This window comes from Lytechinus variegatus, chromosome 19, assembly GCF_018143015.1.
Source record: "Lytechinus variegatus isolate NC3 chromosome 19, Lvar_3.0, whole genome shotgun sequence".
Taxonomy (NCBI): domain Eukaryota; kingdom Metazoa; phylum Echinodermata; class Echinoidea; order Temnopleuroida; family Toxopneustidae; genus Lytechinus; species Lytechinus variegatus.
In genome coordinates, this window is record NC_054758.1 from 19,070,177 (window position 1) to 19,142,265 (window position 72,089).

The following is a 72,089-nucleotide window of genomic DNA, read 5'->3' on the forward strand; positions in this document are numbered from 1 at the left end:
TTTCCATATTTCATGAGAGTAAAATGGAAAGTGATGACATGCATGGAGCACAAGAGCTACATTGTACAGTACATGTACATGGAGGGAGAGAAAAAGATGTAGATGGAGGGGGGGGCGGGGGGAAGGCATATGATAGATCTATACATGTAGATAAAATAGATCGTTAGATAGATAGATACATGTAGATTAGATAGATCTTTAGATACATGTAGATAGATAGATAGATAGATGGATAGATCTTCAGATAGATAGATAGAGATATATAGATATAAATTAGATAGATCTTTAGATACATGTAGATTAATAGATAGATAGATTGATAGATAAAAACATGTACATGTAGATAGGTACATAAATAGATAGATAGATAAGATATAGATGGATAGATCTTTATATATGGATGAATGGATGGATGGATGGATAGATAGATACATGTAGATGTAGCTACATAGAGAGAGATAGAGGGAGGGGGAGCAGAGATAAAAAGCAATTAGTGTTTTGATGGAAAAGAAATAGAGAGATTTACATTGTACCACTGTGATTTAGATCAGAGCAAAATAAAGCTAGATATACATTTTTTTTAAATTACATGTTGGCCCTATTTGTTTTCCATTGACGATATGCATACCCAATATTTTTTTTTTAATTCCTACAATATAAAGCAACAGAATTACTTCTTACATACAGTGTACTTGTACTTGTATGTTATATTATCTTTTATTCTTTTTGGAGGTATTTACAGATTTTTTTTGTAACTTTTTAACAGACCAACAATATTCTCTTGTAATTGAATTATAAAGTACATGTATCTACATGAATAAGTTAAAGAATATTTGAGCTTAGACAGAGAAAAATTATTAAATCAAGTCAACAAATACATTAATACATTAAAGATAAATACATGTAAAAATGCATTCATGCTTTGAACAGTAGGGAATACATGGTATGAATAAGTTTATTGAATATTAAATGGAAAAATGATAATGATGACAATAAAGATGATAAAAATTATTGGTATAAAGATTAATAAAAAACAATTTATCAATCTAAATACTATGTATATTTTATAATCAAATTAAAAAAAATAAAAGATGCTTCAAAAAGCAATATTGACCTGTTTGGATTTGTGAGTTTATTTTTCATGACAGAACAGATGTTTTCAGAGAAATACAGTGGAATCAATGTAACACTGTGAAAACCTGCCAGCTGCTAGCTTTTTTTTTTATTTTCATCACCTTTATTTTATTTTTAACCTGGGAACAGGCCAATAAAGAGACAGTCGTGCATTTAATACATGTACCCTGCAATGACCTTCCGTTCATCCATGGCCGCTGTCTGTCCTTACGAGGACAATGACCGGGTGGTCGATCACCTCTCTGGTTATTGTTGCGTTGCACGCGATCGCAACACGTCTGTATCGTTGGAGGTGAGTCAGTATCGCCTCTGAATGGGCTTCCTGGAAAATGCCTAGAATTCTTAGAATCAGAAGCGTCCAAACCCCAGAGAGGATATTACAGGCCCATTATTGGGGATGGGAAAAAGATATATATCCCAGGCAACTGAATTGCTCTTTGTATGTGTGTTTGTTTTGTCGATATGGGGATGCGTCTAAAATAAAAAAGATGTGTCATCCAATCTATTTGATTTTAGGGTAATCTATATGTATAGAACAGGGGAGCTTTAGTGATTTTCACCATTTGTTACAAGCTACTGAAATCCTTTGCATCTGATTGGCTCAGGTTACAATTTTTCAGTGAAAATTACCATTTTGCTCTAAAGGACACTACAAATGAAAGTAGTGATTTTTCACTATTTGTTACAGGCTACTGAAATCCTTGCATCTGATTGGTACAGGATACAATTTGTCATTGAAAATCACAGGTTTGCTTTATATGAATTGGGTTTCAGAAAAAGGCAGGTACAGGTCTAGAATTCTTGGAATCAGAAGCATGTGAAAGAATGCTTGCCATTTGGGGGAATGTATAAATTTACTACTCCCAGGCATCTTAATGGCTTTTATGTGTGTTTTGTCGATATGATGGAAGTGGATTTTAATATTTCCTTTTTTAAGAAAGATGCGTCATCACTTTTCTCTCTTAAATTTTCATCCACCCTGCAAACTAGATAGAGATTGAGAATTTGTATTAGTATTCACGCAGATAGAAACATATCCTTGGCTTAAGGATAGATTTACATACAGCACAGTATAGTTATAATTTGTTTTTTTTCTTCAATTTGTCATGTTTTTATTTTTATAGTGCTTCATTGAACAGCAAATACATGAAGGGCCCACATGTTTTTACACAATGCTTACATAATTTTAACTTAAAAATAGACATGTGTGAAATCCTATACATAGCTAATATGATCCATTGTTTATAATCTAGAACTACATGTAAGAGTATTGAAGCATTGTCTCAGTAAATTGAAACCTAATGAGATTACATTTAGAAATTGATCAAAAATAAATTAAGCACTTCACATCAATAACAACCAATTGATAGAATATTCCCAAGATAAGTGCCAATCTCACGTTCTATGCAATTCATTTGTATTAAAATGGGCACCCTGTGCAAGTGATTATCAAAACCTCACTCTCATACATGAACATTTTCTGGTGTCATTGACCAGCAAATAGAAAAGGGCTGTAATATTCTATTGTTCGGATAATTGATTGGCTCTCCTTTGTGACAGATGATATGATATGATATTCATCATAAAAAGTTGAATGCCCTGTGCAGTATAGAAGGTGAAGCTGTTCACATTTTGTATGAATTTTACCTTCCTACATATTTATTTTTCTCTGGTGCCTTTTAATGGGACATGAGAAGTGTGGTGTCGGTGCATGCTTTGGTTTTTAAGCAGATATGATTTACGTCTGTCACCGACCTTTAACATCACTATCTGAAAGACATAGATGAGCGACATGAATGCCTTTGAGACATACACAGTAAATCCAGTAGCTGGGATTTGAACCCTATACTTTCATGTATGTGTAGTCGGGTCACTCTGCCACAGCTGATGTTTGTCAATATTTATAGTCTTTTTTTTGTAAACTCTTTCTTGTCAGATCTGATCTGTTACTTTCTTCAGCTTTTGTACAGTAAATTGTATATAAAGTTGCAATTCTTGAAATTGAATTTTATAAAAGGTAAAATATTGAAACTAAGCATTTACAGCATACCCAATCCAAATAGAAATTGCTCTCCCTTGGGGTCCTGCATGAATTATTTAAAAACAATCAAAATATTATCTAATAATACATAGCAAATTTACACGAGAAAATATACATACATAGAACATAATAGTTGATGTCAGAAATAATTTTTTTCCTATCTATAATTTGATTAATTTCATCAGTTGGTATCAAACCCAAATAGCATTCTTCAAAAAATATCCTTATTAAACAATTTAGCTGATAAATTGCTGCAATACAGAAGGACTTTGAACCATTATATATGTGGAATGTAATTCTCTACCACCATAAAAAATAGTACTGTATTATAAGATATGCTTGCAATATGTAAATTTAAAAAAATGACTCATTTTCTACCATCTGGCCATGCTTTGAAATTGTTTATTTGCTTTTGTTAATTTTGGCACAGGTGATGTCCCTTTATATGCATATAGTCATGGTATTTCCTTATTTACTATTTGAGTTCACTGAACTCTCTTGCCTTTATCTGGAGAGTTCACACCCAGTATTAGGAGTGATTTGAATCACGTTTTCCTATAGAATATGCACTATTCCCCCATTAATTATCTATATTATTTGCTGCATAACTGTATGTTAGACAATTATAGGTGGGTGTTTCATAAAGCTGTTCGTAAGTTACATGTACATGTAAGAGCGACTTTAAGAATGACTTGTGTTCCTTTCTTGTGGTAAATGGTATATTCATTGGCAATGGTTTAGCACGTATTAATAATAATAATAGGCATTTATATATAGCGATCACCAGTCACCAGTTGTTCTTAAAGTCGCTCTTAGCTTATGAACAGCTTTATGAAATGGCCCCTTGGTATGTATATATTGGCCTGGACTTTGTGTGGGTACATACATATTTAGAAATATAGCATCCCAGTTCCCAGCAAAAAAAGGTATGACCCCCTCCTGGCCCCCAAACCCCAATAAAACCATCAAAATCCATGCATTTTATTGGCCGACAACATACAATAGTAACATACAGGTGTAATGCAACATTATTTATAAAAATGTAGCACAATATAAAAAGGAAGGAAAAAAACCAAAATGTTTTTTTAAATAATCACAAAGTAACAATGAAAAATAAAACAACTGTAATTGAAGAATGAAAAAATGGGGGAAAAATGTAACAATTAATACTAGGAAAAAGTGAAATCAAATCCAGTTTAATGAGAAATAAGATAAGAAACAAATACATGTTATTAACACTCCTACTCCCAGCCTGAAACACAGAAAGAGAGTAAAACCTATTGCAAGGTTTTAAAACTCCCTCCCACAATCAAACCAGTGTGTGATATGGATCATAAACAACACGCCATATTTCTTTTTGTTTGTACCTTCTCAGGATAATGGCCTCATATCGTCCAAATGTTATTCCAGAACAGTCTCCCAATATCGCCATGTCCTTTAGATGACCTGCAAAGATGACCGATGTATTGTTTTCCTGGAGGCCCATCAGATATTGAGCCCCTTCCCCCTTTTCCCACTTTATGATTTATTTTGAGAGAAAATCTACAAAAAAATGCTTCAGTACTTTACATGTACAAATTGATTATAGGTCTAATGACCTTGTCTACAATTGTTCATCGGGAGGAAGAGGGCAGATGCTTTCAAATTTATAGCAAAACACTGCCCCCCTTCTCGAGATAAAACCCTCTGTCTACGCCCAGACTACCCCATTCCTGAGGTAAAATCCTCTGGCTACGCCCTTGCCTACCCCCTTCCCGAGGTAAAACCCTCTGGCTACACCCTTGCCTACGACCTTCCCGAGGTAAAACCCTCTGGCTACACCCTTGCCTACCTCCTTGAGGTAAAACCCTCTGGCTACACCCTTGCTTACGACCTTCCTGAGGTAAAATCCTCTGGCTACGCCCCTGCCTACCCGCTTCTTGAGGTAAAACCCTTTGGTTTCGCCCCTGCCTACCCCCTTCTCGAGGTAAAACCCTTTGGCTACTCCCCTATATACCCCATTCCCGAGGTAAAATCCTCTGGCTACCCCACTGCCTACCCCCTTCCCGAGGTAAAACCCTCTGGCCATGCCCCTGCCTAACCCCTTCCCAGGGTAAAACCCACTGGCTACGCCCCTGCCTACCCCCTTCCCAAGGTAAAACCCTCTGGCTACGGCCCTGTCTACCCCCTTCCCGAAGTAAAACCCTCTGGCTACGGCCCTGCCAACCCCTTCCCGAGGTAAAACCCTCTGGCTATGCCCCTCCCTACCCCCTTCCCGAGGCAAAAACCCTCTGGTCATGCCCCTCCCTACCCCCTTCCCGAGGTAAAACCCTCTGGTCATGCCCTTGCCTAACCCCTTCCCGGGGTAAAACCCACTGGCTACGCCCCTGCCTACCCCCTTCCCAAGGTAAAACCCTCTGGCCATGCCCCAGTCTCCAGCTCTGAAAAGGTTAATAGAATCTGTCTGGAGAGGGGCTCCGTGTAGTGCATTATTGGAGATTGAGATAGCTAAATTGATTGATGAGCATTCTTTAAACCTTCCCATGATCATGATGGTGGTCAATCCTGGGACGAGTGTATTTTTGGACATCGCGAATCAAATTCCAATCAGACGGACGCCTATTGTCTCTGCTTCCGAAGTTTAACGACTCACATAATAGCCTCGAGGTAGAGTCGATGAATATCAATAATGATGGGGCATTGTCATAGAAGTATTAAAGTTTTAGTTGCTCTGTTTTCTTGTGTAAACAAACTATGGAGTTGCTCTGTCCTGCCCAGCATACAGGGGCGGAAATCTCTCCCAAAAGGTAGGGGGGACAAGGGTCTGGAAAATTTGACAAGCAAAAAAAAAAAAAAGGTCAGCTCGTCCGAAAACGCTCGTTTTATTCACATTTTGAGTGATATATTTCTTAGCATCACCAAAGACCCAAAATAGTAGGGGGGACATTTGATATTGTGTCCCCCCTACTATTTTGAGTAGGGGGGACACGTCCCCCCTCTCCCCCTGGGAATTCCGCCCATGCCAGCATACAGTGCTTTCTGTTTACCACAAGTGAGTGGGGGCACTTTTTCAAAAGAAAAAAAATATCTGAAAATGAGCTTCATGTACTTTAATTTCTTTAACTGTTCAACATTATTTCTTTTATTTGGAACAGTTTTATTTTAGATTTTTTCCATACAGTATTAAAAGAAATCTTTTGAGAGCAAATTTTTCCTTGCGCCATTTGTCAATTCTTACCCAAGATCCATTATTTAATGGGGATTTTTGTGATCGAGACGGTTTGAAAAGACCTAGATACATGAAAGAGTAAATCTTTCCCCAACTCCCCACAGTAATCATGACTTTTTAGTGGTAAACTACAGACCAACTTTACACCTCAATAGGGCCGTCTGCACCATCCCGAGTTTTCAAATTAGCGCGCTATTTCTGATCCGGCAAATTATCCCGATCTGAAAAATCTCGAGATTGTTTGTAATGCAGACGCAATTATCGCGCTAGTTCGTAGGATTAATCTCGAGATTGCAATCCCAAGTCAACTCGGGTTTATTTGCAAAATAGCGCTCTATTTACGAATTATCCCGCTAATTCGTAGGTGCAGACGCACTCGGGTTTGGACTCGGGTTAATTTATTCATGACCTTCAGTCCATAATGCAATTTGCGTTTCATTTTCGCCTTGGTCAAAACATACACACATCGCGATTGTACCGAACGCATGCGAAAGTCAACTTTATCGCGAATAGCGTTCATCAATTCCCCAATCAGCAACGATGGTGTCCCCCCCCCCAGTGAATGGATTTTGGGAGAGACCAGACCGATGGGGGAGGCGCTCATTATCGACGATGGTCATAGTCAATAACAATACTGACAGCATATTATTCCTTCGCAAAAATGTGAGCAAATAGCATTTCTTTCCTTCTCTCTCTCTCTCTCTCTCCCCCTCAGCCGTTGCCTCCTCCGCCATCATATTAAACGAAGAATACTTCACTCGCTTATAATTATAGCGCGGCTGAGCTGAGAGGATTGTTGCATAACAACGGTCGAATTCGGCGAAAGTGCTAGTGAAAAGAGTACATGTACTTGATTGCATATCGCGGGAAGTTATTCAAAAGCGCGGGCCGTTGAAACTCCAAGATCGAAAGTGCGCATGCTCGGAATATCGGGCTTGTTGCCTCGCTCGAGCAAGAATCGCTCTTCTTGCGATGGTGGAGACGGGGTTTCTTGAATCTCGAGGGCTGATCGGGCTAAAATATCGAGATTGAGCAAACTCAGGATGGTGCAGCACCGCCTAAAAAGAGATTGGGCAGACTTACATGTATTCTGTTATCAACAGAAAGTAGAAATACAATCATGTACAATGTGATTGTGTAAAATAAACTTTTTTTTCATTGGAGAATGTGACTGTGATTCCCCCGATTTTGATTTTAGGTTTGTTTTGTACCCAATTGTGAAATCAGCTTATGTTTGAACAAATCTTTATAACCCATTGAGTCTGATATTTAATTGTACTACTGCATTAGTGTTAATACACAGGTTTCTACATGTAGTTCTATTTGAATTTTGAAATCAAATCACATTCAAGGAGTCAAATGTATTCCTAGTTATTTTATGAGCTTGACTTCCTGATTTGATATATTTCAATATATTTCATCATAGCATCATGTCAAAATACATATACCCATGCAATTACATCATGAGCACATTGTAAAACAACTCCATGTGTATTGTTGTTTATCTGGAGTTGTTTGTCTCAATTGGTATGTATAAAGTCCTTTTCCAGATACCTTGACATTCTCAAAAAATGAAAATCGTGCTTTGACGTCTCTTTTTGAGGTGTAAAATTGGTCTGTAGTTTACCACTGGAAAGTCATGATTACTGCGGGGAGTTAGGAAAAGATTTAGGTCTACTCTTTACTATAGATCTATGTTTTTTCATACCGCCTCGATCACAAGAATCCCCACTAAATTGCCAGAACTTTTTCTGGCTGAAAATACATGTTATTGTTAATCTTTCTTGCATTCACACCGCCCTGAAACATAGTATTTGGGATAGGTTCCTGAAGTTATGAGCATGCACAGTATGGCTTGAGGCAAGCAATGTGCTGGATTCAAAATCACTAGCTCAGCAGCCACCTACGGTGCCTGCGCCCAACTATACTCTGAGCTTAGAGTTCCTGTAATTTGCTTTGACACTGCCAAAATAATGCAACCTTGCAAAAATCCCTGCGAAAGATTGTAATATTGACAAGTACGTGTACTATATGGGTATATTCTTTCAGGGAGATTGCTTTCACACCGCCAAATTTACCTTGTATTTTTCTGATCGGGGTCAATTTCCCCGATCCAAAAATACCTTGAACTGACATGCTTTGCGGTGGTCTGAAACCACCTTATTTGAAAGTTTCAAGCAGTGTCAGTGTCAGATTGCTTTAACATGGCCAAAATTACCTGGTATTTTCTGATCGTGGTCAATTTCCGCAATCAGAAAATACCTTGAACTGACAAACTTTATTAAGGACATCTGAAACCCCCTTTAAAGTTTCGAGTAGAGTCAGAACATGTATTGACAAGTCATCAGGGACTGTCACTTATTAAAATTTCATAAAAAGGGTAATTACCAGCAGGATATTTTGGTGGTTCATGTGGGTAAACATGGATTACTGCTAGGCTCTATTATGTTCTAAATCAACATGCTCATCGCGCAGTCTGTATTGAATTAGTCACATCTAACTTTTGTCTCATTATTTACCTTAAAAAAACTAGATGTTGTGCAAGCTGTCTGTCAATTGTTGCATAATATTATTCATTTCCTTCATGTATATTTTATTCTATTATATTTTGTTCTGATGGAGGTGCAATGAAGGGGAATACCCTGATACAGGTGTACATGTACTGTATGGACCTACATTCAAGTAAAATGAATTTAAAGCTAAATGCCAGTTGTGGTATTAATTTCAAAATGAATTTGAGCAGAATCCAATAAGATGACCATCCAAAAAATATGTGGCAAATGGCAACTTGCACAACATATGAAAAACTTTACTATGAACACTGCACATGCATGTACAGTGTATGTAGACCTACACAATGCAGATAGATCTAAATATATCTACAATCAAATCCATATCAAAGTTTGCCCTTTTTATGTATCACTCTTTCCTGTCAAATTTCTTAATTTTCTAACAAACAATAAGAAATCTATTAATAACAATTATTACAACAGAATCTTTCAATTTTATGGGTTTTTACATGTAATCATATTAATTGGAGATTGAATAAACACAGTGAATGCATCATGTAATTGCATAATGTTATCCATATTTTCCCCCCAAATACCAGGCGATTATATTCTATAGGACTTGTCATAAAGCTTGTGCGATAACAACCCGGGTCAATAACAAGCTAAAGCATGATGATAATACAGCTACCAGGGATGACACATTTTTGTGCGATGAAGTGTGTCCAAGCAGCCACGCACTCACGAAAATAGACTCGCCATAGTCTCTCGCCTTCAGACCCATTTTCATGTTTGTGAATGCAAAATGGTATTTGCATACATGTACATGTTAATGGACAGGGACTAGGCTTTTAGTACCCAAATTGTTTTTAAAAATTTTAGTTTTTCTTTTTTGCATACTGTATTGCAATTGTATTAAAAATATCAAATGACATACTGTATTATATTTTGTACATGGAAGGGTAACTGAAGATACATTTAGTCCCTATAATACATAAAAATTTCTTTGATTGGATGCTTTATGCTTCTATTTATCACTTGAAATCATTTTCTTAACACCACTTTTTGTTTTGTTCTCATTTTATGACTCTACACCCCAAAACGAAAGGATTACGTCATCAAACATACGAAAATAAAAGCATTCACTTAAAAAGTACTGTGAATGTTAAAATAATGAAGAAACTTGTCGGACGTTTCAGCTGACTTACAGTTTATGCAGTCTGTCCGACGAGGATGCTTTGTTATTAGCCAAGGTCCAAGGGTAATTGTTGGATCAAATATCTTGCTGATGAAATGCTCCATTGAACATCTTGGTGTGGTCGAAGCCCTCACGAAAGGTCTGAAATTTGAGACTAGCTGTCACTCTATTGGGTTAATAAATAAACTCCAATGACATGTCTCTCTTTCTGTACACAGACACACACACACAGATTGCTCCATTCATGACTACTAATAACGCAATCGCCAAGTGGCCCATACCATCAATACAGGGCGCACGCCTGGAGTCATTATTATTCCCCTGTTGATTAATGGCAAGGGGTTTCCCAAACGTAAACTTGGAAGCTGATATAAACAGGTGAAGACTCGGAGGGACCATCAGATACCACCGCGATACCACTACTGGCTATATGTACTGACTGTTGTGACTGTCGGTGAACTAGGATTTGTGTACACATCACATACTTAATAGGTCTATAAAACTGTATTTTGATTAATTTACAAACTATCGTAGAATTTATCAAAACTACACAGGAATCTGGATGCCTGCTTTTTGTGAAAATTTGTGAGGAGGATTTCAAGACCTGGACAGCTTACTGTGAATTTCTACCTTTGAACTGACGATTGTTTTGAACTGTATGATAATATTGAGACTCCAATTTTATCAGGATTGTATTACTGGATTAAAAGATTTTTTTAAAGATTTTGAGGTTGAATGATGGTGAGTGGATTGTAAAACTACATATACCTATCCTTTTTTTTCAATGGAAGATTAAAACAATAGGCCTATGTATGATTTAGGAATGAAGAGTGTATCATTTAGGTCTACTTCTGTGGATGTACATGTAGGCCTACTAGAATATAGCCTTCAATTTACAGTGTACATGTTTTTTCATGCTCATATATACAATGCACATGAAGGCATGTTGTATGCTCTCCATACCCCTTCTCTGCCTTTGTTTCCATTTTTTCACAAGTTTTTAACATGTTTTTGTGTGTTATTGTCTCTTCTGTGTGTTTTTGTCTCTTTTGTTTGTTCATTTTATTTATTCATTGTTTTATTCATTTATGTATTTAGTCATTCATTCATCCATCCATCCATCCATCCATTTCAATGTTCAACAATTGTTCATTCATTTATTTTATTTTTTGTTTTATTTTATTTTTATTTTCATTTTATTTTATTTCATTTTATTTAATTTTATTTTATTTTATTTTATTTTATTTATTTATTTATTTATTTAGTTATTTATTATTATTATCATTATTTATTTTGAGGGGGGTGATATTTCATTTAATTTGATTTTAACATAGTAAATTGTACTTCTCATTCAATCATGGTGAAGTGTTCACTATGCATGTACATGTGGGCAAACAATTGTTTCTCTCTTGTAAACAATACTGTACATGTATGACATTGAAGGTTGATGAAATTATATGCGTATCTTCATCTTTACTTTGTCTGTGATTTCTTGGTTATTTATTTCCAGAATATTAAATACCATGATTTACTTCTTAATAATGCACGTATACATTGTATACTGGTTTTTTTTTAATGTTGTTATAAAATGTTGATGCATTTTACATGTAACATGGAATGTTGTATTTTCCAATTTCGATCAAATTTTTTATTAGTATGATATAATTATAACCTCTACACTATTTTTTTCTTTGTTCCAATTTCAGAGTCAAGATGTCTTTCCTATCAAAGCACCACTCGGTGTGGATTGACCGTTATAGCTGAGGGCAAGATAAAAAGAAAAATAAATGTAAGTACAATATTACAAAAACTATTCATTTTATATCATAATATGGGAGGACAGGTACAGTACTTATGTTAATAGTCTGTGCTTGTTTAGAACTTAATAAGAAGTACTTGCAGAATGCAGATACAGTCTGTCGGTTTATTCCATGTGGCAAAAAACTCAAATAGATAGAAAATCCCCCCCCCATCAAGAATATACATGTATGCTTGGGATGCCGAAGAGCCGGGGGGGGGGGGGATCCTGCAGTTTCTTCCACCTGTATGTAGGCCTATGTTCATAGTAGGCCTACATGTAGATCATGTGAGTTTTAATGTTTAATCATTACCAAAAAAATGTCTGTTTTTCCTATTAAACACAAGTTGCTTTTCATTTTTGTATGTATTTCTGATGCAACAAATGTATTTGTTCATTTCCTCCATTCAGACAATGCATTATTTACCTTGAACTTGTGTACAAGCAGCTACATGTTTGTGTTTCATCTATTATTAGATTTTTTTCAATCATATATAACTTCCCTGTGTTCATGGATTTAAAGTATAGTATGTACAGTATGGCAAGTAAATTGTAATGATCTACTTGATCTTGTTCACGATACCATGATATTCTGAATAGATCAGGTGTAAATTTATTCCAAGATTGCTGATGTAAAAATTTGAGGGTTTTTTTAATATGAATTTCCTCAATGCATGTAGGCCTACAATGTACATTTTGTTTTTGTAGGCCCTACTGTACTACATGTATGCAGAGCTGCCAAGTAGTACTGATTTTTCGTATAGTACTGAAAATAGAGAAGAATACTGATGGTTTCATGCAAAATACTGATTTCTTAAGTTTCAGTTTATGTGTTGTCCTATGGTATTCCTGTGAAAATACTAATTTCCTCACCAAAATACTGATTTTCAGCCTTGAAAATACTGAAATGTTCTTGTTCAGGTTGGCAGCTCTGTATTTGATCACAGCAACCTTTGATAGCCAAGTTCTTTGTTTCCCTTTTTTTCTGAACATACATTGTAGTGGAAAATGATTTTATATGCATTGGATTGGCACCATGATGACACTCATACTTGTGGTTTATGCTGGAAGGGGGGGGGGCACTACATGTACATGTAGGCCGAAAGACATTGTAGATGGAGATTTGAGGGGATGAGAATATGTACTAGTTATGACTACGTGACAGGCTGTCAGTGTAAAGAAAAGGTATATGGTGATAATCAAAATCATATTAAGAGATTGGCTTGTAGTGTGTGGAGTGGGTTGTCAGATGGGGTAATGTTATACCCCTTTCACAGTGCGCTTTTCACCGGCGAACTTCACCGGCGAAGTTCGCCAGCGAAGGGGAAAGTGTACAGTATGAAAGGTACACAGGAGAACTTCACCGGTGAAGTTCGCCGGCGAACTTCTCCACCTCTAGAGGTGGAGAACTTCGCCGGTGAAACTTTTCACCGGCGAACTTCGCCGGTGAAACAGCCAGTATGAAAGCAAACCGGAGAACTTCTCCTCTTTAATGACGTCAGAGGTCAAATTTTTTCTCTCCCGAAGTCCCCTGCACCGAGATTCCGCGCGCAACTACTTGCAAGCTCAGCTGAATGCTGTGGCCAAGTAGATACCCTCGAATCGCCCATTGAACTTTCGCCGGTGAAAAAATGTCAGTGCGAAAGGGTACATTTTTTTTTCGCCGGTGAAGTGAAGAATGCGAGGCGGAGAAGTTCGCCGGTGAAAAATGAAGAGGGCAGCGTGAAAGGGGTATTAAAGAGTGATACATAGAGCAAAGAAGAGGGAGAGAGAGAGAGTCAGAGAAAGATGTTGAGGACAGAGAGTCAATAAGAGACCGATGAATAAGAGACAGATGGAGAGGATTGAAAAAAAAAGTTGAGATCACTGGGAATAAAAAGAGAACAATAACAACAGACTATAAAACTCGCATTAAACCTGAAGCCGGACAGACACAGTCAGACATACAGACAGACAGACAGCCTGAGATCTAGAGACAGACATCTTAGGTTCTTGACCCTGATAAGGAAACACCATTCCCAACAAACAGTCTAAAAATAACAACAATGGAATGAAAAATAACTCTACCAAATCTCCCATCAACTAATAGACATTCCACCTCCCTGATATCATTCTTTGTTCTGGTGGTGGTATAATCATCCTATTAATTAGGGGATTGTTAATATCATTAATCGCCGATCGGTCGTTGTATCGAGATGATACTCGACAGGACTGGTCAGATTTGACCGCGAGTTGCATTTGGTGGGAGACGGGTGATTGATGACTCCTCTTGCAAATATTACACATTTGTTGACCATGTGTTTTGATGAGGGTTTTAATTAATGTTGTCTGATTGTTTGGTAGATTGTAGTCTACTGCAACCAGACCAAGAGAAAGAGAGTCGTGGTTGGTCTGCAGGCACAGGGTCAAATCTGATACATAAACAAAGTCAACCATGTCAGGAGTGAAGACTAGCCTCTGAACTCTCTATCTAATACCATTCCGTCTATCAATATTTCGTCTAACAACCATTTGGTCCAATCATCACTTCGTCTAAATAATCATTTCGTCTAGATCATCGTTTCGTCTCATAACCAGTTGGTCTAATATCCATTTCAATTTCATTCTTTTTTGCACAATTAACACTTTATTAGTCCAATTAGACCAAATGGTATATGTACTAAATGTGTATTGGACCAACTGGTTATTAGACAAAATGGTGAGTGGACAAATTGGCAAAATTTTAGACATTAGGTGGTTTCAGACCGCCTCGAAGTTCGCCAGTTCCAGGTATTCTCTGATCGGGAAATTTACCCCGATCAGAAAATACCAGGTATTTTGGTAATGTGAAAGCAAACTACGCTTAATTTCCCGAAAGAAAATACCCGCTAAATGGTAGGTACTTGGCGAAATTACGAGAACTTTCGTGGGGATTTTTCCAAGGTCGCAGGTATTTTGGCGATGTGAAAGCAAATTACGGAAACTTTTAGCCCAGCGTGTCGTTGGGCGCGGCGGCGTGGGTGGCTGCTGGGCTAGTTATTTTGAATCTCACGCCTTGCCTGCTTATCAGACCATACTGCGCATGCGCGTAACTTCAGGAACTTATCCCGAAGGATGTGTTTCGGGGCGGTGTGAATGCAGGAATAATTTACGGGTATTTTTTAGCCTTAAAAAATTCTTGTAATTTAACGGGGATTTTTGTGATCGAGGCGGTTTCAAACCACCTCGTGTGGATAGTGGACGAACTGATAGTAGACCAAATGACAGACAAGTTGGCGGATTGGAAATAAACGGGCCTACATACTGTGTAATAGCACCGAATCTAGTCTTAGCCTATTATTTCAGACTTTGCATTGTGCTCTTCATGAAAACCAAAGGTCTGCACCTGCAAACTAGTTGGATGGGGTATTTAGATGAAGGCGGTGGGGGTAGATGAATAAATAAAGGAGTTAAAGGGAATGAGGAGCCAGAGGAGGTATGAAGAGCTGGAAGAAGACAAGAAATTGGAGAAGAGAGACCTGTAAGGATGGGAGAATACGAGCAAGGGAGAGAGACACAAATAGAGAGGAATAGAGGGGATGAAGATAATGCGTTCTGCTTTGTAAACTGGTATTAAAGATAAATTTCAGTTCTGGTAACGATATCAAAATGATTTTTTACAGAATCTAATATAATGACCATCCAAGTGTCTGTTTGTATATTAAAATGAAAAGGATTCTGGAAGAAATTGTGTAATTGCTGAGAAATAAGCAAAATAAGCGCGGATTCGGTCACTTCCGTCTGGTCTTTATTCCAGCAAAAATAGTACACTGTCCCATGTGTGCCTATCTGTGTTGGGGATCTTCAGTGTGAACATTTTTCAGCATTGATTTTAAGATTTCACAAAGTTCAGTTTATGTTATCTACATAGATCCTCGATGATATACTGACAATTAAGCCTGGTTTTACAGACTTTCTCATGAAATCAGTGTTTACTGCAACTGCTGGCATTTCTCTTTAAACATAAGCTCAGTCATGAGTTAGGATAATGATGATAATAACAGAACTGTTCATGCATGTACAGATGTGCTAAAAAATTAGTGAACCCCCACTAAAAACACATTTTAGAGTCTCCAATTTCGTCTTGTTTTAAGACATCTGTGATTTTAGGTGATAAAATATTACATTTATGAAATCAAGTTTGTTTATCTGGGCTCACAGAACATAATGTTGTTGTGTACGTGTACATTTAATCATAGAGCTATCTGTAATAGCTCTATGATTTAACACTCAACATGATGGAGTGCATTTTGTGAAGGGGTTCACTAACTTTTGAGCATAAATAAGAGGTCTGTATTCACATGAAAACCTGAAGGAGAAAGATGAAGAAAAGCTTCTGGAAATGCTTTATCAAATCCAGACTGGATTCATCTTTAGCTAGACTGAAATTGTACACAGGACATTGTACCCCTTCCTTTCCAAACAAAAGGGCTTTCCCTCTTTTATTTTCTTTTATACCAGCTTCCACCTCGCCCAAGCGATAGTTTCTGGGAAAGGAGCCTAAAGATTCCATGAAAGCGACCTTGACCAAAGTTTCCTCTCACGCAGCAATTTCTTAGAAATAGGCAGATGGGTGTGATGCTAAGGGGGGGGGGGGGAGAAAAGACAACAAGTTTGTGAATAGAGAATGAGAAAGAAATGTGGACAGGGGTGATGGGTGGGAGGGGTATTGATTTTTTGTTTTGCATTAATTTCAAGTACTATCTTTCATTTTGTGTCAAGCACACATTTCATTGTATTTTGTTGATTATTCCAGAAAGATTGTAGGCTTTGTTAATAAAACAAAACTATTTCTATTTGAACAGGTCTTTGTACACTCTATTAAATTCCAAGGATTTAAGATAATTCCAAATCAGTTGTGGATAGTGACCAGTCGAGTGTTGGATTTGTTTTAAATTTGTAGGATTAACTTTCAAATCTAAAAATATTTAAACAAATCTACAAAGTTTAAAAGAAATCTAATATTTGGCTGGTCACTACATTCACAGCCTATCTGGATTTATTTTAAATCCTCTATCAATTTAGAGGTTAGGTGATAAAAAGAACATTTATTCATTTAAAAAAGGATTTTCATTGGTCATTGATGATGAATTTAACCTGAGCTTCAAATTTAGGAATGGTATGAGGGAATTCATCACCTCACACTTCTCACTTCCCTGAAGTTGCAGAAAATAACCCCAAAGCCAAGGGACTCATGATTGATACAATTACACGATGTAAATAGTACTTCTTGGATGGCACAACGTTTCCTTCCGTTTCCTTCTGGGCTTTTAAAGCCAAATGGGTACCAAGAAAGCCTGTGCGGCTGGACAAACAACAGGGGGGCGTTAGAAAGGTCAAGTAAGGTCATTGAATGACTGGTCACTTGTTATTGGCAATGAAGTAATTAACAAACCTGGCTTGACCATGGGATGATGTCATGGATGTGGAATGCAGATTGTCTAGGCTGGGTTGTATTTGTTTGTTGAAGAGGGATTTCCTTTTAACGAGGCATTACTGACTTTGGCAGCATCAGGCAGCAAGCTCTTTGCTGTATACTCGTGGTCTTTGCTCATGTATAGAGTATTCCTTTATGATATATTTTTTTAATTCCTTTCTTCTTTGTTTGATTATTAAATCAAAACACAAACTAATAATTGTTTCAGATCAGTGCTTACATGTATGAAAAATAATCATTGTTTGTGCTTCGTTTAAATTTCTCCTTCCATTCCAAGGGCCTTGAAATAATTAAATAAAGTTGATTGTATTTGTAATATTCATTAGATCTAGCTTTCTGCTATTAAATTCTATATACAACTTGCCTGACCTGTGTTTTGCATTGAATTTATTAAAATTTAAATTACAAATTTATGTAATGGAACATTCTCTTTAATAAAAACATTACATGCACATGTATGTCTTCTTTTTGTCTCTGCTTTTCTTTGTCTGTCTACCCTCTCTCTTTCCCTCTCCCCCCTCTTCCCCATCCTCTTCTCCCCCCCTCTTTCTCCCACAATTAGCCTTCTCCCCTCCGCTCTCTTCCACCTCTCCTCTCCATTAGGTGGTTTCAAACCGCCTCGATCACAAGAATCCCCGTTAAAGTACAAGAACTTTTTAAGGCTAAAAAATACCCGTTAATTACTCCTGCATTCACATCGCCCCGAAACACATCCTTCGGGATAAGTTCCCGAAGTTACGAGCATGCGCAGTATGGTCTGATAAGCAGGCAAGGCGCGAGATTCAAAATCACAAGCAGCCCAGCAGCCACCCACGCCACCGCGCCCAACGACACGCTGGGCTAAAAGTTCCCGTAATTTGCTTTCACATCGCCAAAATACTTGCGACCTTGGAAAAATCCCCGCAAAAGTTCTCGTAATTTCACCAAGTACCTACTATTTAGCGGGTATTTTCTTTCGGGGAAATTACGCGTAGTTTGCTTTCACAGTACCAAAATACCTGGTATTTTCTGATCGGGGTAAATTTCCCGATCAGAGAATACCTGGAACTGGCGAACTTCGAGGCGGTCTGAAACCACCTACTTTCTCCCTGCTTCACTACCACTTTTTTTCTCTCTCTTTCCCCTGTCATTTCTCTCAGATGTCTGATTTTCGCCTTGATTTTCAGACCACACTTGGTGCCACAAATCATCTAACATTAATGAGCTTGTTGATGTCATTTTTTGTTGCTAATTACTAATGAGTCATAATAATGCCTTGGTGATATGTATGGGGAAGCACTTAAGTGGTATTTTAGCCATTTTCAGCCATCTGCTCATATAAGGCTGTTCTTAGGAGGAATGATCAAATATATAATTCAGTTATGGCAATATCGGGGGAAAATCCCAGCAATGGCGTAGTTCCCTTCAAGAAATTTATCCACATTGTGCTGCACTCAACCCAGGTAAGGTGAATCAGATTAATTCCTTGAATGCATGAGCGCTGAAAGGCAGCCCGAGCTATAGCCAGGGTAATAATAATAAAATCGTGCCTCGGAATACCAGTAGATGGTGCTACATGTTCATGTATATAATTGCCTAAATTATTATTATTAGAATACAGTATTACCAAGTTCCCAGTGCCATTTCTCTAGATTAAATGTGTTTCATAAACTAAATAAGGCCTTCATGTAAATGATCTACGTACACGTTGGCGGCAGTGGTGGTGGTGAATTTTCATCTGAGAATTAACTATTAAAGAAAGCTTGAAGATACAAGCAAGCAACCAGAGGATACTGTACAGTGTATCATGCCTGTCATTAATTAACAAAATTAGGTATCAAGTGTTGGAAAAAAATAATATTCATTTCAGAGTGATTATTATTTTCTTCATAATTACGATGTACTCCCTAATAATTTGTTGCAATTCATTCTATCTAAAATGTGACATTATAATACAAGATAATGAAATTCTAGTGTATGAGTGACCCGGTACAATGTCCATATAAAGCTGCTCACATTTTTCTCCACTAAAAGAGGCATGAAGTTATTTACATGTAGGCGCTACTATATTTATCACAATATCAACAATAAGTCAAAAAGATACTAACATTCCATTAATCAGGTACTTAGCAAGAAGGAGAGAGACAGAGCATGAGAGAGATAGAAAGAGAGGGAGAGAGCAGGAGAGAGAGATAAATCAGACTGATTGCTGATACACTTTCGAAAATGTCGATCACATTAACCCCTTCAATCCTAATTAGCTCTTTGTGACATTCACTAACACGCACAAAATATCATCCAGAGTTGAATGGGCTTTCAATGCAGATGCATTCAAGATAATAAACCTCACTTCCTCGTAAACAATGGGGGCGTATGTCCCCAAGACAAGTGTCACGTGATCTTCCATTGTCACGTACGACCTCGAGTCATGCTCTCTGACTTCTGCAGCTATTGTCCTCCTCCACTCTCCTAGGACCAGTTGATGGGGATTATCATAGGTGTCTGGGCTTATGCAATACCTCCCCTTTCTTCATCTGGAGTTAGTCTTCTGCCCCAGACATTTTCTGATAAATGCTCCGGAGCTGGTGGAGGGGTAGGGCTAATTCTAAGATTGATTACATGTATGGGCAATTCCATAAATCATGTACATACACGTCCAACCTTGTGTATGTGAGACCTTCATGAAATTTCCTGTCTCTGATTTCTGGTTCTTTTGACAGTCTGTAATGTTCTCAACTTGGTCAGTTTATAAAGTAAGACTTGAGAAAAATGGGGGTTGGATGTACCAAGAGGTTGATTATAATATGGAATTGCACATACAAAATACAATGATCTGTACAACCCATTGCAGAATATCAGCCTAGCGAACAGTCACTGCACTTTATGTTACAGGCCTAATATACATGAGCATCATAATACTCTACCTGCATTGCTTGGTAAAAAAAAAGTCTTTTTACTGCACCTTTTCCATCGCAAAATATGACTCGAAAAGAAAAGAAACAGCAAAATAATGAATACATATACATGTACATGTATACAGTCACCATGGTCACAATGAATATCCTCAGTGGCTGTCTACAGGCAAAACAAAAATCTTTAATACTTCCAGAAGTATGTGACATGTTCCTTGTGTCATTGCATAGTCGTTACTTCAACCGCGGGATTGACCTCAGTGGCTGTAATCGAAGATGCGATCAGTTGGGGGGCTCACAAGTGTTGAACCTTGTTCGCCTATTTCTTCTTTGGTTATAGACTCTCATTTAAATTGGGGGTCAAGTAGTTAATTAACTTTAAGGTTAATTGTCTGTAAGGTACATGTAGTCTGTACATGAACATGAAATAAGAGAGTTGATCTGCTTTAAGGATGCAACTTTCTCCAAGAGATGACAGGGAGGGGGTTCAGCTTAATTTCAGCTTATTTTTGGCTTTCCTCTGCAAAAAGTATGGGAGCTCTTTCTATTTCAGACTTTTTCAACACACTTCAGCCTTTTTCAGATCTTTTTATTTGTGACCACTCACACCCCTGAACAAATCAGTTGTATTCTTTCATATTTGCTAATCATAACTAAGCTTTGTCTTATGGAGCCCTTGTACATGTATGTAGGGCCTTTGTTATTTCATAGACAGTTGTCTGGGAATGAGACTATTCAATTTCAATTTGTCTGTTATGTAATCACCCAAGGTCCCCACCACCATCATCATCATTACACTTCTGAAGATGAAGTTAGCTCTCCCTCTCTCCCCACCGGTATTGATCTGTTGCCACGAGTGGAGACAAGAGAGACATTAATGTTCGCAAGTAACGCCCTTGAATCGCCAACGTGCTACTTAATCTTCACACCGAGTACGTGATACAGTTTCCCCTTGGTCTAAATATATAGGGCATCTGCTGGTTATTGTCATTTGATTGCGAGCAAGTTGTTCCAACTGTTATAAATCCATGTGCAGTGGCCATTATGCGCAGACGTGACTGATGATCTGGAGCCAGGAAATTATAGCTTTGACCAAAGTTATTCGTTTGGTTTTGGTTACAAGATCAAGTTCACACCAGTAGATTATGGTATAGAAGATAACGCAGGAAGAGTTCTTCAGAGAGATATTTGCCTCGGAAACCACTGGTTCTGCACAAAATTCTTGTTGTTAGATCTCCTTCGAACTGCAGGTTTGATCACAGTTTCCTGTAGAGCATGGTTTGGTGTATACCATAACTGTTCTCCAATACCATCAGAGTTGGAGTATTCATTACCTCAAAATCTTCACATCGTATAGGGATCTTATCTTCTGCAATGTTTTTCAATATAACTTGATGAGACAACCGGTCTACAGAAAGGCATGTGGTGTCTTTCAAGAGTTTGAAGGATTTCTGACAGTTTCATTCCGAAAGTAGAACTTGAACTTATATGTTAATATTAGGAAATTTCCTCCCATGGTTTGGTACATTCTCTTGATACAGATCTTGTTTATGCTTACGTCACTAGATACAGTTTCAGCAAATCCTAGATGTGAACTATCATGTAAATACCTTCTCCGTTTCATCATTGTTCTTTGAAGGATGAAATGGTTATCAGGAATTCCTAAAAAACAGTTAAACAGAAAGGAAAGGGAAGGAAAAGGAACTGTCTTTAGGTTGTATGGATCTCCCACGGTCAGTCTCACATTAGACATACTTTTTTTGGTTATTGTCTACATGGCTTCATTGTTTGATGTCCTTTAAACAGCTTATTGATCAATACCGCAATGCCAAATCGTCTTTGTGGCCATACTGAATTGGATTTTCTGCAGAGACATGAAGCATACTCTTGCATTCTTACGTTGGAAGGACTAGCGAGTGGATGTCTCACCCATTTGGACCTTTGCGAAATACGAGGAAATTATATCTTGTGATTTGTACCATGTGGAATAAAGAAGTAATGTGAACAGATGTGTTTTACATGCTAATGGAAATTCATGATAAATATGCTTAGGATTGATTCAAAAGTTTTGTAACTTTTCATATTTGAGTATCGGCCTGCATCTACATACATGTAGGTCTACTTATGGTCTGTACTCGAACTGGTCCAATGGATATCTGCAGCTTCTTCCATTTTTATGCATTGCAAGTGACCCGACTGTGGAAAATTATCTTATCTGGAAATAGTCATACTTCTATTTAGTAAACATACTTAGAATCAAAAGGAGGATTGGCTTTCAAAGTCGATTATCTTCTTGTGTGTTTGGTCTAAATTTACTACCTACAAAGACAAGGGCCTTGTGTGAGGTGATCCCATGTAGTATTCGTCAGTTGAGCTTGAAAGTCTGGATCATCATGTATATCATACGTTTACAATACCACACTTCCTTGGTGGTGCTTTGTCTAAATTCATGACCTACCAAGACTAAGAGACTGAGGACCTTGCCTAAGGGATACCATATTCTTCAGTCAAGCTCGACACTCTTGGTCATCATGTTATCGAATATGTCCTACGTTTACAACACCACACTGCCCTCGTGGTGCGGGTCGTTGAGGCCGAAGGAGCTGTTGAAGGTGACCGAAACCCCGGGAACATTCATCGGTCTCAGTCTGACCGACAAACTCCATTTCCAGTACATTGTTTCGTCGGCTGAACCTCTAGGTAGGACCAGTGCATATTTGTGTCTCTTTTTAAGTAGATGGTTTTTGATTTGTCATACATTTACATGTATTATCAAAAGAGTCAAAATGTTGGGACAGGGATTCAATGACAATTGCTGATCAGGCAGAAACAAAAGATATCATTTTTTACACATAATACATACTTTATCATAGGTCCATGATTTCTTCAAGGAATTTTTTTTCTTTGTTTCATTGAAAATCATACAGTATCCTAATAATGAATATAATTCTCAGGTTAAAAAAAAGTTTCTGAATATATACATGTACAGTAGAGGTATTTTCAAGCACAAGTATTATTAAAACTGAATCAAATCATGCTAACAGACACTGAATCAAAATAAACAAGAAAGATACTGATCACTGAATAAATAAAAAAAAAAATTGCCTTTATAAATGGTACATTTGTGAAGAAAACTTCTATGTACAATCTCTGCCCATATTTGTGGCTTTTTTGTAGTAGTATTTGCATTGTCTATATTAAACACAAGGTCTATTATTTTTGGAGTATTACATGTATAAATAAACAACAAACAGACAGAACAAAAAAATTACTACCAACTAAAAATACAATATAGAAAAACAAATCACTAACAGCTGATTTGATTGTCTAAGAATAATCCACCAGTTTTCCCTTGTCAACAATAATTGTCAGTCCAATGCTCTCATTTCTCACAGCTCAATAGCAAAATGTCAATCAATTAAGAGGATTTTTAATATCCATTGTCTACTTGTTTATTACAATGTAGTCACCTGAATGGAATTTACAAAACAGCAGGGGGCTATGAGTGTTAATTGCACTGTTGTCATCACATTACATCAACTGCCAAAAGGTAGTAAGTTATACTTATTAGCGAACAACGAACGAATATGAATTGTTTGTATTTTCAAAATAGGACCACTTACATTTTTAACGCAAGTCACTGGAAAGCTCATCTTGTTTAGACATCCATACACTGTAACGTTTCAACACACCAGCACTGTATATATTGTTCATGCTGCTTCCTTTACAGGAAATTTAATTTTTGTCAGTTGCTACCTTCTGTAATTGTAGGGCACAATTTTTTTTTTCTTGAATTAGTGGCGTTTGTTGACAACTCTGCTGGATTTTGCAGTGTCCATGTTTTTGAGTTTTCGGCTGTTTGAAAAACAAGGGAGTCATAGTATTTTTCTTTCGCCTTGTTTGGAAAAACAATTGTATGAGTATGTTTTTTTGTTTAAATCAGCTTTGATCATGGTTTAAGCATTATTTTAAATTTTGCACTGTGTCAATACAGATACATGTAGCCTATATTTTAATAGTGACTTATTATTTTCTGATATTGATAATGTTTAAGGGATACGAAGCTTTTTTTTAAGTCAGAGAAGAGATTGGCTGATATGTGTTTTGGTCAATTTCCTGCAAGTCATACATGTAAGTCATCAGGCCATATCAGACACCTGATGTTTTTTACCGCGATATTGAAGTTTTGAAAATTTCCCATTTTGATTTTGCATAATCCCCACTCCAAGATAAACATGGGAATCCTATTTGCATAGTACACTGTCTAGCTGTGATGTGGTGTTTGTCTGGTTTTGTTTGCTTTTATCAAACTCAGTCAGTGTAAAGCCCAAAATCAATACAGATTGGGAAATACATCTGATGATGCATATTAAATACTACTACATGTATGAACATGGTGCCCGAGAAGGAGGTACATTTACTATGTACTATTGATTACGATTAAAGCAACTAAAGGAAAAAAATAGAATATATTTTACATTCAGCCATATGTACTATCAGTCATGGTTCATCCATAGAGCTATAATAGCTCTATAGGTGGTTTCAAACCGCCTCGATCATAAGAATCCCTGTTAAATTACGAGAACTTTTTTAGGCGAAAAAACACCCATTAATTATTCCTGCATTCACACCGCCCCGTAACGTATCCTTCGGGATAAGTTCCTGAAGTTACGAGCATGCGCAGTATGGTCTGATAAGCAGGCAAGGTGCAAGATTCAAAATCACTAGCCCAGCAGCCACCCACGGCGCCCGCGCCCAACAACACGCTGGGCTAAGAGTTTGAGTAAATTGCTTTCACATTGCCAAAATACCTGCGACCTTGGAAAAATCCCTGCAAAATTTCTTGTAATTTCGCCAAGTATCTACTATTTAGCTGGTATCTTCTTTTGGGAAATTGCGCGTTGTTTGCTTTCACATTACCAAAATACCTGGTATTTTCTGATCGGGACAAATTTCCCGATCAGAGAATACCTGGAACTGACGACCTTCGAGCTGGTCTGATACCACCTAGGTAATGGTTCATCCATTGTGATCAGTTGTGTGTTTGGTCATTGGTCAGTGCCGCAGTGGTCACTAATGTGAATGGAATTTCTACCAGTGGTCAATATAAACAGGTTCTGTTGAGCAGCTAGATCAATTAGTCTATGCTAATTTGTTTTTGTAACTTCAAGAAAAAAAAATCATACTCTATCTGTTTCTAGTACTTAACATACATGTAGTACTGTATTACAATCAGAAAACATTCAGTACACTCTAAACTGGGTACATGTATGTGAGATATGGATGACATATTAATGTGATATTTGAAAAATAACTTCAAATGATTAAACATGGTACACCGTGTGAAATGTCCTTAAAATTCAGTTTCAAGAATTCCAGACCAAAGTGCCCCACCCCCCTTGCTTGAGAAGTTGGGATAACTTCATATGCTTGAGTGCATGACTGTATCATATGGGATTCCCCCTGTCTTGCAGATATTATCACATCCTTGTTTACATGTACTTACTTCATGATTGAAGAGGGATTATGCTCGCTGCTTTCAGAAGATAGTTTCATTTCCGATTTTAAACAATCATTTTGATTTGCCTCATTTAGTAGTCATAAATATATTGTTGTTGCCGAGCATAACTTGGAACCAATCACTTCCGAACGGTTGAATTGGATGTTTACTGCCTGCAGGCGGGTTCAGAGAATGGATTCAAAGGAAGGAAACAAATCTGCCCTCAATAAAAGCCGCATTTTGCCTAATTATCTGTAAATTATTTGAAATTATGTGAAATTTACATTATTTTTCTCTTCCACCCCAGTAATCATGAAAAAGCTCTCCATTGAACGGTATAGAATGTAGTTTTCTTTAATTTCAACTGTTTTTCTCTATTGCATCAGCTGTCATCTCTGTTAAAATCTCTGCATTTCATGGAAAAGTTTTGACTTCATGTTCAATTCAAGCTTTAATAACAAGTACAAAAGCCATGTAATTGAACTGAAATTGTTTTTTTTTGTAACACATGGGAACAGATTGCCATGGTAGCACTCATTACACATGTATCCCAGAATTTTCTGCATGTGATTTAAGAATGTTATTTTTGTTTCGTTTAAAATTTGATTGAATTATGAAGTATCATTAATAAGTACGCCTTTGAGCAAATTGAATGAAAGTCCAATAGACAATTTCTTGCAAATGAAACTTCCTCTTTTAAATATTTTCCTTTGAAAACTTCATCAACCATATTTGTCTTCAGAACCTCTATAGCTCTACTTCAGGTGTCTGGAAATCAAAAGCCTGTCAATTTTCTACACCCACTGCAAAGAGAGAGAGAGGAATAATATGTGTTGCCAATTTGCAATAGTTCAGTGGCCTTTGATAACGTCAGCATCCTCGTACACACATTATCTTTAGATTACATGCACCAGTAAACATTAGATGACATCAAGGTTTCAAAGAAATTTAATTACCGTTCACGAGATTGCAGTATTTAAAAGGAGAGGATATTTGATAATGTCTCATTTTCTGAAATCATGCATCTGACTATTGGAACATTTTATAAATTTGGTGAAATTTTGGGACTCTGTTTGGCAATTTTGATGATGTTCGGTAAGTATATATATAATTTGATTACATTTATATTCATATGGAAACTGCCCTTTTTAAGAAATCTTTTTGGGAAGGAGAAAAATATTTTGTCTGTCTACATGTACATGTGTATCTTCTGTTTTGGGGCTTTGCTTGTACATCCACTATTTATAAGAGAGAGAGAGAAAAAAAGTAATGGTTTGCATGTACATGTATGGAAAATGAATTATAAATGAAAAAATATTTGCTATCTAGTAAGCATGAAAGAAAATTTTGAATACTGTATATAGCAGCCTATTTCCCAAGATTATTTTGTCCCCCACAAAATCGATGTGCAGGTGGGGAGGGGGGGATATCCTACATCGGGGGGTGAAATGACGATAATGATACTTCATTCTTAGATAGCGCCTCTCATGTAGATCTATAGTTTTTATGCTGATTCAATAGATATTATTATTGCATTGCTTTGCTATCATGCTACTCAATGACATACTTTTAGTTTTAAATTTGATACAATCACATTGACTAATTTTCTGTCTTTTAGCCATTTAGTGGCCTACTCATCTCCCTTTTTGGAGCCTTTTTATAGCCTTTTTGAAAAACGGCTAGAAAATACTGAATTTTGTTCACTTTGTTGAGCTTACTGTGAGTGAGGCTTAGGGTGTGATTTTGTTTCATATCCCGTCCGAACACACACCTCATCATACACTGATGGGCAATTCTCCGAGTGTCACATTATGTATTACATTACGTATTGACTTGATTAAAAGTTAATCTGACTTGTAGTTCATTTCGTTCCATGCAACTTGGCATATTCCTGGATTTCTCCATGCATCGGTAGCGCTTCGCTCAAAACACGGAAACATTAAGCATACACTGTGGCTTACCGCGAAACCAAGGAATATTTCATGCAGAAGTGGTCGTTCTCAAGATCAGCAAGGCATGTCTTCCGATTAGTTGCTGGCAGATCCAGGATTTTATGGAAGAGGGGGGTCTAAATGTCTCTGAAATTTAGTTAGATTGACCTTCTTTCAACCCAAATATTGTCAATCAAATTTTTTAATTGTTCATTTCTTCAGAATTTGCAAAAAATATGGATACTGCTCCAAATTAGAACTGTTGCACCCTCCCTCAAAAAAAATCTGATGGAAGATAAATCTAGAGAGCAATTCATCATATCTTTAAAGATAAATTCCAGTTCTGGTAACGATCTCAAAATGACTTTTTACAGAATTTAATATAATGACCACACAAGTGACTGTTTTTATGAATTAAAAAAATATGTGCCAAAGGATTCTGGAAGAAATTGTGTAATTGCTGAGAAATAAGCAAAATAAGCGCGGATTCGGTCACTTCTGTCGGGTCTTTATTCCAGCAATAATAATACACTGTCCCACGTGTGCCTATCTGTGTTGGCGATATTCAGTGTGATCGTATTTCAGCTTAGATTTTATGATTTCACAAAGTTCAGTTTATGTAACTGTACCAGATCTACATGTAGATCCACAATGATATAGTCATACTTAACCTTGGTTTTATAGACCTCACAAAATTAGTGTTTTTACTTCAACTACTATCATTTAGCTTTAAGCCGAACTGCACCCATTTGAGCTGGGATGAGGGGGTGGGGTTGGCATCTGCAAAAGTGGAGGGAAATGTGTGTTCTATTAATGTACCTCCCTAGCCAATGTACATGTAAAACATTTTCAAATGTTCGGAAAAAATGTTTTATTAACATTTATTAAGTTTTTTATTAAGAATTTTTAAGGGTTTAGAAAGTTGTTGTACATTTTCATTTTTGAAAAATATTTTGTGTTTGGGTTTATGTGTTGAGAATTCTTTTCATACCCCTTTCATAAATCGTGTGTGATGATCTGTTCATGAACGATTTAGGATCAGAATATTTGAATGCTATTAGGAGGACTCGATCTGCTCTCAATCTTATCTTTTACTTTGTGATCGGGATTTCCAGATAATAGTACAGATTGTTTTTGAACTCATGTACTCAGTTTTTATTGCCAGATCTGCAATATTCTTATTCGCACTGAATCCGGACGGGTTATTGGTGTGAAAAGGGGTTGGTGTAAAACTGTACATGTATGCCTCACGGCAAAGCAGAAATCACTCACACTTACCTGCGCTTAATAATTCCATTTGCTAAGGACCCCTGAGTAAGGTAGGGCCTTACGAAGGGTCGAGAATGGCTAGAAGCCCTTTCTATATAATATTACCTGTGAGGGGCCGGAGTTGAAATTCTAATTTTCTCTTGCCTCGTCCATGTTTAATCAAGCAAGGGGCAAGATTCGAGCCAGTGTGAAATCATGAATGTTCCCTAAAACATTGTCACCAAGTGTCGACGTTAAAGGGGCACATTATGGGGTGTGAGAATTTTTTTGGGGGGTCTTTAGTGCTACAATCGGCTGCCATGACATGTCTTTATAATATAGGGTATTTTGTTTAGAGCTATTACAGTCTATAAGACCGTCTCTTATACCCCTTTCATAAACCCAATCAAAATGAATTAGGCGGCTAATAGCAGCATAATTTGGTCGTAAAATTGGAGGAGGACAAGAGTTATCCGCATTACTCTGATGCTGCTATTATCCGCATAATAGCAGCATCGGGATAAGATTTTGAGTTTATGAACGCATTTCCAAATAATGCGGATAATTGCCATGGTGCGGTCACAAGGTCACCCTTTTCCAACACAACCGCATTGGAGGGGGCGTGTCCAGTTGTCATAGCGATTATCCGCCTTTTTCAGGACGAGCGCTCGTAAAAATAATGCGGCTTATTTTCGGAGTTTATGAACGCAATTTTTATTGAATTATCCGCATTACTCTTAGGCGGCCAATTGGAGGATAGGTTTATGAAAAGGGTATAAGGTATGGTTGGTTTGATTTGTTCAGTATGTCCATTTGTTGGCCTATGCATCTGTGTTAATTCATTCATTGCAAGTGGGTTTCCATTGTCCATTCATTGGGAAATGATATTTGTTTGCAATTTATTTCTAGCCCTTTTTCATTTTTATTTCATGCTCCTTCTTCAGTTTTTCCCCTCCAAAATAACAATCAGAGAGAAACTTTCTACAAAAAACAGAGACAGATGATTAAATAAAATATTAAAGAGTGGTGTGTTGCTAATGATGTTAAAATCTCAAATCTTATTCCTTTCTGTATTCTGTGATTAATTATTACATTGACTTTGGTCTACGACTCAAAAGTATTGAATATATATGAATATTAAGTCATCCAAAGGCTTGCCCTTTCTGTTAGTAGTAAAACAAGCTCGTTTTCATGGGGGCTGAATATGATATAAAACTATTATGTAGTTCAATCACGTTCATTGTTACACAAATCATGAAACTGCACAAAGAGCATTTGTTGATAAGCACTTCAGATATGGCTCTAAAGTGTCTTGATTAGGTTAAACACTTAACCCTGCTTAAATCATAAATCAATAAAAATCTTCAAAAGGTAGAAGTGCATACAAAAGATCCCTGGTGCTAAATTGGGTTGGGGATCACCTTAATTAATCCGGAGCGGGGATTCATCTCCTTCTGCGGGCGTCCGAAGAAACGAGAGAGGCTGTTACCGGGAAAAAATGAACTTTGCCGCATTCGTCAGTCACCGTCGCACGTCGGCGATGACTCACCGCTTAGTCATTCCTAAGACAACCTGCTCTTGAAATTGCTCTTTGCGTGAGGATGGAATTACCATAGCAACTGCCGGTTGAAGATGTTTGTTTCAGAGTGCAATGCATTTATTCTAAAGTTTAGCTCATACCGCAGTCGAAACCTTAACCTGTCCGTCTTGATTGTAAAAGGGTATAGAATGGCAAGACTAATTCTGCTGTATGTATATGGGAAAGGCAAATTTGGCAAAGTTATAGCATTAGTTGCCCCAAAGTTATATAATTAAAAAATGAACAAAATGGATCCTACAGTATTTCCTTGAAGATTTTGACTTTCAGGGCAAAGCAGCCAATGCTACAAATGTTTAAAAGGTTTTGTTTCAATGTTACACTGCAAAAAGTTTGGTGTTGATTTAACACCAGCCCGGAATCTACATGTACATGCCCACAACAGAGAAGTATTTAAACAATGCCAGTTTGGAATCAAACCGATGCTGTTTTAATACTAATTGGTGGTGTATAAACACGTATCTGGGGTTAGACCAAAACCAAACTGGTGTTGTTTAACACTCCTCTGGTGTGAAAATATAGAGATTCCTGGCTGGTGTTACATCAACACCCCCAAAGTTATTGCAGTGTCATTGTTTTATCCAGGATGTCTTAATATAAAGACCATTTTATCAAACTTATCCCCAGCAAATTAAACGAAAAATCAAACAAACTAACAATTAAGCATGTTCATTATACAACAAACCATCACTTTGTAAACCTGGTAGGCAATATACATGTGTATGACCAACCACTCAATCTTTCATCAAGAACATCACTTTCAAATTGCACCTAATGGTATTCCCATTCATTTTAAACCCTTTCTCCTTCCAAAATCTCTCATTAATTTTTCATCACCTTATCGTTGCTACACAGCAAATGGGAGTGATTTGAAAACAAAGAGAGCGTCTGATTATGGTCCGGTGACACTCTCGAGTCTTGTTGAAATTGACGATATTTTCACCTCCGTGGGTGCGTTTCTACTTAATTTTTAAGACGGAAATTCATTTTAAAATGCTGATCCTTAAAATTTTTGATTGAGAATGCAGTGTTCGAAGAAGCACATTCAATGTATTATCCGTTGCAAATGTTTGTTTGAATTGCTCACTAAACTCAGAAATAGAATATAATTTTTATATGAACGAATACTCCAACGGTTTACTAATTATAATCCCCCATGCTTGAGAAAGGATGCCTTTAAATCCCAGGGCATGTTGGGACATGCTCGTCATAAGCTCGTCCAAATAAATGATCAATTATATATCAAGCATAACTGTCATGAAGGTGATGACAGAAATAGGCCTATATGTCACTGTGCCAACAGTATGTTGCATATTGACATATTGACTCAAGTTATGAATGATAATGTATTGATATTACAATATGTTTTTATAATGCATAACACATGTATACATGTACACGGTAAAATTACTCAAGGAGCTGCAATAGTTTGCTTGATCAGCCCCAGTTGACTTTATGTTTACAAGTCAAATTTATTTTCCATTATATATACATATATAGATTAAAATTAATTTAATTTCTAATATTCATTTGTCTACTCCTTCAATTATCACACAAGGGAAAAAAGGGATAAAATATTCGGTTTTATTTCCAAATGCCAATTCATCCAATGGCCAACTTGTCTACTATCATTTGGTCTACCATCAGTTCGTACACGACCTACATGGTCTAATTGCCATTTCGTCTACCCACCAATTTGTCTATTAATAGCCAGTTGGTCCAATGGCCATTTAGATACCATTTGGTCTAATATTGGACTAAGTGTTAATTGTGCAAAATGAGTGAAAATGAATTAGACCAACTGGTTTTGAGAAAAAAATGGTCATAAAGGAAATGGTGATTAGACGTAGTGATGATTGGACTGAATGGTTGTTAGACAAAATGTTGATGGACGGACTGGCATTAGACTGAATGAAAGTAGACCATGTGGTGAGTGGACGAGTTGGCAGTAGACGAATTGGAAATTTCATGTACAATGTATGTTGTGTCTGAGAGCTGAGAAGGAATTGTATTGCCATCACATGAGTATAAAATAGTGTGGTTGAACTTGCAAACATCTAGATTTATTGATTTTATTGCATCCAGTATAGAGCATGTTGAGTGATAATGAATTTTCCCTCGTGCGTTTTGAGCCTGAAAATATGCTGAGTGCATTTTGGCATTTTGAAAATTGAATTTGGAGATTTGGAGTAGTTGCCTGATTGACTTCATCCTAGCTGCAATATTGTGCCCTTTGCGTAACACATTTCCAGCTCTGTATTTTTCCTTTTTCATATTTGTTGGTACATACATGTATCTCCGACAGTACTATTTTCTGATTCTTTTCTGAGTTTCTTGCAACAATTTAATAGATACATGTATATGAATTGAATCTTTGATAGTTTGTTTTAAAAGGTTTTGAAATGTATCCTATTGCCCCCCCCCATTCTCCCACCCTCCCTCTTCCCTTTATTACCCCCCTGACCTCCTCCCCATCATACATGTACTTTTCCCCTATAACTTTTCACTCCCCTCCACCCATCCCATTCTATATCCTTCTCCCCTTTCTCCTCTTCCCCTGTCTTCCACTCCTCCCATCCTCTTCCCCTCATCCGCCTCTTCTCTTCCCTTATTCCACTCCTCCCTTACTTCCCCCATCCTCCCCCTACTCCCCTCACCTTTCCCCTCCCCTTTCCCCTCCCCTTCCCCTCCCTTCCCCTTCCCTTACCCCACCCCTTTCCCTCCCCTTCCCCCTTTCCTCTCCCCTTCCCCTCCCCTTACCCTCCCCCTTCCCCCATTTCCTCTCCCCTTTCCCCTCCCCTTTCCCTCCCTTTCCCCTCCCCTTGCCCCATTTCCTCTCCCCTTTCCCCTCCCCTTCCCTTCCCCTTCCTTTCCCTTACCTTACCTTCCCTTCCCCTCCCCTTACCCCTCCCCTTTCCCCATTTCCTCTCCCCTTTCCCCTTCCCTTCCCCTCCCCTTTCCCTCCCCTTCCCCCATTTCCTCTCCCCTTTCCCCCCTACTCCCCTCCCCTTTCTCTTCCCCACCACTCCCCTCCTTTACCACCCCCTCTCTCTTTCTTTCTCCCACTTTTCCTACACGTACGCACATGTGTAAGACCCATCGCTTTACAAACATCGATGACTCATCCATGTATATGTCACACACATGGATCCACTACATGCATGTAAATCAGCAGTATTTTATTTGCTAATACTCTTTTTCAATCTATTTCACCATCTTCCAATCAGAAAGCAATTCTGGATATAATGAATCAGACCAAGTTCTGACGTTGAAACAATTTTCCATCAATTTGATTTGCTCCATATGCATGTAAATTTAGATTCAAAACCACAACTTAATGTCTGGAAAGACTACAGAGAGTTTTATTTATTTGATGAGATTCATTTTCAATTTTCTGCATCTGAGTGATGTGAGTGCACCGCATTAATCCACGGGGAAACTATTTTAGCATATCCTCCCTGAGAATATGCTAAAATTGATTTTAGCATATATTTATTTTTCAAATGTTGGTTACAGAGTTAATATATTAACAATTCATAACAATTTATTTTTATATTTGATTTGTGTAATGATTGCCTAGCATAATAAAACCACTTACTATTAACATTGTGAATACAGCCTGCAAGTTTTGTGGAAGATAGCTTTGAAAATAATTTGGCAAGGGGCAAGGCATCCTGTTTTATCTCTCATACACCGGAATAAGATGATGTGATCATGTATTCTGTGTGTCTGTTAAATTGTTTTCATTAAAAATAACCAAAAAATATATTATTCTTTCTCTCATTCCAGCAATCGCGAAGATCCAGAAGGTTCGTCGAAGTCTGAAGAGGTCATCTCGTAGGGTCAAGAGCAACCCGATGATGCGAGAGGACTCGATGGAGACAGAACCAGCCATGGACACCCAAGACATGAACCACACTGCGCCTCTTGCAACCCTAGCAACCGCTTCCATCGATGAGGACATCATTTTTGAGAGCAAGGGGCAGAAGAAACGAGGTGGTACATTCCCCAGAATGGCGCACTTCGATGTCCCGGAGGAAACGCCTCCGGGGTCACAGAACGGCACCTTGAAAGCTAATGGGACGCACCGGCCTCAGCGTCAGAATGGAAGCCTTAAAGGACCATGGAATCGGAAGACCAGGGGTAAAGGGATTCCGGTTAAGAAAGAAGACACTGCTAAAGTTTTGGAAATGTACCTGAAAAGGAGAAGCAAGAGTCTTAACGATGCTGTTCTCACTAGGGAATATTTTGCTCAGGAAAAGAAGAAGCGGGTAAGGTCCGCAAGGAACAATACAGTGTCTATCTGTTCTACGCTCAGTACTGACTCCACCACGAGTGAGGTTCATATTCAAGCAACGATGGTTGCAGAAGCGACTTCGGATGCGCCAGCGGATAAGACTGTGTTTTCAAGAGCTAGTGTGACACAGCAGAGTTTCCATGAAGCGATGAAGTGCTCAATTATGGAGGAGAGTTCCGCTATGGAACAAAGTGCCGATGATGAACTGTCATCGTCAGATGAACAGTCTCCAAGATCTCGCTCGGCGCCGTCTACCTTACGAATGCAAGTGCATAGAGAGCCTAAAGAAGGAATGGACACACTGAAGCTGAAAGACAAGGAAAATGGATCTGCCACTCTTACAAGAGATGGCTACAAGCGTGATAGTAAGAAGGAACCAAGACGGAAGCGTAGTTTTCTAGATAAAGCAAAAAATATTATGAGATCCCCGAGTACTTCTCGAAAAATCATTAGGACACCAAGTGCTGTGCAAAGACATGAGGACAAAGAGAAAGAAAGACTCAAGGAAGAAAAAGAGAAGGAGAAGGAAAGACAAAGGGAAGAAAAAGAAAGGGAAAAGGAAAGACTGAGGAAGGAGAAAGAAGAAAAAGAACTACTGGATAAGAAATTAAAGGAGTATAAAGAAAGGGAAAAGGAAAAATTGAAAGAAATGGAACGGAAGAGGAAGGAAGAAAAAGAAAGGGAAAAGGAATGGGAGAAGGAAAGGGAAAGGTTACGGAAAGAGAGGGAGAAGAGGGAAAAGGAAGAACTGGAGAAGTCCCACACTAGGCATCATGCCAGAACTGAAGTTCATAGAGAAATGAAAAAGACTGGCTTCACTGCCAGACTCAAGCAATCATTTCGACGGTCATCACGTGACCGCCATCATCACCATCACCACCGCACCAAAGACCACATACCCTCCAAACCCCCAGAACTCCCTCCAAGGCCTCCAGAACTCCAACAGCCAAAGGATGTTAAACCCAGGCGATGGCCTAGCTTTCAGTTCAAACGGAAGTCGCGGAAAAGCGCATCCACACCTACCGACGAAAGTGGAGCAGGTGCAACGACTCCTTCCGATACTGCCTCAATGGACTTTGAGTATTTCGCGTCACGCGCAGACCACACCCGCTCACTCAACGACGCTGAGCGAAGAAGACTGATAATTGAAATGCGTCAGGCGAGACGAGAAAACTCAGGAAACGCTAGTGATTCTCAGGTACTGGATCGCGTCCAGGGAGCGCATCCACCGCTCTCACAAGCCACATCGCATGATTCTTTTGGTTCGTTTGCGTCATCAGAAGGGTCGGAGAGACCCGAGAGGCCACGTACTTTGGCGTTCAGAAGAACAAGAGCAGAAAGAGCACAGAGAGGATTGAATAGTAAGTAAAGACAAGTCAAGCACTTCTTAGGGAGTGTGCCAGATTGAGGTCCACTCAAATCAATAGGGTCTTTTTGATTTGTATTTTTACTAGTGCATCCGGGCATACAAAGTAGGTCAAGTGTAGCAACACAGAGGCACTTACCATGCTAAATATAATGTTGCCTGACATATCACCTGTCCGTGTCAGTGATGTGAATTTCCCCAAAATAACATTCTTCACCAGCATAGTTGACATACAGTGTGTGCTTGTGCATGCTTTATGTATTATGAGGTGCTTTAATCCAGCAACTTTGTATGCTATGAACACTAAGCCTATTATTGTGATATCCCTAAGCAGCAGTATACAAATAGCGAATAGGCATGAGTGCGATGGTGCGAGATTTCGCATGAGGTGAAAGAAAGTTGCTCTATTCAACGAGGCGTTAGCCGAGTTGAATAGAGCGTTTCTTTCTTTCACCGAATGCGAAATCTCGCACCATTGCACGAATAAGAATATTCGCTATTTGTGTTGTACAACGCCTCGGAATCTACCGAAAATATGAAAAAAGAAGAGTTTTTCCCTCCAGTTATCTATGAAAAAGGAGCAAAAATATTGAAAGCGAAAAGCAAAATCCCACAAGCTGGGCCCACAAGCGCACATGATCTTGGACAGCATTGCGCATTTAGCCAGCGGGTTTTACGCGCATTGTCATCTTATTCAATGAAATCGCATTGTGACGTCACCTCCTAAAGCCGTACGTGCAATGGTACATTTTGGATGGTACGTCTTGTGTGCAACGGTACGAATGTGTGACATTCAGCCTCCCATTTGATCGCGTACAACAAGCTAAGTAGGCGTTGTACAATATGCTATTAAAGATGCAAATCGAAAAGTTCTTTGTGATTTTATATCCTGAGACAGAAGGATATATACATATTTGTTCAGTTTGTCCTGAAAGAATATCTTGGCCATCAGTAGTTGTAATTCATATGTACACTGTACATTGGGGCACTACTAATTAGCAGGAAATCGGATGTTGATTTGGCACCCAGGAAATTGGTGCCATCATTTTTATAGTCATTTGTCCGTACAAACATGAAACAGTCTCTAAGTGAATTTCATCACTAACAACTATTTTTTTTTCTTTTCATAATACCATTTTGGAGTATCACCAGTGTGAATGCTGCTCCAAGGTGCTGAAGATAAATGCACTGATTGTGTGGTATTCTCATTATTATTTTACACTAAGATGATTTTTAATTTGCCATGTGTATTTACATATGTACATGCATATGTTTTCATTGATTTTTTACTCTTGTGAAAATAGATGTTGAATTGACATTGTCAATCCTTGTTATTCCAAATCAAATTTTTGTTTCAGATGTGATCCGACTAGACAGCACGACACCGGGTCATGTGAGGAGAGATGTGGACACATCATTCCCCGTCCTTCCAGCAGCATTGCTTGCTGATGATCTGGTACGAGACGGAGGCAGTAGCTCGCACCCTGAGAGAGGGGCTAACGGGGGCGGAGAAGGACCAGACAAGAACGTGACAGACTCCTGGACTGAGAGCGGAGGTTTGTAGGCAAATAATGAAACAATTTTGGAGGTTGGGTAATCTGACTTTACTTTGCAATACCATCACCACAGTTTACATGTATATACATGTACTTCGATGGTAGAGTGTTATAGTATGTGGTAAAAATACATGTGTTTGAACATCTTTGCAAAATCCTGTTACAATCTCTCTTTTCATAGCTGATATCAGGGGGGGGGGGGTCAAATTGAATTCCCTGCCACAATCATTAAAACCTTGCTTTGAGAAATCCTGGTATTGACATTTTGATGTTGGTGTTAGGTCAATTTTCATACGATTATAACACCAAACTTAAAATGAAGATGGTCCCGAAAAGCCATGCACAAGTTGTTGAGATGTCAATAGTGTTATCTGGATCAGTTTTACAAACTCTGAATAAGTTTTGGAGCTGGGGGAATCAATTCAAATATTAACACCAAGGCCAACACCGGACTTAAAATCACCCAAGTGAACTATATTTGGTTGGGTTATCTGACTTTACTTTGCAATACCATCAGTGCAGTTCTATATACTACAATGTTAGTGTTATAGTATGTGGTATGAAATATGTGTGTTTGCAAAATCTTGTTACAATTTCTCTTTTCATAGCTGATATCTGGAGGGGGGGGGTCAAATTGAATTCCCTGCCACAATCATTATCTTCTTGGTTTGAGAAATCCCAGTTCAAAAAGGATATAACAGTGATGTTAAAGTAGCTGCCTTCGATTCAAACTTAGCGTCAGTGCTAGCAGGTGCAGCTGAACCAAGGTTCAGTAGCTATCTACAAAAACGTGAAATTGCGATCAAACTGTGAGTTTAAGAAATAGTTACGCATCACCTGACTAGCTACATGTAACAGATCCCCAAATGTTTTGTTGTACATGTAGTAATCGAAGAACATCTTTTTTTTTCACTGATTGTAGATGGCAGTGACATTCCATTTGAGCAGCGCAACCAAGAGGAGCGGGAGGAGTACTTCAAGCGCATCGCCGACAGGTTGGCCATGATCGGGGATCAGGCTCTGGCGGACTACGAGTTCAACGACAGCACCGGTGGGGCAGTAGGGGGACAGCAGAGACCGATCCAGAGCACCTGCACAACCGAAACGTATGCTTCCTGCTCAGCTTCTGTGAGTGGTGCAACAGCAGCAGCAGGTGTAGGTCGGGGTAAGTACAGTTCCCTGTGGGACTACAGTAATATATTCAGCCATGTTCCTCGAACAAAATAGCTTATCTTGATATTATAAGAACATGATTTATGAAATTGTATATTCGAAGTACAGTGTGTGTTTTTATGTGATTACCCTCACCGGCTACTGAGGACATGCACATGCATTTCACATTAAAAGAGGACACACAGCACACCTTTTTCGAGAACCATTTCAAACGGTGCCAAATCATATTCATTTAATACCTATAGTACACTTAAAAAGCCCTTTATTCACAATGATATTACATGCCCTTGGTTTTTTTCAAAAGAATTTTATTTGAGTCTTTAGTTGATCAGAGTCCTACTGACAGAAAAGTCCTGGGGGTGTTTCACAAAGATTTAAGCATGACTTAGATTCGCACTTAAATGTCTAGTTGCACGCAGTATAAAAGGCATGACATTGGTCAGATCATGCCAAGAGGAAGCGCACTACTGCGTATTGATCAATAAGATTACGCGTTGCATATCATGTACGCGTCGACATTTAAGTGCGACCTAAGTCAAACTTAAATCTTTGTGAAACACCCCCCTGGTGTGTTTCATAAAGCTATTCGTAAGTAAAGAGCGACTTTAAGAACAACTGGTGAATCATTCTTGTGGTAAATGGTATATTCATTGGCGATGGTTTAGCGTGTAAGAAAGGTTCACCAGTCATTCTTAAAGTTGCTCTTATCTTACGAACAGCTTTATGAAACGGCCCCTTGGGTGTTTTCTGATTCAGGGAAATCAATCTTGCTGACATAGCTTGGCTTTGTTATGGATAGACAATTCCGCATCACGGGCCCAGCTTGTGAAATCTTGAGTGTGTTATTGATGATGAATGAAAACCAGTGTGATTCAGGAATATCAACTGAAATTCTTCTTATGACACTCGATTGTTCTCTTGTCATTTTCTTCTAGACATTGCAGCTGAATATGTTGAGATAGGCCAACGGATACAAACAGATGTGGATGGCATACAGCTGGTAAGGAAACAGTATGCAAATAGCGAATAGGAATGAGTGCGATGGTGCGAGATTTCGCCTGAAGTGAAAAAAAAGATGCCTGTAAATGCCTCGTTGAATAGAGTGTTTCTTTCTTTCACTGAATGCAAAATCTCGCACCATTGCACGAATAAGAAAATTCGCCATTTGTGTTGTAGACAGCCTCAGAGTTAAGCGAAAATATGCTAAAAAACAAGACCTTTTTTTTGAAAAGGGAGCAAAAATATTGAAAGCGAAAGGCAAAATCCTACAAGCACATATGGCATCGGGCAGCAAGCCAGCAAGCTATACGCATATTTCACTTTCATTTTTTACTGAGCGCAATGAATTAAATCGTATTGTGTGGTCACCTCCTAAAGCCATGCAACGGTACATTTTGGATGGTATCTCTTGTGTGCAATAGTACAAATGTTTGACATTCAGCATCCCATTTGCTCGCGTACAACAAGCTAAGTACGTGTAGGTGTTGGACAGTATTACCTAATTGTGAAGAAAGGTGAAAATATCAGAGATATAGCTGAATTTGTCCTTGGGAGGGCCCATCATTGTATACAAACAACAGTGTATCCTCCATCCTCAACTGAACCCTCCTGCCCCCACCCCTCCTCATCCTTGCCTCTTCCGTGCTTTCTTTGGCAGTTTTGAGCAATTTGGGGTCTGCATGCACTTAATGTTGTGTAATTTTGGAACCGGGTACCCAGTGGTCACAATTTTGGTCTCAAAAGTTGCGCCAGACTTGAAAGTAAAAAGTCAGGGAGCGATGCGGTTAAAAAAATTTGCATGGTGGATTTATCACGAAAAATGTCTTATTAGGGTTAAATACGCCCAGGCAGTGATTTAAGATTCCTCTGGCTTACTGTGCGAGACTCTCAAACATCACTTTTCTCTCTCGTTGCAGAGAAGCAGGAGCCAGTGGCATTGACCTGCTTCTTCTATGTGTTCTTTAGCTGTCCAGACATGGCAAATGTTCCCATTTAAAAGTATTTCTTCCTCTTCTTTTTTGCTATGAATACGCCAATACTTTTTTGTATGATTTGCTACTTTTTAAAGAATGTGTGATCATGGAACAGCGCTTGACTCTAGCGTCGGTCCGACTGTCCCAGACTGGTAAAAATCACTGTCAAGCCAGTAAGTTGTTGCATGAAAATCACAAGTAAATCTTGCCTACGAGCTCTTGTTTAAAATGGTGAATTATCAAGTTTTCAAGTAGTGTCATTTCACATATTTTCACTGATCTCACTACAACAGGCTGACGATTGTTGTGTTGAAACAAATTTTTGAAAATACTCTTTTGTCTAAAAATACATTTTTCCTTCTAAGAATACTTTTCTTGGTCGCCGAAGGTTGCAGGTTTGGCTGTCCCCTCTTCCTAGAACCACCATCCTACAAATATGCCCAGGCAATATATCAAGAAAGATTCCTCCAATTCACTCTCTCCACCGTCATCCCTTTCCACTCTCCCCGCAGAGACGCAGGAGCCAGGCTTTCTTCCCGACCGGCATGTTGATGGGCGTCATCATGAACGACACCTACCAGTCTTTCAGCAACACCATGCAGTCCATCGTCGGCCAGGAGGTCGGCATGGAGCAGCTGGCGATAGTCTTCAAGTTCACCAAGGTGGCCGTCAGGTTGGCCCACTCCATGGGGAAGCACGCCAGTAGCATCAAGGACAACAGTGTCCGCTTCATCAGCGATCGCTATGCCGTCTGGCTCGACAGCCAAGGAGGATGGGTAGGTCAAGTGCCATTGCCTATTTGTAATCATCCCTAAAATGCCACAATTCATTCATCGTACATTTTAATATCGTTATGCCAAATGTAAATAATACAAAAAATTGAATTTGTACATGTATAGCGCACTTCCCATCTTTCCATGTAGGTGCTTCAGAGTTATGAGCAAATTAGAGAAATAAAAAAGAAAAAATACATTTCAGGTTTGAACTTTTCCAATGAATACCTTAATGGTTGTTGGCTTTTTGTCAAACAGCACCGTTATGCAGGTATGTATTTCTTCTGGTAAAAAAAGAGATGATTCTTTTATTGTGTGATAAATCAAAGGTTCTCAACTACTGTGGTTTTTGCCTTGGAAGAAAGCTCATTGTCGGTGAATAAATAACTCAATATACATAGAAAATGAAAAGAAATATTATTTTTAAAAAAATATGGCAAGAGGCGATGCCCACATTGGCATATTAAATCAATGGCTTGTTCTGACGATTTTCAGCAATTGTATAATATGGGATGTCAACAAAATGTTGCATCTCCAAGCGATTTGATTTTGTCACACAAAAGAAATCTGCGGACCCTTCTAATTCTGAAAAAAAAGTAAGGGCAAATGAGTTGCGTTTGCCAAATCATGGCATAAAAGTTACTATCAAAGTAACTTTGCCATCCAGTGGTATCTATATTGGAAGATTTATTAGCTGCCTATCACTGTTGCCATGGTAGTTACCATGTGGTTGCAAAGTTACCACAATAGTAACATTTATGCATCAGGGCCAAGGATCCATACTACCTTCCATTAAATGTTGTGCTCTTTGTAATCTTGTGTTTTGTACAGCCAATGATTGAGGAAGATAGTGAGACTATATCATCAGATGTTTGAAAGCATTTACTCGGTAAAAAAAACGCTAATCAGAATCTTTTTCTAGCTCTTATATGGATTTCTTTCATCTCGCTTCTGGTTTTTCTTGGTGCTTTGCGTAATAAGCCAGTTCGTAGTTCCTTTCTGCGCATGATCAAAAGATTCTACGCATGATCAGAAGGTCATTTGTACTAAAGTGACATGGTGCTTTAAAGTCTAATGAGATAAGCACCAACTTTGATGTCTTGATTATTCATATATTCTTTTTCATTTACATCCACAAAAAAAACCAATGCTTCCATGAACGACTGGTATTTCACAGTTTGTCAAGTACATTGTGCAACATGCTAAGATATGCATTCAAAGTAGGAATGCAACAAATAACTAAATTAAGTGTTCATTGGTGTGCTATTCTAGTCACCTGGTCTATTCAATTTCTTCATCCTGCTATGTAAGGCAAGCTTACGTAATATCTTGCTTTGAAATCTGCCTATCATGATGAAAGAAATGAAAGGTCATTTGACCAAAATTGCCCATGAAGTAACTGCGAACTGGTCTATACTAATATCTATGGGTAGGATAATTAATGGTAACTTCTATGGAAACTTTGATCCTGATGGGCTTCTGAGTATTGGTATTACTACATTAATGGAGGTGCCATGGCCAAGTGGTTTTAGGTGCCTGGACATGGAAAGTCCGGGCCTTAATCCCGGCCGCGGCACCTATGCCCGTGAGCAAGGCTTTTAATCGGCAATGCTCTTTTATCCTGCATTCAAATGAGTGAAAATGCTATGCGCATTCTTGGTAATGAGGTGTGCACTTATTAAAAAAAAAATAAATAAACAACATTGATAGCAGAAGTACAAGTAATAATAAATTTTGGATCAACGATTGATTTCCATAGAAGCTTCAAGCCTTTGCTGCATAACTGATAAACAGAAAGTATATAGGAATTATTTATGATAACCATACTTGCTTACATGGTGCTTTACACTCACCTAGTCAGAAGTCTCTATAAAGCTGTTAACAATAGTGCAGCATAGAGTTTTTATATTAAGTTCTTGAATTCTATTATATGAATTCATAGCATACCCAAGTTTCATGTTTAACTAGTAATTTTATTGTAATATTATAGATAGGTTCATCTCTTTGATTCCTTAACAAATTTAAATTTGTTTATTTATCTAAATTCTTATGTAAGCATTTTGTACATGGCATATGGTTCATTAGAATATTAGATAATGTAGGCTCCAGAACTCATATTATTAGCTGCGAGTTTATATTCCTACTTTTTTTAAATAATACTTTCTCATGATTCATATACTAATATATCATCCAAACATAGAGATATTAATTCAAAGAAATTAACTTCTAAGTGTCCCTAGTATGTTAGTTTGCCAACTTTCTATCTGCCTTTGATAGCAGGTACATGTATTATCTGGGTGATTCTTACACACGGGTTTTTATTTGCACTTTACCATTTAATCCATTAGTCATTGTCTATCATTTGACCAAATGTTTTTGAGTCTATACACACATGAAAATAGTATACCGGTAGGTTGTTTGTTAAGCGCTTTACCTCCTTGTTAGGCGCTTCTTGAACACCCCTGCTAAATACGTGTAGGCTTTACCGATTCAGGTGGGTCACAGGTTTTTGAGAAATTACTTCCTGTCAGTACCCACTTACCTCACCTGGGTTGAGTGCAGCACAGTGTGGATCAATTTCTTGCTGAAGGATATTACACCATGGCTGAGAATTGAAATATTAACCCTCTTTTTGAGAGTTTGGTGACTAATTTTCTTGGCCACAACACTCCACATTATACATTAAGGCCCAAATTTACAAAGGTGGTTTTGAAAACCCACAGTTAGATTCATGGTTTATGCAGATTTCCTGTATAAATTACGCTTACTTAGTGCGTATCAGGCGCGTGTATAAATAATTCCAATGCTGATGCACGCTTTTGTCACAGTGCACCAAATTGATGCCTGTTATCATGGTTAGATAATCGATTTTATTCATGACTCTACTGTTTGAAGAGTGGACTCATGAATAACATAGCGTGGATAACCACAGCAACAGGCATCAATTTGGCTTACTGTGATAAAAGTGCACATGAGCATTGCACATTTTTCAATATACACAGCAAATGAAGAGTAATTCATACAGGAAATCTGCATAAACCATGGGTTTTCAAAATGTGAATTTGGGCCCATATGTCTCACTATTATGACAGCGGCTTGTTGGAATCATATATATTATGTTGGGCAGTTGGTTGCAGTGTCTGTTTAATATAAGAATCAACCACCATTACTCTTGTGATTCTTATTATTGGTAACACATTACTTGGGTTGAAGGTGTACTTATGTTGAAGACAAAATTGGCGGGTTTCTGTTTCTGATTATGGTAGCTCCCGTAGGAACTCGGCAGGACAGCACTTTTGCTGGTAAACGCCAAGCTGGTATATAACCAATTACCTAGGAAACATTTTACGTCTAGGTTAATCAGTCTTAGTGGCTGACATTATATACCACAGATATCACTCTCGGGCCTTTTTATCAGTGGCGACAATGGCAGAGTTGGGATTTGAACTCCAAACCTTGCGATTATAAGTCCAATGCTGTAACTACTGGACCACACAACCGTATTTTTGCAAGAATTTGCAAGAATCAGACTTGCCATAGCAATTGCATTATCTGACAAATCTTCAAAAGTATTATTTAGATTAATAACAGCCTTCTAATTTTCAAGAATGTTCAAGAAATGTTGGCACTCACTGTGACCATGGGTTGATGTGCATTTTTCCTCATAGTGCACCGTTTGTATGAAATTCCTTTGTGTAAAATAGTATACAAATGGCGAATAGGCTTAAGGGCGATGGTGCAGGATTTAGCATAAGGTGAAAGGTCTATTCAACGAACCGTTAGCTGAGTAGGTACCATTAGATGCAAGTTTTGAGCAACGGCTCTGATTTGCAAAAAAAAACAAGAATTTATGATATGGAACCCCTTTTATGTAAGGTATTGTTAATGGAATAATATATTAGTTTTGTTATTCAATCTTCATATTTTTCTTTCTCTAGGGTTCGGTTGTGACGAGCGATGACTCAGACTCTCTGCACGAAGAATCAGAGATAGACTGAAGGTCTGACAGGGAGAAGAAAGAAGGTAGAGAAGGAAAAGGAAAGAAGGAAAGAGGGAAGACAGTTCATGTTTACAGTGATTAATGCTGCACGAGCCTCTTCAGTAACATACAGTGTACATTCCTAAGGAAGGATGAACAAGAGATGGCGCACTTTCTGCCACGTTGTCATGGTATCGTGCGCTCTTTTCGCCGTCCCTGCATTGATACCAAGTGAGGGCAGCAGACCTCGATTTAGACTTTACACATTGATCTTAAGCGAGTGTGGCCTGACTACAGTTGGATCTGACCCAATCTGGCAAATACTGCTATGTTAGGCAAGCACTTGGTAAAAATAGAAAGCCTAGAGCCTCACGACCTTTTGGGGGCAATAGTTTTTACTATTGCTAGAATTACCAGTTATTTTCTTAGCAGAGCACTAGTAAGAATTATAGCCATGATCAACAATGCCAATTATTTTATTTGTAATCGATAACAATTTCATTAATGTATTTTTGCTTTCATATTTAAAAACTCCTGTAGCCTAGTTATGATGTACCACTTCCCCATCCCTTCTTGTCCTTTGCTGGTCTTACATTCTTCAATTAATTTTTTAGATGTAATTTACAGGTTGATATAATTGTTTGAGATTTAAACTGAAGCATCCCAAATCTCTGTGTACAGAACAATGGTTATATTCTAAGAAGTGCTCTGCGCCATTCGGTGCCATTCTGTTTGTTTTTTTAATTATTGGTATTTTGATTTTTTATACTCATTTACACTCATTGTTTATCTTTGAAGAAGGCCTTTCATTGCCTATAAGGCAAACAGCTATGCTGCATGTTATGGATTGAAAGGGTTCTTCTTTGCCCTCTATGGCCTTGGTATATATCATTTGATTATAATTGATGAGAAAGCCTATGTAGTATGCCTTGCAGTTGGGTTTTAGAAGCTCTTGTTCAAAATGCTCCCAGGGATTGGAGAAAGTGCATGCATTGCATGCAGGGTCAGAAAAAGGTATCACTCAAACCTGTAAAGACGGTGAACGTTATGTTCATACTAATTAAGTAATCAATGCATAGGCATCGTTGAACTGATTTCTATCAATTATTTTTTATTGAAATGGCAGAAATATTGATATCTTGCCATGAATTCCAAAATGTTGGATCGTGCCAGGCATGACTTGTTTCAATGGAAGCGAGTCATGGTTAGAAGTTGTAAGTGGTATTAATTTTTTGCAGATGATGATTGTTACTTCTGTCTTTCGTTCATGTGTAATACTTAAGAAAAAGAATTTTCTCCTTTTTTGTTTACATTGAAAAGTGGTCTCTGAATTTATTCTACTGCCTTACCAGCAAAACAATCTCCAAAATGACAATAGCTATTATGTCATTTCTTACGACATACCATTGATCAGTTTGGATTCGGTTTCGTGGGTATGTCTGTAGCGATACTGTTGTTTGAAAAGGTTAATAAAGTGGGCAGTTCCATGAAATATGTATGTCCGACCCCTCTAGGTGGGACCTTCATGAAATTTTCTGTCTCTGATTTCTTGTTCTTTTGACAGTCTGTAATGCTCTCAAAGGACCATGACTTGGTCAGTTTATGAAGTGAAGTAAGACTTGATGAAAATGGGGGTCAGACGTACAAAAAGGTTGATCATTTTATGGAATTGCTCAAGTGTGTCTTAAGTACCTTGTTGATTTACTTATGTCTTTTTAAGGTCATTCCATTTTCATCACAAGAGGAGTACTGTTGAAAAAGTGTATCAAAGGTGATTTGAAATACAAGAGCCATTTTATTATTGTTATTCTCATAACATACAAACAGAAATATAGGTTTTGATAATATATGGTTATTCACAACATTAATAAACTACATAATTTGCAACCAATTGACAGCCCTTCCACATGATTTTCAAAGATTTTTTTTCATATAAAGGTGGGTTTTTTGTAAAGCTGTTCGTAAGTCAAGAGCAAATTTAAGAATGACTGGTGATCCTTTTGTGTGGTAAATGGTGTACACTTGAATGTTCATTGGTGATGGCTTAGCCCATAAGAAAGGATCACCAGTCATTCTTAAAATCACTCTTAACTTGCGAATAGCTTTATGAAATGGCCCCCAGGTGGGTGTTTCATAAAGCTTTTTGTAAAGTTACACACAACTTTAGGCATGACTGGAACATGATCTTAGGTCTGAATGCAATTACATAGGGATATATCACGTGGTATGAGATAGGGTTACCAGTCGTGCGTAAAGTCATTTGTATCTAACAAAGAGCTTCATGAAACAACCACCAGTAGTCAAATCATGCTATTTATTCAGAAGGTGCTGGTTGGTGTATCATAAAGCTGTTTGTAAGTTAAGAGCGACTTTAAAGAGAAATTCCAGTAGTTGCAGTAAACACTGATTTCATGAGAAAGTCTGTAGAACAAGGCTTAGTTGTCAGTATATCATCGAGGACCTAGATCTGGTACAGTTACATTAACTGAACTTTGTGAATCTTGAAATCTACGCTGAAAAATGTTCACACCGAAGATTCCCAACACAGATAAGGGCACGTGGGACAATGTATGATTATTGCCTAGAGCGTCGGGCCCGACGCTTTACCCGAATCCTGTGCTTATTTGCTGAATTCTCAGCAATTACACAATTTTTTCCAGAATCCTTTGGCACATGCGTTTTATTTATACAAACAGACACTTTGGTGGTCATTTCATTGGATTCTTTACGAACTCATTTTGATATCGTTACAAAAACTAGCATTTACCTTTAAGAACCACTGGTGATCCTTTCTTACGCGCTAAACCATCGCCAATGAACATTTTGGTGTACACCATTAAACACAAAAGGGTCACCAGGATATAAATGGCTTGGTGGGTGTTCCGTAAAGCTGTTTGTAAGTTAAGAGCGACTTTAAGAACGACTGGTGAACATTTCTTATGTGCTAAATAATCACCAATGAAGATTTAATGGTCAATATCATTTACCACAAGAAAAGATCACCAGCGACGTCGTTCTCAAAGTAACTCCTAACTTGCAAACAGCTTCATGAAACGGCCCCCAAGCATTTAATGTTGGATTGAACACAATTGCTTGGATCATGATGGATCCATATTTAAAGCCTGTCTTAAACTTTGATATAGGACAATGATATGATGCAATCATATTTGATAAGATATTGCCCACATGAATTCATTTTTCCAAAGTATGGTAGTCTTGAATGTTTAAGTCACAAGAAAAAGGAAGAATTCCAATAAAAAAAATGTTAGTTGGACAGACTGCAATCAGTGAACTATGAAGTGTGTGAATATAGTGTAATATCAAAATGATTTCTTTGGTATCTTATATGTTCTGTGTGATTCTTTGTTCATCTTTGTTTTGAATTTCTTAAATTGATTCTCTAAGGTTGCGTACAACTGTGCTTTATCGTTGATATGTTAGCTGTCACTCTGTTGAGCATTGCATGTTGAAATCAATGCAAGTGAATCTTGAATTCCAAAATTGCAGATGAAAATCTGTACTTCATTACTTAAACATTTTGAAAAGATCTTGAATTTAATAATTTAGATATTTATACATTTTATTCATTTTTTATACCATGTATCATTCCTGTCATTTTTATTATGATTTTAAATTATTTTAAAGATGATTTTTTTTTACAAGTTATCAGATGAAACTGTTTCTAAAGAGGCATTTGGTTCAGTAGAACCAATATTAATTTTCAGTGTAAAGTTTTACTACATAAGCACTTGGTGGAAATGAAAATCTGAAGAAGTGACAATTCTCAAATTTAACATTATCATTCGTACTACATTATTAACTCTCTTTAATATGGTTTACATACATTTGTTTACATAGTCATGTTTGCTGGTGTTGAAATTGATTTTTGATTTGTTTGAAGACCATTGTAGCTGAAACCAAGTTAATATCAACACTTTCATCGCTCTTCTTATTTGTTTTAGGGTATTATTTTTTTCAGATAAATCTAAATTATCAAAATTGACTTGTTAAATGGTACTAAAAGTAGTATTCACTTTGATATGTTTGGTATTCATGAAAAAGGTCACCAAAGCATTAGTACTAGGTGTAATTAGGATTTCTATATATATTGAAAAATGAGATAATTGATTCTTTTATAAAGGTCACATTTGGGGGGAAATTGCATACTGTATTCACTGAGGCATTTATCTTAACTAGGCTTTCCCATCTGCAATGCTGTTTATTTAAAGTGATTGGTTAACATTGGTTTGACTTTAAAAAAATCTAAGCTAGAAGGTCACACTTGTCACCTGTGTCTGTGACTTGTAACAAAAATGAAGCCCAGAAAAAATTGCGTTCAAACATAATTATCTAGTGCTTCAAAAATTGAAATATAAAGTGACCGGAAACACCATCTTAATTTCATCCCATACACTTATGTGTACTATTTAGGCGTCTATAAGATGCCTATTTACAAAATCAGGGTTTGCCTTGTAGTTTTAGCTTTTCATTCTCAATAATGGTTGTTTCCAGGGTTTATTAGTTCTAATACATGCACTTGTACACATGTTTCATCTTGGTTTGAGAATCTTTTAAATCGGCTGCTCACAAAGTTAGATAATACCTTTAATTCAAATGTGATGTGCATGATTGGGTGAAATTTATCTTGTGTATAGTTCAAAACAAAAGGTCAATTTCTGCGTTTCCTATGGATAATGAGGGAATTATTATAGTTCAAAACAAAATGTCACTTTCTGTGTGTCCTATGGAAAATGAGGGAATTTATACGTGAGATAATTTTTTAAATGCATCAATTTAGTGATGCTTCAAACTGAGGTATTTTATGGCAAAATTAACGTGTTGGATGTATTTTGGCAAGTTGCAATAGTGTAGCAAATTGCAATAAACACAAGAACTTGTTGATATCGCTAAGTAGTTTCTTTGTTTCACCTACAAAACTTGGATTCACTGCACAAACTTCTGAATTTAGCTATCCTATTTTTACCTGAAATGCACTCCAAATTTATTTTTTTATTTCAAATGCTTGGTCCTCCTCATCTTTGGGGTCCATTCACATTGGTAGCTTGCGCTACGTGTTAATAACCCCATTGGCCCATATTCTGAAGCCAGGTTTAATTTAAACATTGGCTTAAAGTTGTGGTTTAAGTATGGAAAGCCAATTGTGACATAAATCACTAACAGTAGAGATGATATTTCAGCTCATTTGACTCCCAGATCGTCTAGGAATTATGAATAAATAATAATTGTCTTCACAATCAAAGAACCAGGAAAGAGTATAGTAAACAAAAAAAAAACATACAATGTAATAAAAATTTTGACACGTTTTGCTTGCCATAATTTTAGCACAGAGTTAGACCATGGTATAAGTTAAGCCTGACTTCAGAATATGGGCCAGTATGTTTTACTTGTGCAATGCATCAACACTATCAACATTTGTCAAATTTTTATTTTTATGTCCATTCGTTCCTTAAAAGAAAATCAATTATGTTTTCCATTTTAATTTTATTCATGTTTTATATATAAAAATCAAGCAGTGCAACGTTGATGTATGTAAATATTGTACAAGTGTATTAATTTATATCAGCAAGTGTTTTTCCATGTAAGAGTCGCCACTGAAGTTTTTGTGTCGTCTCCAACTGCATACGAATTGTAATAGAAATGAGACTTGTAAAAAAGAATTATGATTGATGATGATCCGTGTTTTCTTGAAATAATGTTAGAGTACTTATGATAATAAAGTCACTAGTATTTATTCCTATACTTGAAAAAGAAAGAGAAAATTAAATAGGTAATTTTGTAGTAGATAATTATCAAAGTAAAGTTATTTGAAATTTGATATCGATGAGTTGCATGTGTTTTTATTTTTCTGGAGTTGATGGAGTGACGTGAATTGGTGGTTCATTTCATGAAGTATGGAATGGCAATTTCTCACTGTTTTCAATATACACAATAGTGTATTAAAGGGGTACTTCAGGCTGGAGAAATTTTTATTTGAACAGATTAAATAAAAATCAGACGAACAAAACACTGAGAATTTGATCAAAAGTGGACAAGGAATGATAAGGTTACAGCATTTTAAATATTTGCGTTATTCTGGTGAAACAGTTCTAGGCATGTCTTCATGAATATTCAATGATTAAGCTTATGTCATATCTTTTGTGTTTTCTTATATGAAATTAGGTTTATTCAATTTTTTTCTTAAAGAACCAAAAATATTGGAAAAACATTCCAATACATTCGATATTCATTACTGCAACTTATTTCATTACAAGGGAGACATTATCATTCAAACATGTATGAAAAAATGAAGAAAAAAAATGTGATTTCATATAATAACATAAGAAAAAAGGAAAGTGGGGATGTGACATCATCAGCCCATCTAATGAATATTCATGACGACATGCATGTAAGTGTTATCCCATTATAATGCTAAAATTCAAAATTGAAAGCTTCGCTATTTGATGAAATTTGAGGTTCACCATTTTTCTCTGTGAAGCAAACTGATGATGTCATATCCCCACTTTTTTATTATATGAAAATAGGTTTATTGATTGTTTTCCTTCAAGAACCCAAAATATTGGAATAACAACTGAAAAGTGCATTTGATATTCATTTCTGCAACTTATTTCCTTACAATGGAGACAATCATTCGCACATGTATGAAGAATAAAACAATTATGATTTCTTGTAAATTGTAATAACATAAGAAAAAGGAAAGTGGGGTTATGACATCATCTGCCCATTTCATCTTATCCCAAGTTTGGCTATGACCATTTTGTCTCGTAACCAGTTGGTCCATAAATACATCCATTTCATTCTGATACATTAACTCCTAGAATAAGTGTGTATTTTGAGTTTTTGACAGACGTGTATCAATCGGGTATGATTATTTACGTCTGGACCGACCTTTAACGTCACCATCCGAAAGATGTGATCAGGGCTCGAACCTTGAACCTCTGCATCAATTTGTAACTTCCCCACAGCTTGGATTACAGGCGCACGCCACAACGCCAAATTAGACCAAACGGTGTATAGACTAAATGGCTGTTGGACAAACTAGTTATTAGATGAAGTAGTGAGTGCATGGACGAAATTGAAATTAGACCAATGACAGTAGACAAGTTGGTAATTGGATGAAATGGCATCAGACCAATTGCAAATAAACCTATACTAAGACGGGCCACTTCCATTGACGAGTGGATACCATGCGCGACCAAGGGGTCTCGAAAAGCACCCTAAACACGTAATTCCCATATTCTGAAAATGCACCCCTTAACAAGTATTGGCGTGTGAAACCCTACCCTTAACAAGTATTGGAAACAGAACGATACTCTTGGCAAATATTCCCTGAAATGAACCCCTAAACAATTACAGGAATGTTTTATTGTTACGGGTCCTTCGGTCGTCGGCTTTACCTTAATTTTGGTTTAGTACGACCCCACCTTCTACACCTCGCGCAAATCGGACTCTGAACACGTAGTGTTGGGGCAAAAAGGACATCCTTTATAAAACATTTTAATTTCGTTTTATCGTCCCCTCAAATTCGACCCTAAACACGTAATTTTCTAAGCGAAATAGATACCCTTTTTTCATTATTTTTGTGTTTTTGACACCCTTATCACGTTACGTACGTAACGTGCCCTATCGTGAAAAAGACATCCTTTTTACGTGTTTTTTTGGTCGCGCATGGTATCCACTCGTCAATGTAAGTGCCCCCCCCCCCGGGGTTTGACTGCTAATTGATATGGCCTTCAGGCTGCAGCCCCAATACTACTAGTGGATAAGTCTTCTGACTTTGAAACAGAGGGTCGTGGGTTCGCATCCCAGCCATGGCGTAATTTCCTTCAGCAAGAAATTCGTCCACATTGTGCTGCATTCGACCCAGGTGAGGTGAATGGGTACCCGGCAGGATTAATTCCTTGAATGCATGAGCGCTGAAAGGCAGCTCGAGCTAAAGCCGGGGGGATAATAAGAATAACAACGCGCCTCGGAATTTTTCTAGATAGATGGCGCTATATAAATGCCTATTATTATTATTTTTAATATAATTTGGTCCAAGTGGAACACCTCTAGCTGGCAATCATACCTATATTACGCGTTTCAATATAGCAGCAGTACTGATTTTATATGGCGCATCAGGAGGCGGTATGGGACGACTAATAATAATAATAATGGGTATTTAGAGGCGCTAAAAACAAAAAGTACCACAGCGCCAGGCGCGCCGGAACACTTTCAGTTTTGGGGGGGCAAAATCCCGAAGGGGGCACAATATTTTTGACAACATGAGATACCGAAGCGATCGAGCGGGAGAGTCTGTGGGACCCCCCCCCCACGATAAGACTTTGTGTAAAAATGGAGAATAGAAGAGCATTCAAAAATAAATTTCTTGAGAATTAAACAGTGTTGAAGTTCTTTTTGCTCCTTCTGTTTCCTCCCTTCTGACCCAGACTGGTGTTTCTTCGTGATCAGGGTCGCAGTTCCAGCAAATTACGAGCCTTATTGCAAACGAAATTGTTTCAAACCAATGTAATATAGGCCTTTTAAAGACTTTAAGATGACAAACATGACCGTACGCACCTGGGGGCCGCCGATCGAGTGGGCAAAATTCACCAAAAGTGTGCACGAAATCCTTCAATTTTATTCTAGAAAATGCAAAATTTCCCCCATCACAAACCCCCTCGCTATTAAGTTTCTTCGAAAATTTAGGTCTTGCAGCCCCACCCACTCCCAGATTGTTTTTTTATTTTTGCAAACGTCCATGAATCACAAAAGCTGGATGAACCAGAGAACATAGCTGCCATCTCGATCTGATTAGTAACAGGTAATGGGAAGAAGTTTTGGAATCTAAAATACATAAGTGCTATATCATATGAGCTGAAATAGTATCAGACAAAACGCCTTCCAATCATGCCAATGAAAAGGAATAGAGGAAAATACGGGGCTGTGAAAATATCTTAAGATTTTTTTATAGTAGAGCAGTACTGTAACGCTTATTTTTTTATATTCTTTATTTACACTTTTATTCATATCTCGGATAATATGAGTCCGGTCAAGAAGACACTTTCACAGATGATTTTATTTTTTTCAGGTCTAAACATTATCTCTAATTTGCTTTCGAGTGGGATTCACCATTTTCACAAAATATTATAATCCTCTATACATGATTATTCTGTGTGTAATTTTCTGATAACATGTCTATATTGAGTTGAAATGACCTTGGTATTTTCTTTAGGGCACTGACTTGTTATCACTGTATTAACTCAATTTATATTTAGTTGAAAATGAAATAATTGAAACAAGTTTCTCGAGATGTTATGGTTTCTGGCCCAGTCAAGCCCAGAAATTCTGGGCTTGACAGCTATGACATAGATTCCATATGTTGCTCGAGTAACTAGTGTTCACGCGCGTTAGTGATATCGGGTCCGGTCTGAGCGTTTCTGGGCGACCGCGCGTTTGTTAGACGACACAGCCAGCATCATAGAGTTATAAACCTAATCATTGGTGGACCACTATCAATTTGCCATTCGCTTTTAGTCTGAAATGTATTCATTAAAAGGTTAAACGTTATCACACTGTAATAAGATGGAAAAGGGGTTTATCAAAGGTATGTTTCACAGAGGAACTGTTCGTCAAAGGACGCGAGGCTTACTATGATAATGTAGGCCCTATTTGCCCCGTCAGGGGCAAAATTTTTTCATTTTTGACAATGGAAATGACAATTTTCAGGTAAAAAAGTGCCTTCGTTTACTTTTGTCCTTAAATAATTTATCATTTTTCTACTTTCAGGGGGGGCAAAATCTCGTTTTGCCCCCCAAAATTTTATTTGGGGGGGCAAGTGCCCCCCCTGCCCCCCCGCTTCCGGCGCCCTTGCACAGCGCGTACAATGTAGGAATAACAATTTAACATTTGCAATAATTTCTACAATATTCAAGATAAAAAGGGAAATTAATTATTGAGGAAAATGTTATGTCTTATGGGAAAATTTGAAGCCAAGAAGACTAGTTATAATTTTTAATGCAGTTAAAAAAAAGATATAAAGAAGAGAAAGAGGTAAATGGAATAATAAAACTAACATAGCTTTCAATTCAGTATATACTTCAATTCAAATGTATCCATTTGATTGACCCCCCCCCTCATTAAATTACCCTCGGACCGCCCGCTGGGAGGGGATGGTAACCAAGAAATGTAACCGTTATCAGGGTTATAAAAAAAACCTCTTTAAATTTTGTCACGTTTGTCACAAACATTTTGTACAAGCGAACACGCTCAGCCAGCGCATATCATTTTATATGGTTATCATTGATAACTTAAAGGGATGCTCCGGGACGAAAATGTTTATATCTAAATAAAGAGAGTATACTTCACAGAGAAATATGGTGGGCCTCAAATTTCATCAAATAGCGAAGTTTTCAATATTGAATTTTAGCATTATAATGGGATAACACTTACATGCATGTCGTCATGAATATTCATTATATGGGCTGATGATGTCACATCCCCACTTTCCTTTTTCTTATGTTATTATAATTATAAAATCATGATTTTTCATAAATGTTTGAATTATATGAAATCATATTTTTTTTCTTCATTTTTTTCAAACATGTTTGAATGATAATGTCTCCCTTGTAATGAAAGAAGTTGCAGTAATGAATATCGAATGTACTTAATCAGATGTTTTTCCAATATTTTTGGTTATTTAAGAAAAAAAAATCGAATAAACCTAATTTCATATAAGAAAACACAACAGAACAAGTGGATATGACATAAGTTGGCTCATTGAATGTTCATGAAGACATGCCACGAACTGTTTCACCGGAATAATGCCAATTTAAAAAATGCCGTAACTTTATCATTCCCTGTCCGATTTTGATCAAATCTTCAGTGTTTTGTTCGTCCGATTTTTTCTTAATCTGGCCAAATCATATTATTTTCAGCCTGGAGTACCTATTTAATATCTGATAAAACTCAAGTCATCAGTCACACAACCATCATGACAGTCCAAATTTCTCGGAGTCTTTTTCTTTAATCTAAATACTTCCCTCTCTTGTCCAGTTCATGCATATTTCACATTCATCAGTTTGGAACCATGCAGTGATCTGGATATACTACCGTGTGAGCCCCCTCCCCAAAAAAGTTACACCTCACAAATCTCCAATTGAATTAAGAGGTATTTCATGAGGACATTATTCTTGATTATGGCCTGAAAGAGTATACAAACTAATTTAATACCATATTTGTGTGGTGTACGTGTGTTAATGCCCCCTGTGCCCCCCCCCCCCGGATCCGCGCTGCATCAATGTCATTATTTCCCTATCAGGACATTTTGTAAAGTGTCATCTAATAAACAAAAATGGGCAAACTGAATTGTCAATAAAACGATCTAGAAAGCATTTCGAACAAACACGTAATTAGGCGTGTTTGTTTTGCCGCATACCTTGCAGTACTTCTAGGTACCAAAATTTATTCCTACCTCAAGCAGTAAAGAAAATCAATGATTTGAAGCCTGTTTGATTTCATTTCCAATTTGTTGATGAACTTTACTCTTCCATTTTCTCTCTCCTCTTTTCTGTCTTTTCTTCTATTCTTTTCCCTTCTGTCTTCTGTTATTCTTTCTTCTCTCTCTCTCCTCTCCTGGAATTCTCTGCCCCTTTCTCTTTTCCTTCCTCTCTCCCTTTCCTCCTTTCTTTTTCCCTTTTTCTTTCTCTTTTCCCCCTCTCCCCTTCTTTTCTCTCTACTCTCGGAATTCTCTGTCCCTCCTTCTTGCTTCTTCCCCTTTCTCTTTCCTCTCTCTCGATCATTTCTCCCCTCTTCTCCCTCCTCTCTCAATCCCCTTCCTATTCTTTTTCATTTTCTGCCTTTTCTCTCCTATCTTTCTTCAGGAATTATTTGTTGTACTTTCTCAGGTTTTGAATTTAGATGGTTTGCAATCAATCTCCTCATGTGCAATATCAACACAGCACTTCTTCCGGGAGCCTTAACCACTAGACCACAGAGACGGGTTAGTGGATAGGGCGACCCAGATCCCATTGACCGTCAGATAGACAGATTTTCGACACCATACCAATTATAATTTCCTTTGTCGGGTGAAGGTGGGTTTTGAACAATGACAAGCCGCCATGTCTCAGCTGGATCAATGCCATTGCTTTGATACAGTACATGTATGGGAGAAAGTATTAATGTGTGAAGCTTTACATGTACAACAGCTTTGGCAACTCTTTTATTTAAATATTGTAAAGAGATGGATGAAGAGAACAATGGTAGGCGTAGCTTGAATCAAGGTTCCCCAGAGATATCTACCCTTTGGAAAAATTGGTGATGCCGAAAAAATGTCTCTGCCGGGAATCGAACCCGGGCCCCCAGCTTTGAACGCCGGTGCCTTAACCACTAGACCACAGCTGGGGGCCCGGGTTGGTTCCCGGCAGAGACATTTTTTCGGCACCACCAATTTTTCCAAAGGGTAGATAGCTCTGGGGAACCTTGATTCAAGCTACGCCTATATTATATATATATATATCTATCAGTCTATATATATATATATATATATATATACATTGACTTTGCTGGCTTGCCATAGTTGTGATTGATAGGATCAAGTGCAACACTTCATAACACGGGTCCCAAGTTATATAGTATAATATATTAATAAAAAAGCACTGCATTGTCTTAATGTGATAAAGATATTTCAATTTAATTTTTTCAAATAGGCATTTTGACAACATAATCATGATTATATCATAAATACATTTGTGCATCATATTGATTGTCGTTGGTTACTGCAAATAAATAAGTTGAAAGTGATTGTCTCTTATAATAAAGCAGGGCCGATGCCGACTTACATGTTTTTTTTTTAACATTATCAAATGAATACTATATCAACCGATGTAACATAGAAACATAATTATGATTGCCGGAGATTGATACGCTAAAAATAATAATAAAAATATATACATATGGGTCAATCTCAAAAAAATGTTACAATTCACAAAAAACGTGTCTCGACTATCTTATGCCCGCTAGTTTCACAACCCTGAACATTTTCTACAAAAATATTATCAATAAAATGACAATAATAGTCTACCTCCACAAACCATATGCGACCAGTGACTAGTAAAGCTCTAAATTTATTACACAGGCCTTTTATTTTTGCTTTTTGTTAGAATATACACTGTCTTGGGTCAGTTTTTTATTTTACTATCATTCTCTTTTATATGTACTCTGTATTTCTTTCCTACATCACTGTCTGGTGATTGCAGCATGGTGTATACGTCTGACAAACTGGGCTTATCCTAGTATTTGATGATCACTTTGTGATTAATTTCACTTTTAACTTTGTCCTCAATTCGTTTTAACCTCCGTAACGAATACTGCCACAAGTTTTTTCTCCCTTTTAAACTGAATGATATTACATGATAATGTGTCTGCAAGTAGAGTGATATTCATTAATAAATAATTGATAGGGAAGTATCTTATGTCTTTCCTGTATTACATAAAATAAAGGACTATTCTTAAAAAATGAAATGTATGACTAAACAGGTTTAACATCCGTAACGCACCTTAAGAAAATATGCACTTTGGCAGTTCTGTTAAGGATCCAGTATTATATAGGATAAGAGACACCTTTCATAATAAATACAGTTTTCAAAGGTAGGGCTGCTAAATAAGGTCCACGTTGGACCACAAAGCACAAAGACATTAACTTCCGTAACGCATTAACTTCCGTAACATTTTTTCTTGAATACGCTACAAATTTGTGCTATACCGCATCACTCCGGATCATACAGATATAAATTATATAAGGTACCCTCCACCTATACGTACCCTTAGAAATAATAGCTATTCATCCTTGTAAAATTATTATTGCACATCTTATTTTCAACATCACTTTGTAAAGAGGGAAAATTGCCAGCGAAAACAATTTCCCAAGAATTATATTCGATATTTAATGCTTTTGGAATTTTGAATAATTCATACTACAAATTGTGAATATTGGAATCTTCTTTAGAACTTAAAATTTCTAAATTTCTTTGCTATATAAAGTGCATTAACTTCCGTAACAATACTGTTACGGAAGTTAATAAACTTCTCTGCTGTACTTTACTGAGATTGATAGTACGATTCTAGTTCCAGAACAGGTGACATGCCTTTGTCTAATTCTGAAGTCGGTAGAAACGGTGGAGATAAAGGGAAGAAGGAGAAACAATTAAGCTTTTATGGACAAGGAAAGGGGAAGGAAAACTATTTGCAATGACCCATGAGGAAGGTTATTTTACCGATCAAAAATGTGAGCGCAAAGCGCGAGCTAAATCTTGTGAATAGTCCAATCTGAAAACTTTACATTTTTTTGTAGAAATGATCAGGATGTTATCTGAATAAAGTATTAATGCAAGTACAAAGTGCTAGCTGATTTTTTTTTCGTATTCTGACTGAAACATTGACATTCTAAACACTGTTTGTACTAATTACAAGGATGTTTATCTTAATTGATGCGACTGTAAATATTTTATATTTTGATCTGAGAACAATAATTTTTTGAACGTTTTAATTTGAGAACAAGATATATATCCAATAAACAATTATTGCAAGGGTAAAACGCTCGCTTATTTAGGTTTAGAGCCCAAAATGGGACATTCTATTAACTTTCTGTAATCATAAAAAGGATGGGTGTCTTGCTAAGGAAATGATAAGCAGCGAGTGCGAAGCGCGAGCTGAAAATATGTCATTCCAATATGAAAACCAGACATTTTAAGCACACTTTAAAAAAAAGAGGATATAAATTGAATAAAAAATAATTTCATGCAAGAGAATGCAAAAGAACAAGTGGGGATTATACATTATGTACACCATCAATCAACTCTTTTAATATTCATGAAGATATGCATAGACCAAACTGTTTCACTAAAACAATGCATATCTTTCATATGGCATAACGCTGTTATTCCTTGTTCGATTTTGATCATATTTGCAGTATTTTGTTTGTCTGATTATTATCTGTTCAGATCAGATTTTTCAGCCTGGATGACCCCTTTAATGCGCATGAAAAAGCGCTGAAATAATTGATATAGGCCTATGACATGAAAACATGGAAAGAGATATTTCAAACACTCACGGTTTGTCATGTTTGTTGGAATTTATTATACGTATTTCGATAATCAAACATTTTGGCTATTCATATTTTTTAAAATCACGATCAGGATGCGTAATTGCGTATCTCAATGAAACAAAATAATGAAAGCAAATCGCAATTAGATCATTTAGAATTCATAAATAATTCATGTATTTGTGAATTTTTAGCCTCTTGTTTCATTCACCTCACTTTATTATTATTCATTTCCCCATGTCCTTTTTTAATTCTCTTCTTTTTTTTCTCTCTATCTTTTTGGCTATATTGGCAAGCGGCGGGATTCCTCGTAACCCAGAGAACTCATCCTGGTTACGGGACTGCGATTGTTATATTTTGTTTATTGCCAGAAAACTTTAAGATGAACTGCAGTTCTGTGGCTTGGTTATTCAGTTTTCTCATTCCAACTTTGAACAAGAACGACAACAAAAATGACAGTTGTCCGCTTCCTGTTCTGTTTTTAACATTTTTTATTGGGAGGGGGGGATTAAGCAATGCGTTCCACATTAATCTTTAATAAATATAAAAATAGGTAGACGAATACCTTGATATGGATATTCACAAGCTAACAAAATAAGTACTGCAATTTGCAACTTGATTTTAACTTCCGTAACGAAGATTGACAAGGTTAAATGCTATCGTGAGGATTTAATGGTAAACTATCTTTGGATTCCTAGCATTGGTCATGCATTGCTAAGGATCTCAGCTTATGGATGAAAATCATTTTAAGGTTGCCTCATTCAAATTATGAACATTAAACTGAACGAAAGATGTGCCATGATTTTTTTGGTACTTTTTGTTATATGTTATTTGGTAAAGTCCTGCTTATGAAAACAATATTGAATAGTTTTTCCATCTTGCAAACATTTTTGCTTCAGAAAATGAAATTGTTGATACCACACTAAAACCAAATTGTGTGCATTTCAATTTCAATCATTTCAAAAGTGATTTAATCGAGTAAAATAAGTGGGCCATGCTAACGATTAACCTCCGTAACGATGATATACAGTGCTCGACTTAATCCGGTCAGTACTTCAAATTGACGCAACATCTACTTGCCCCTTTTCTGTTGCCACTTTCTCATACATGGTACTTTCACAATATGCATCTTTCAACCCATTCCGTAGACTTCATTTTTACGATTTTTTCCCCCATCAATTGGTTCATTTTTCTGAGAATGACCCATATATCAAACTTAAATATTGCGAGGTTGTTTCACGAAGTCATTCGTTTAGTGTTACGGCAGTGTTGCTAGGTCCGAGCTGAAGAAAATCCCCAACAGGCACTCGAAAAAATCACAAAATTGGACCCTAATTCCCCAAATTTTTCAAATCACAATAAGTTCTGAATAAAGTGAGGGCATATACTGCACAGCAAAAACTGTGGTGTTAACCGGTACAGAGAGGACCACACCAGTTATTTAACACCGGTGTTAAATTGGTGGTGTTAGTTTTACACCTATAGGTGTTATTACAACACCTTTTGTTGTTACATTTACACTCTTTGGTGTTGTGTTTAATCTCTAGGGTGTAGTTTTTACACCTCAGGGTGTGGTCCTCTACACTCTTAAAAATGATTGGTCAAAATGATTGCAATCTGTTGGTTAATATGTGTCCGACCGATAAAATATCAACCAAAATTTTGGTCGATTTGAACCAATAATTTGGTTGCTTTTGACCAATTTTATCAGTCGGACACATATTAACCAACAGATTGGTCATTTTGACCAATCCTTTTTTTTTAGTGTATTAACACCAATCGGTGTCAGTTTTAACACCGCAATTTTTACAGTGTGCCTAAAACTAGTAATGCGTGTTTGTTCACACCATACACAGCATATTTTTTTTATTCTTTAATATTTATTAGGTTTCGATGCAAAGTAGATTGGCAATACTACCATTGTTTCGTACAAACAAATAATTTCAATGTAATTAATACATCAGTTGAATTGCGTAGAAAATGCGCTGATGTACATTTAATGATCTACAGTAGATCGTATATATACCACTATTGGGATCATATTACCGAAAAATAACAAATCTTCACTTTTATTGCTTTTCATCTAATCCTTCACAAACCCTCTAAAATGCATGAAAATCCCCAAATTTATTTTAATCCCAAATAATTTTTTCCATCCCCAAAGGCTTCTTGAAATCCCCAAATTTTCAAATATGGGGATGGAAATCCCCAAATAGCAACACAGTTACGCACAACTTTACAAACGACTGCTATATATCGCAAGCAAAATATGTGTCCCCAGAACCATGATAACTTTTAATCGAATTAGCCATAGTTGAAGTATACTGATGTTGATCACAATCTTGTATCTAAAACACAATTCAATTTGTTCTTACGTTCAATCACACCTGTTTGATGTCAGCAAAATTTTGACTTAATTTTGGCGTTCCATATATTACAATCGATCGTAAAGTTGTGCATAACTTTGCGAACATATTTCTGATACACCAATTAACAGTTTAACCATAATACTGCCTGCGTATACCACATGCGTAGAATTTTTTTGATTGTCTTTCTTTAGCATTTTAATATAAACTGGGCCATTAAATAAAGAGTTGCGATCAGTTAAATTTAATCTCAACTCTACAGCAGACGAGATACCACAAGTTGACATTGTATTCAAGCAATCACTTTTAACAGAGACCCATATTGCACAATAACTACACAGTAAAAACGCTGTTTAAGATTTCATACAACGCTGTTTACTATGTGAACCTTACAGTATTTGTTTAAGTATTCATATTTACTTTATTGAAGATCAGATATTGAAAATTGAACTTTGTTGCTTAAGATTAAAACACTTGTTTAAACTGTTTAAACAATTACTGTATTGTTCGTATAGTAAACAGCGTTGTATAATTTTGCTTTTTACTGTGTATGAACTGTCAGCAGGCTGAATAAAGAGCCAGAAAGAACATTAAAATGGATGAAAACAAAAACATAAAACGACTGCTTCATAATTATACACAGTAGCCTATATTATATTCAGGTAAAACTCAATCTAATGCTCAGTGCTTACTTCCCAAGGTCTGATCATGCGCAGAAACATTTTATCTTCCCGCCTCTTTTCATCCCATCGTTCTTCAAAGCAACCCATTAATGTAGGGCTAATAATATGAAAAATGATTATTCGATAGAATATCAACGACCATCAAAAAAGTAATTTTTAATTATTATAGTTTATAAAATACCATGACAATCCGTGAAAATACTGATATAAAATCGTCACAATAGTACTGTTTGTATTTTACTCTTTAAAAAAATTCTGTCTAAAATAACTAAAATGTTGGTGGAAAAGGCTAATGTGCAAGAAAAAATAGAAATACCAGTAACAGACATAACAGTAGTAAAATCAAGTTAATCAACCCAACTCTTGCTACGATTTATAAACACGGTTTTGAAGAAAGGCTAAACGATGGCTCTGTGATTATGGCAGTCGAATTGGTAATAGCCAATATTTTTCGTTGGACACTTTACTAACACATTGGACATTACATCGAATTTTTATCATTTTCAAAGAATAATATAATAACAAGAATTGGGCCTACAATCTGTACCCAATTAAAAACGTCGACAGATGAAAATGGTTTAGCAGTCACTGTAGTACACTACTATCAATTTCATATCTTATTTGGTACTGCCCTTATTTATTTTGGTAAAATCCATAAAATTTTCAAGAAATGCACAAAATGATATACCATCTTTCAAAACGTCATATAAATATTATTTTAGAAGTTACACTAGAGGATCAACTGTCAATTTCAGAGTTCTTATTTGAATCTGCCTCGCATAATTGAACATGAAAACACTATTGATTTAGACCCGGCTCTCTTTCTCGATTAGGCCTAATGCTTTAGCTTTGAAGAGCGAGGGAATGGGAAGGGGAAATCCTACATTACTTTAGAACGTTCCGTTTACAATTTTCTGTGTGATGAACTATATTTTTCATTCGGTTTTTCAAAACATCTCGGAACTTAGGCGGATAGGACGGCAAGTTTTGTAATAACGGTTCTTCGGATTCAACTTTACTCATAAATAACTCCCAAAAATTTACCCGTTCACTGAGAATATTTAATCTTTGCACTGTTTGCTCTCTAAACACACAAAACAACTTAAGAATCCGGTCGTGATAATGCCCAAATTGATCTAACATCCTATAACCGTGTCGTAGGCCGGATTCGTTGTCAAGAAACAGTAACCGTCTATCCGTCCTCGAAATTTCGAGGTTGTGAACCGGTTGCATGAGCATGTGTCGGTTCCACTGAAGGTTAACCAAGGTGTTGACTACCCGATCCAAATTTGCGGTTACATAATCGAAAATGGCAAGATCGGACCACTGTATAAGTTCTACCAAATGATCCGGGCTTCTACTTATCCGGGAATCTTTGTCAACAGGTGTTCTGCGTATTGTTCCGTTCAAACTCTTTAATTCAATAGGTACGAATGCGGGTTCTAAATCGGGTATCCATTTTGTCGCCACGATTATTCGATTTTCTTTCCAACCAGCCGCTGTGATATTTTTCTTAACCGCTTTCCACTGATCGCTGTCCGGTTCGATTTTCATCAAAACACCCAGCGGTAGATTCCCGATACCAATTAACCGCGACAAGTGGAATGACAAGATATCTCCCTGAATTTGATCAACGTTCTGTCTGTAACGACAGCATAACATGACGCCATTTTCGAGGACCGCGAGCCGGTTGCTCTCCCGACCGCATCCCGGTAACAACCGCACAATACGCTGCGACCGAACATCGGTAAGCCACGCGGTTACATCCGCTTCAGACGTCCAGTTAGGAAGCAATCTCTCGACGTCCCTACTCCAGTAGATACCATCTTTAAAAAGTTCTAACTCGCGAAAGTTCTGCTCACTCTCGTGAGAACCATCCCTCATCTCTTTGGAAAATGAGTTACCATGGTTACGAACTATTTCCTCTGGATTATTTCTAGCTTGTACTATGCGTAATAAAGGATCACTACGTCTCGCCAGCATGCCCGATTTCAACGCATTCATCTTTCTTCTTAATCCAATTGACGCGAGACGAGCTTTCTCGTCGACCAGTTCCCTTCTCGTGTTACCGTCTCCAATCCGCTGTTCGTGTTTACTTCGTGTTTTATTTACTTGTGATCGAGTGCGCTGACAATTATTCTTGAAACCCGAGGCACAAGAAATCGAAGTTGAAGAATCTCCTGCGTACTTCGTTTGGTTTCCGGTGACCGTTTTGCCCCGATTTGATCGAGCATCACCGCTCGATTGAAAGCCAGTTGTGGAATCGAGTTGCGCCCTTGTTTTTGAGTACTCCCCTTCCGCGCTGTGGTCGGTGCGTAATTTTCTTCCCGCCTTTCCATCACGTGCGATGTCGTCTGCATCAAGAGAAGTTCGTAATGCTATGTCGGGCGGTGACCTATGCTTCTTATCTCTAGTTCTCATCCCCATCGCGTCTCTTCCCGTTGCTCTTGATCGCCTTAGATTTGATTTCTGGATCAATTCACCCACTTCCATTTGAATGTCATCCATTTGCAGATCTCCAGATTGAGGCAAGATGTGGTTTCCCCCATCTGGGGCGACGCTGAATTGTAGAAGGCTGTAGAAAGTAATAGCATACAATGCCATTACTGCATATCTGATGTCCGCCATTTTGAATGATGTTCATTCTTACAAGATAAATCACAATTTCTTTAAAATTAAGGTTTTGAAAAATCCATACCTTGTAAATGTTTATAAAGGTACGAAACAGATGTAGCTATAGTTGAGAGTGTTGACGATCTGAGCTCACATAAATGACACGAGAAATATAGTCAGGTTTGTTCAGCCTTGAGAACAGGCAGATCTTAAACTCTCATAAAACCAACTCCAAAGGATATCCTATTTTATATTTCCATGTAATTCTCGCGGATTTGGAGTGAATTAATCTCAAAATCCAGCGTAGACCTCGAACTTGTTTAGGCCGCAACTCCCGGGGTGAACCTTGATGAATAGACCGCCGGAAGACCCCAGGCTCCGGCGCGGTCGAGTCGAAAGAAACTTGAGCCGAAATGCCGCGAAATTTCGCACCTCATTTTCTTGATTGACACCGCGAATGCTCCCGTGGGACACCCCTCCGAGATTCGGCCTGTTGGATAACAAAATACATAAAAAAGGTAAAAAGAAATGCGAGGACAAGTGAAATATTGTTGCATTTTCAGAAAGCACAACAAATATTAGCCTTTTGGCTACGTGAAGAGCATGCACAACAAACACTGTATTATAGGGCAGTAAACTTCTGTACCCATTTAAATTCTCATGGGATACGTTAAATGCGTTCGTCCGTGCTTGCATAAGAAACTGAAGATCTGTGTCACAATATTGGTATTCAAGAGAATAAAAATCTAAGCGGCTTATAGCACGATGAATAAGCTTTATTTGAACCATAATGGGGGAAATAGTGACATTTTTTTCGGAATATTTTATTGAGGAAGGTCGATCCGACTAATATATTGAATATTCTTTTATCATATTCCGAGACGGGGGATCACAATTAAATTGCAGTAAATGGTAAAAAGTATTCAAGATTCAAGAAATGTCGTTCGCCAAATCAAAAGTTTCATGATAGTAAATGCATCGAAATTATTTTGGTATAAAATTGGGCTTATTTATTAATTTTGACCCCATAACATCTCAAGTTTTTATTGGTTTGTTTTTTGCTTCCCCAAAAAGGAATTAATAATTGATTATATAGTTGGTTTATATAAGCCATCACATTTCGAAGAGTGCATACAGATTATTTTGGTGACGCGACAACATGTTTGTCATATGAATATTTTCAAAATGTCATTTTTATTTCTTTTCCACTTGTCTGGAGGTGGGGCAGAACTATTCCAAACTTCAAAAAGTGCTCTTTGATAGTACACTGTAAAAACTGTGGTGTTAAAACTGACACCAATTGGTGTTAATAGAGGACCACACCCTGAGGTGTTAAAATAACACCCTAGAGGTTGAACATAACACCAAAGAGTGTAAATTTAACAACCATAGGTGTTGTTATAACACCTATAGGTGTAAAACTAACACCACCAATTTAACACCGGTGTAAAATAACTGGTGTGGTCCTCTATGTACACCGGTTAACACCACAGTTTTTGCTGTGTACATCTCCAGTTTACTAGTTTGCTGATTTGGTTGATTTTGAAATCTTGTTTCATGTTTCTTGCAAACTATACAGTCTGATTGCAAGATGTTCATTAAGGTTAATCAGGGAGTAGCCTAGATAAACCTATTGGATTTTTACTACTCCCTCACATCCCATTCATCACTTAATAGCTTATGTTTTTAATTGTTTTTGTTATTTTCTCAAAACTTTGCACTATTCATTCTTACTCCATTATTATGGAATCATGCATGAGATTTGATCTCATGTATCTTTTGTTTTAAAGATGTGAAATAAATGAATCTGGATTTGAAATAGCATAAAGATAAATGAATGAGAATTATTCGGCTCAACAGCTAATGCGAAAAGTAAAAGGGAAATCCATTGAATGTTTAAAATACAACTGAAGGTGATTATATCCAAACGAAACAACATCTATTCTGTTTTTAACAAAGGAATGATGACGGCCCTTGATTGACGGGTGTTCTAAATTTGGATATGGAAAAATAAAAGATTAATTCAACATCATGTTGAAATATCATTTTCCATGAACACACACTTGTGACATCATTAAATATTTGATATCTGATGTGTTTGTGAACACACGTATTCCCTTATTGACCTATGTTGGGTCTCCCCGTTTCATCCTAACAATGTAACAAATTTGTGGACAAGGTTATCACGAGATAGTTCTGTCATCTTCTAACATTGTATAAAATTATATGATCACGATTTGTGATGAAATGAACTAAAACGATAGGGGAAGGCGGGGTAAGTTGTGACAGTTTTTGCTTTTTGCATGTTAGAATTGATATGATTAATAATCTTGTCGAAATAAGTACCTTGCCTTGAAATTTAATTCTTCTGAAATATTTTCCACCTATAAATAACTTTCTATCCCCACACTGAAAGTCATCGTGACCTTTGAAAAAAACGATGTCAAATGGCTCAACTTGCCCCATATATGGGGTAAGTTTGAGCCACCTTCTGGGGTAAGTTGAGCCACAAAAAATATGTACAAAATGTATGAGGGGAGAACCAGCATGTCAATTTTTTGTTTAAAGTCTTTTCACTTGCTAATTCTCTATAAATACTAACATCCTTTAAAAAGGAAAAGAGCAGTCATGTAAATTTGCTCCTTTCAGCCATAGCATTTCAATCGAATTTTATGGTTTGTTTGTTTTTTTAAGATACATCACCATAGGAATTACCATGGCTCAACTTGCCCCATGCTGTTTGGCTCAACTTACCCCAGTCCGAACTTAGTGCGATAATTTTGTATCCACATATTTATTATGCATCCATCATATAAAAGACTATGACAAGAATGAAGATCCATACCTGGACTAATAATGTTGTTATCATGTCTTTATTATATTTAAAGACGTGTGTGTTTATAAAGCACTTATCTATTTCACACTCTTTTTTACTTTTTTGGCTGAAATTCATATTTTTCCCTCTAAAAAACTACTTTTTGTTTCAAAGTTGAAAACAATGTGGTGGGGTTAGGGGTTATGCTATGGGTCATCAATACATGACACCACCGCAATGTCTGACTCATTCATTATTGGCCTGGGGCTGGTGGCTCAACTTGCCCCTATGCTCAACTTACCACGCCTTCCCCTACTCATGAACATGACTTTGCAATACAGAGTGACACTACTTTTCATGAATAGACGATCACGTACGATGACTAAGCAGAAAACTTGGGTCAAAATATACCAAAATTAACACTTTCCCCGTTTACTCCTAAAAATATTCAGTACACAAATTACACGATATTGAAAATGAAAAACAATTGCTAAATGAAATACAGAAAAAAACAATTAGTAAATAAAACCAAGAAATCATTCGGATTCTTTTTCACACCCTGTTTTAAAGATGAATTTTACACTTAATATCTTAGCATCTTAGCGACTACGCTAATAGCGGGTTAGAATATATAGGCCTAAACAAGCTTTTACCGCGTACTTGTCGTGCGATCCGCTACAAAAGCCACGATTTACCTTCCGTAACTTGATCGCGAGAATCTTTGAACCATTCACATTTTTCTTCGATAACTACGATTACCCCGACTGATCTGTTACGATCCGACACGATCATTACGATTAAGATCACATCGTGGCGCGAATCGTGCAAGTTATCACCCCAAATATCAGGTCATTTCGACCAAAATGAATTTTACAAGCAAAAAAAAGGTTATCACCCCAAATGTAAGGTCATTTCGAACCAAACAAATTTGAGAAGCAAAAAAAAAAATAAATAAAATTAAGTAATACAAAAAAAAGGTTATCACCCAAAAAGGAAGGTAATCTCGTCCAATATACAAGTTTTATTTCGATTCTGAATCTTTCCATCATAAGAGGCCCGAAATACTAGGGGGAAATTTGATATTGGGTCCATCCTACTATTTTGGGTAGGGGGACGCGCCCCCTTGTCCCCCTACTATTTTAGGTCGGGGGGGGGGGGGACGTCCTCCTGGGATTTCAGCCCATGAACACAATTCAGGATAGAAGATATTGCGATAAAATGTGACCTATTCGGCGCTCGAGTGATGTCAGAAAGCCCCCCCTCTCTTTAGATAAGGGCTAGTCAACTCGAATAATTCAAATTAATTCAGGTTCGTATGTAAACCGAGTTTGCGTGATACCGCAGCGTGCACTCATTTCTACTGAACTTCTCGTCGGGGAGAGTTCGCTGTCCGCGCCTGACTTCGAACTCTATTCCCGGTCGATTCGTATGCAAATTGATGCAGTGTTACGACAAACCGTGGTGTTTCCATATCATTCCCACTCTCGTGTTACACATAAATAGACTCAATCATTACAAATTTTACTTCTCTATCACTTGCAGATCACTTACTGTCTTTCATCCTATCCCATTTTTTTTTTCATTCCAGTGCTAGAGGACGGTCTGACTTTCTATGATAGTAGTCTAAATTATGAAATAATACGGTGATAATTCTACATGTGCATTTTATGATTCAAAAGCAATTTGGCCGGGTTTAACAAAGAGAAAATACCTTTTCAGAATAGGGGGGGGGGGCGGTGCATGCAACTTTGTGCATTGGTGGTGGAAAAGACGATATTTCTTTCGAATTAATCCTAATTTTTACGGGTAATTGAAAAAAAAATCCATGGATGCAGATTTTTTTTTTCTTCAAATTCCGAATGTTCGGACCGTGCTGTATAACGATTTAAGACGTAACGTTTTACTTCCTCTAATGGCAAGCAATGATTCCCCCAACAACAAAAGTTCTGAAGAGATACCTTATTAGAATAATGGAAACTACAATTCATTAATTTTACTTATTTTTCTAGTCGACATATGACTCCCTGAAACCATTTCCATTCTTCTTTGAATCGTGTCACCCTTTCAATTAAAGTGCCCTTTAGAATTGTCAGGAGTATTCTTAATTTTTTCTAAACTGTTGAAAATAATTTAAACAACCCTGTTTACTATAATGGATCGCATATAGTTGTTTAAACAAGTGTTTTAAATTTCAAACAACCATGCTTAAATTATTGATAATTAAATATCTACATTTAAACTTTGTTGTTTAAGATTTCAAACACTTGTTAAAATGTTTAAACTACTGTGTGACTCGCCTTGTAAACAGCGTTGTGTAAATTATTTTTAACACTGTTTAATGTACATGCCATGCGTCGTCGACACAGAATGACCAATTTGAAGCAAATAAAATAGAACAATTTTAAAATAGGCCTTTATGAGGAAATACAAGAAGAATGGTTGACAACAAAACTGACGTAACATAGGGATCGTCTCACGAGGAAGACAACATTCATTGGACGGACATGGACGGATATAGTGTACCAGGAAATACTATTAATATAAAAGGAAAAAATCGAATATAGTTACATAGGACTATATAAACGTTACTTTAAAGGCCTGGTCACACCGCCCGAACGTTGTTGGAGCGGTCGTGGAGCGGTGGGGAAAGAGGGTCGAATTTCGTTCACAAAATTGGGGAAAAATTCGAAAACAAAACTCGAAAACAAAAAATAACAATCGAAATCGAAAACGGTGAACGGTAGCGAGTGGTGGGGATTTTTTTTCTCTCCGCTCCACGACCGCTCCAACAACGCTCGGGCGGTGTGACCAGGCCTTAACATTAGTCTTTGATCGATTAACTAAGAACATTTACATAATATGATCCAAGATTATAGAGGTTTTATTTCCA

The 72,089-nt window shown here is 37.3% G+C and overlaps 2 protein-coding genes and 1 long non-coding RNA gene across 7 annotated transcripts; 1 reads left to right on the top strand and 2 right to left on the bottom strand.

Annotated features, from left to right (window-relative positions):
• The first annotated feature begins 10,351 nt into the window (after positions 1 to 10,351).
• On the top strand, positions 10,352 to 47,490 carry LOC121406318 (trichohyalin-like). 5 transcript variants are annotated; one of them, XM_041597334.1, is made up of 8 exons: positions 10,352 to 10,829; positions 11,795 to 11,877; positions 34,298 to 36,166; positions 37,530 to 37,727; positions 38,650 to 38,892; positions 39,836 to 39,900; positions 41,386 to 41,649; positions 45,585 to 47,490. In XM_041597334.1, the coding sequence occupies exons 3-8, from the start codon at positions 34,366 to 34,368 to the stop codon at positions 45,642 to 45,644; spliced, it is 2,631 nt and encodes an 876-aa protein (XP_041453268.1). In that variant the 5' UTR covers positions 10,352 to 10,829; positions 11,795 to 11,877; positions 34,298 to 34,365; the 3' UTR covers positions 45,645 to 47,490. The 5 variants fall into 5 exon arrangements, with proteins under 5 accessions (XP_041453268.1, XP_041453269.1, XP_041453266.1 ...); XM_041597332.1 differs by lacking the exons at positions 10,352 to 10,829; positions 11,795 to 11,877 and adding exons at positions 22,446 to 22,932; positions 42,478 to 42,535 and having other exon boundaries at positions 45,585 to 45,668; XM_041597335.1 differs by lacking the exons at positions 10,352 to 10,829; positions 11,795 to 11,877 and adding an exon at positions 21,494 to 21,699.
• On the bottom strand, positions 46,425 to 49,230 carry LOC121406320. The gene is made up of 2 exons (XR_005968770.1): positions 48,393 to 49,230; positions 46,425 to 47,994 (listed from the first exon to the last, which is right to left on the bottom strand). It is a non-coding gene; the product is annotated as an uncharacterized LOC121406320 (long non-coding RNA).
• A 14,320-nt stretch (positions 49,231 to 63,550) lies between these two features.
• Positions 63,551 to 66,902, bottom strand: LOC121405963 (four-jointed box protein 1-like). The gene has a single exon (XM_041596960.1). It carries the CDS (start codon positions 66,397 to 66,399, stop codon positions 64,657 to 64,659), a length of 1,743 nt encoding a protein of 580 aa, XP_041452894.1. The 5' UTR covers positions 66,400 to 66,902; the 3' UTR covers positions 63,551 to 64,656.
• Positions 66,903 to 72,089: the final 5,187 nt, after the last annotated feature.

Excerpts from the sequence above, each read along its gene's own strand:
- LOC121406318 (XM_041597331.1), top strand. The coding sequence starts at position 22,764 with ATGTTATCGAATATGTCCTACGTTTACAACACCACACTGCCCTCGTGG. Across the intron at positions 37,728-38,649 it reads CTCCTGGACTGAGAGCGGAG|ATGGCAGTGACATTCCATTT; the intron begins GTTTGTAGGCAA and ends CACTGATTGTAG. Across the intron at positions 38,893-39,835 it reads AGCAGCAGGTGTAGGTCGGG|ACATTGCAGCTGAATATGTT; the intron begins GTAAGTACAGTT and ends ATTTTCTTCTAG.
- LOC121405963 (XM_041596960.1), bottom strand. The coding sequence starts at position 66,399 with ATGGCGGACATCAGATATGCAGTAATGGCATTGTATGCTATTACTTTC.